This window comes from Coregonus clupeaformis, chromosome 26, assembly GCF_020615455.1.
Source record: "Coregonus clupeaformis isolate EN_2021a chromosome 26, ASM2061545v1, whole genome shotgun sequence".
NCBI classification, from domain to species: Eukaryota; Metazoa; Chordata; class Actinopteri; order Salmoniformes; family Salmonidae; genus Coregonus; species Coregonus clupeaformis.
Window position 1 is genome coordinate 27,526,751 of NC_059217.1, and position 68,361 is coordinate 27,595,111.

The following is a 68,361-nucleotide window of genomic DNA, read 5'->3' on the forward strand; positions in this document are numbered from 1 at the left end:
GGAGATCTCAGCCGCCATCTTTTTACCCACCACAGCCTCCCCTACCGGCTAGGAGGGACAAGTATAGGGAAACCTTATCATTACAGAACATCTCTGGATTATGTTGACAACAGACAATATTCAGATGGGCAGACAGACACACAGATAGATGCTGTGGATAAGATTTATGGATATATTAATTCATTCTGTTTCTGCTTACCTTAATGATGAGGTCAGGGGTGCGGAGGCGGAAGCTGAACTGAGTGGCCAGAACCTGCTGTGTCTCACTGACCCTGCCCGACAGGGTCAGCATCAGAGCAGCCTGGTCCACCAGCTGGTCCTGGTAGTGCTGGTACTGAAGGATCCACTCCAGGGTCTTCACTGTTAGGAGAGGGGGGCAGGATTAGGGATGAGAAAAACCTGGGCATGCAATGAATAACACTGTCTGACTGAACGTCACTGATATATATAACACAAGACATTCCCAGTAGCTCACCTTCATTTGGTAGCAGCTCCACAGGAATTTGGTCCTTCTTGACAGTAGCCTTGAGCACACCAGTGTAGTACATGACTGCCACCTGGCTGTGGAGGTTGATAGTGCGTGGTAGAGAACTAGCGTTGCGCATGACGATGGACAGTTCTGCATCTCCCCCCATGCGTGGCCCCTCCCCATCCATGGTCACTTCTATGGATACATCCTGAGCGATGGGAGAGGAGTAGGTATCTGGTTTGGAGCCATAGCGACTGGCAGTCTCCACAGCGATGCGTTCCTCCTCTGTGCCTGGAGAGAATAACAATAAGAATGAATTAAATAGATATTAACCACTGGGTGCTTATACAGGAGTCTGCTTTTATAGGTATGCAATAAAACTATGATATGCAATGCTACCCAGTGTTGGTTAATGTTTGCACAGCTATGTGAAGCTACCTTCTGGGTACTTGTAAAGGTGTGTGATATCGTTGCGTTCGTCAGAGCCCACGGCCTTGGTGCTGATACAGTGGCCCACTGCGTTCTTCTCACTGTGGATCTGGGTGAAGGTGCCATTCAGGTTCCTCTGCCAGTAGATCTTATCACTGTTCACCTACAGTACAGGTACAGCAGAGAGCGAGAGATGGAGATGGTTGAGATGGAAGACATCTGAGACTAGGGGCAAGTGAGGTCATCACTGTGCATCTGAGAGAAAGGAAGGGGGAAGACACATTAGAGACCCACCTCGGCAAAGACGAATGGTGAGTCATGTTTCAGGAACACTTGTCCGTTACGGATGGCATTGACGGAGGCGGGGCCACAGCAGTAGGTGCCCAGGCTGGTCTCCTGGGGGGTGGAGTCTACTACCTGCCAGCCGCCATAACCTGGTGGCAAGTCTGGACGAGCCATCCAACAGTCGTTCCACACATGGAAGTTCCTAAAGCAGGAATGGGTTATAACATAGATGTAATCTAGTAAATGCACATTGTATTTACATAAGTGGTGTGTGATGACATGACTAAGATGATGTAGTACTGAATGAGATACCATGAGTCAGAGAGTATGACTGTATTCTACTCACCACATTGAGTCAGAGTTGAGGTGATCTATAGACTCCAACTTCTCATCGAAGTACATGTCTATTGTCAAGGAGCGATCTGTGTCGTGGGCGGAGTTGAAGTTGGACACACTACGGGAGGGAATGCCCAAACACCTCAACACTGGAAGAGATTGGAGGGTGAGAGGTTAGGGGTCAATGCATAGCAGCATGGCACTCAAGTTTCCCTCAGATAAGTCCTTTGATTTAACCAAAGACATAAAAACACACAAACACTGCTAACCTGTGGTGGTGACCCCAGAGAAGATCCAGCACTGGCCATATCTGACCGGTGTGCCTCCGTCCTTATGGTACTTCTTCAGGATGTCCACACTGCCACTCCAGGCTGTAGGGGAAGTCCCGCCCACATAGTTCCCTGACCAGTTCCCCTCCAGGACCCCCCCGTCATCTGGGGAGTTGATCTGGGATAAAGGAGAGGACGGGTTCACTTTGGATTCAGTTTAGAGTCGGAATAATGAGGTGCCAGTTTGGTTGGACATTGGTTGGGCTTAGGTGAGGTTAGAGGTGATATTGTGAGGTTTTAAAGTGTATGCCCTGTGTTTGCGAGGAGGACTCACCATGGCTGATATGACTCGTACCACGTTGACAGAGTCTCCCCAGCCTGAAGGGGGCGTCGCACTCTTCTCCAAAACATAAAGACAGGCATCCAGGATCCCCTTATCAAACTGAGAAATAGAGAGGTAGAGATGGAAGGAGAGAGAGAAGCAGGGGCAATGATAGAAATAAGTTAGTTAGGTCTGTCCTACTCAGGCCATTTTCCCATCAACTGACTGACAATCTTCATGTTCCTTCACCTGTCCATAGTTCCACGTTCTTGAACCAATTTGATTCTCTGTGCCATAGTAGAGCCTTCCAACATCATTCAGGATATACTCGTTCTTCTCATCGCTATCGTCCATGTACACTGTGTCATCTGACGGAGAGGGAGAGAGAGGTTAGATCCAGTTGTTCAAAAGGAAAACAATTCCAATGTGTGATGTCATCAGCCTGAAATGAGGGTGAAGACTATGGAGAGTCTCTGAGCTTACACTCTTAGAAAATAAACGGTGAATCTAAAAGAAGAATAGAATCTAAAATCTAAAAAGGTTATTCGGCTGTCCCCATAGGAGAACCCTTTGAATAACTAGTTTTGGTTCCAGGTAGAACCTTTTTGGTCCAGGTAGAACCCCTTTGAGGTCCATGTAGAATCATTTCGACAGAGGGTTCTATCTGGAACTAAAAAGGGTTCTCCTATGGGGACAGCCGATGAACCCTTTTGGAACCCTTTTTTCTAAGAGTGTAGGGTTGGCTGAGGACAGGGACAAGCTCTCTTTGTATTGACTAATGTACTTATTCCTTCTCTCTCTCTCTCTCTCTCTCTCTCTCTCTCTCTCTCTCTCTCTCTCTCTCTCTCTCTCTCTCTCTCTCTCTCTCTCTCTCTCTCTCTCTCTCTCTCTCTCTCTCTCACCTTCACACCAGGGGTTAAACAGCATGCAGATGTCATTCCCAGGGTCATGTGTAGATGTGGCCTCCCCCTTCGGGCTTTGCGTTGCCACGGTGAGCTGATATCGGCCAATCACGGCTGTGGGCAGGGAGTTGACGGACAGCTTGAGCCTATTGCCGTCCCGTTGCACAATCTTGGCCTCCCAACGGTCATCCTCCAGCTCCTCAACCAATGGGATGATGACATGGGTGCCCTTTGCCACTGTAGGCAAGGGTCCTATCCCAGACAGACACACACAAATATTATTCAGTATCATAAGAACAAAATATGGTGAAATTCTGTCTTGCAATTTCTCTTACTCCTATTTTAGCTGCATTTTTTCATTTATTGCTGTCAGGAAAAACATAAGATGAAGTTTCTTTGTTGGCAGCACTGCTGATGTCGCTCTTGCTGCTGGTGACTCTCAGATCCACCTCTACGCAGACGACACCATTTTGTATACATCTGGCCCTTCATTGGACACTGTGTTAACAAACCTCCAAACGAGCTTCAATGCCATACAACACTCCTTCAGTAGCCTCCAACTGCTCTTAAACACTAGTAAAACTAAATGCATGCTTTTCAATCGAACGCTGCTGGCACCCGCCCACCCGACTAGAATCACCACTCTCGACGGGTCTGACCTAGAGTATGTGGACAACTACAAATACCTAGGTGTCTGGTTAGACTGTAAACTCAACTTCCAGACTCACATAAAGAATCTCCAATCCAAAGTTAAATCTAGAATCGGCTTCCTATTTCGCAACAAAGCCTCCTTCACTCATGCTGCCAAAAATGCCCTCGTAAAACTGACTATCCTACCGATCCTTGACTTCGGCGATGTCATTTACAAAATAGCCTCCAACACTCTACTCAGCAAATTGGATGTAGTCTATCACAGTGCCATCCGTTTTGTCTCCAAAGCCCCATACACTACCCACCACTGTGACCTGTACGCTCTTGTTGGCTGGTCCTCACTACATGTTCGTCGTCAAACCCACTGGCTCCAGGCCATCTATAAATCACTGCTAGGCAAATCCCCGCCTTATTTTAGCTCATTGGTCACCATAGCAGCACCCACCCGTAGTCTGCGCTCCAGCAGGTATATCTCACTGGTCATTCCCAAAGCCAACACCTCCTTTGGCCGCCATTCCTTCCAGTTCTCTGCTGCCAATGACTGGAACGAATTGCAAAAATCTCTGAAGCTGGAGACTCTTATCTCCCTCAATAACTTTAAGCATCAGTTGTCAGAGCACCTTACCGATCACTGCACCTGTACACAGCCCATCTGAAATTAGCCCACCCAAATACCTCATCCCTATATTGTTATTTATTTTGCTCTTTTGCACCCCAGTATCTCTATTTGCACACAATCTCTTGCCCATCTAGCATTCCAGTGTTAATACTATTGTAATTATTTTGCACTATAGCCTATTTATTGCCTTACCTCCATAACTTGCTACATTTGCACACACTGTATATATATTTTCTGTTGTATTTTTGACTTTATGTTTTTTACCCCATATGTAACTCTGTGTTGTTTTTATTGCACTGCTTTGCTTTATCTTGGCCAGGTCGCAGTTGTAAATGAGAACCTGTTCTCAACTGGCTTACCTGGTTAAATAAAGGTTAAATAAAAAAAAGTAAAAATTAAAAATAAACAGGTATTTCATTTGGTAATAAAACTTGTCACACACATATGTTGCCTCATGTTGCCAGATTGGTGACCACACCCAAGGTGTTAACAGGGTGTGTTTGCGAAAACAAGCAGAGCAACATTCTCATCCTCAAACACACACCACACACACACATCTACAATCCACCTGCAGTACACTCATTCTGAAGATCCATAGAGTATCTGTCCTGCATGTTGCTGTTCTATAAATACCAGCATGGCTCAGATGGTGATTTGCTGTTTGTCTGTTAATACACTGGCTTCCACCCAGCAAGATAAGACACATCTCCTCATATAGTACACACTCATATTCAATGAATCTCTAAGATAAATATTACAATCTAGAAGCTGAAAGGGCATGGTGAAATTAGTTGGTGGGTTGGTTGGTGGCGAAGCTGTTTATGGTAGGAGTGAATTGTCAGTGGAAAGAGGGGATTTGGGCAGGACTGTGAGAGTGGCAGGCTCCTGTAAAACACTGGAGGCTTGCCACAAACCACACCAAAACATGGTGCAGGCACAGGGCCGTTCCAAGACACAAGCACACACAAACACTTTAACACTGACACACACGCAAACTCATGCCTGTAAACAAAAACACACAACCACTTAGTTACTCAGTCAGTTCCCATGATTGGTTACAAAGGGCTTACTGTTATCATGTGCACTTGTTAGCCCTATGGCTTCGAATCAGGTGGACAGGGTAGGCCGTTTTTGAGTCATTGTAACCATTCATGATTCAGCAGAATGTCTCACTGACCTGTCCTAAGCTCCAGGTGGAGTCTGTCCGTGTTGGGATTGTAAGGTCGTGAGAGGTCAAGCCACATCATGAAGATCTGACCCCTGCGGATGATGAGGTCATCACCGTAGTAACGGTCTGTGTGATGCTCCATGCGGTTCTGACCTTTCTTGGTTTTCATCAGGTCTATCGACCTCACCCTCAACAAAATCTCTGAGACAACAGGGAGAGAGGGAAGGTCATATTAAAGTCAACCATTCTGTCAAAAATGTCACAATTGTCTTGCGTAGTAACAATGAAGTACAGTGCTCACATTTTGCTGCCTTGAAATGAAATATAAATTTTTAAAAAATTACAGATCTACACAACCTACTCCACATTTTTTAAGTGAAAGAAAATGATCTAAAATGTTCCAAATGAATAATACATGTAAAAAGAATACGAAGATGTCATGATTGCGTATGTCTTCACACCCCAGAGTTAATACACTGAACAAAAATATAGTTATATATAGAGTTACAGTTCATATAAGGAAATCAGTCAATTGAATGAAATAAATTGGGCCCTAATCTATGGATTTCACATCACTGGGAATACAGATATGCATCTGTTGGTCACAGATACCTTAAAAAAAAGGTAGGGGCATGGATCAGAAAACCAGTCAGTATCTGGTGTGACCATTTGCCTCATGCAGTGAGACACATCTCCTTCGCATAGAGTTGATCAGGCTGTTGATTGTGGCCTGTGGAATGTTGTCCCACTCCTCTTCAATGGCTGTGCGAAGTTGCTGAATATTGGTGGGAAATGGAACCCGCTGTCGTACACGTCGATCCAGAACATCCCAAACATGCTCAATGAATGGCACGACAATGAGCTTTAGGATCTCGTCACGGTATCTCTGTGCATTGATATTGCCATTGATAAAATGCAATTATGTTCTTTGTCCGTAGTGTATGCCTGCCCATGCTTTAACCCCACCGCCACCATGGGGCACTCTGTTCACAATGTTGACATCAGCAAACCGCTCGCCCACATGACGGCATACAATTGAAACCAGAATTCATCCGCGAAGAGCACACTTCTCCAGCGTGCCAGTGGCCATCAAAGGTGAGCATTTTCCCACTGAAGTCGGTTACGATGCCGGACTACAGTCAGGTCAAGACCCTGGTGAGGACAATGAGCACGCAGATTAGCTTCCCTGAGCTGGTTTCTGACAGTTTGTGCAGTAATTCTTTGGTTGTGCAAACCCACAGTTTCATCACCGGTCCTGGTGGCTTGTCTCAGACCATCCCGCAGGTGAAGAAGCTGGATGTGGAGGTCCTGGGCTGGCGTGGTTACACGTGGTCTGTGGTTGTGAGGCCGGTTGGACGTACTGCCAAATTCTCTAAAACAACGTATGGTAGAGAAACTAACATTGAATTCTCAGGCAAAATCTCTGGTGGACATTCCTGCAGTCAGCATGTCAATTGCACACTCCCTCAAAACTTGAGACATCTGTGGTATTGTGTTGTGTGACAAAACTGCACATTTTAGAGTGGCCCAACGTGCACTTGTGCAATGATCATGCTGTTTAATCAGCTTCTTGATATGCCACACCTGTCAGGTGGATGGATTATCTTGGCAAAGGAGAAATGCTCACTAACAGGGATGTAATCAAATGTATGCACAAACTTTGAGAGAAATAAGCTTTTTGTATGTATGGTTTCACATGACATGTTGCGTTTATATTTTTGTTTAGTATCCTTGGTGGAAGCACCTTTGCCAGCCATTACAGCTGTAAATCATTTTGAATAAGATTCTACCAACTTTGCACAACTGTTAGGTCAACATATGTCCATTGTTTTTGTCACAATTGCTCAAGCTCAGTAAATTTGGTTGAGAATAATTCAAGGACATCAATATTCAAACCGTGTCTCTGATTTTCAAGCTAATTTAAGTCAGGAATGAGACTGGACCACTCAGGGACACTCAAAACCTATTGGAAAGCCATTCTGGTGTGTCTTTGGTATTAAAATGTGAGTAATTGTCCCACTGAAAAAGAAAACTCTATCCCAGGGTTATGTTTTCAGTAGACTGTGGCGAGTTTTCCTCTAACTTTTTACCTGGGCTTAGCTCCTTTCATATTTATTTTTGATCCTGACAAACTCCCAAGTCCCTGCCGGTGACAAGCATACCGGTTACATGATGGTGCCACCACAATACTTGAAAATACAGAGGCTTTTACTCTGTATTGTGTTGTATTGAATTTGATCCAAACCTGTATTTTTTATTTAGGCCAAAAAGTACATTTCTTTGCCGTATTGTCTTGCAGAATTACTTAATGGCCTTGTTGCAAGCAGAATGGATGATTTGGGGTGGATTTTTTAACACAGGATTCCTTCTTTTCACTTTGTCATGCAGGCCAGTAATTTGGACCCTTACAGAAAAACCACATGATTTCACACGTGGAAAATCACATGATTCCACATGAAATGTCATGTGAAATCATGTGAAAACATGTATTTTTGGAACACTTCACATGTGATCACGTTTTCACATGTGTAGTTTCATGTTATCACATGTTGCTTTACATGTTGTCACATGCTATCATATTAACCTCTGCGGTATCGGTGTCCTGCGTATGGGACGGTTGAGCTAACGTGCGCTAATGTGATTAGCATGACTGTGGTAAGTAACAGCAAACTTTCCAGGACATAGACATGTCTTATATTGGCAGAAAGCTTACATTATTGTTAATCTAACTGCACTGTAGTAGCTATTACAGTGAAATAATACCATGCTATTGTTTGAGGAGAGTGCACAACAAAAACAAAATGTATCACGGCAACTGGTTTGATACATTCACCTCTGAAGGTAAATAATGTACTTACATTCAGTAATCTTGCTCTGATTTGTCATCCTGAGGGTCCCAGAGATAAAATGTAGCATAGTTTTGTTTGATAAAATCAATTTTTATATTCAAATGTAGGAACTGGGTTCTATAGTTTGAACTCTTGCTGTCTCTGGCTCCACACGCACCCCGCAAGGCCATCTAGATGTGTGAAAGTTATTGTATAAGCTAATGATCAATCATGTATGACATTCCTGGGAGTGTGTAAACTTACATTTTGTATTACCATATCATTTTTGTATGTTCTCTATAGTTATGTACTTGAAAATGTATCAATTGACCATTTTGGCACATTTGGGAAGACTTGATACAAAATAGTCCAGTATTGCAACGCTTCAGTGGATTAATCTGAAACGTTGTACACACACTGCTGCCATCTAGTGGTCAATATCTAAATTGCGCCTAAACTGCAATATTATATTGTGGCCTTTCTCTTGCATTTCAAAGATGATTAAAAATATATATATATTTTACCAGATCTAATGTGTTATATTATCCTACATTAATTTCACATTTCCACAAACTTCAAAGTGTTTCCTTTCAAATGGTATCAAGAATATCCATATCCTTGCTTCAGGTCCTGAGCTACAGGCAGTTCGATTTGGGTATGTCATTTTAGGCGAAAATTTAAAAAAAGGGTCCGATCCTTAAGAGGTTAACTTCACATAAGATCACAGATCACGTGTTTATTCCATAAGGGGAGTGAATGCAATGTTGTTAATCCTCTGTATTTTCAATTAGTGTGGTGGCAGAATCATGTTATGGGCATAATCCAAAATAAATATGAATGGAGAAAAGCACATGTAAAAATTAAACAAATATTCAGTCTTCTAAAAACCTAACCCTGGGAAAGAGTTTTATTTTTAAAGGGACAGTTACACAAATGTTAATGACAAATAGACACCTAAATGGATTTCCAAGAGGTGGAGAGTGTTCCTGAATGGTCCAGTCTCAGTCCTGGGGTGTGAAGACATACGCAATCAATACATCTTCATTTTTTATTAATTCAGAAGGTTTTTGACTATTTTTCTTTCACTTTGAAAATGTGGATTAGGTTGTGTAGATAGGTAGGAAGGAAATCCAATTGAAGCCCTTTTTAGATTTAATTTTAAGGCAGCAAAATGTAAAGACTGTGCAAGGGGTGTGTAGACTTTCACTAGCGGCTGTATGGTATTTTTAAAAGTGTAAATTACCTTCAAGCTTACTTCCATTAGTGACTGGCTTGTCATCATTCCCAACAAGGTTGTCTACATCAACAATCCCTGTGACGACCTTATCTGTGATGTCATCATCATCGCTCTGTCTTTGACAGCAACAAGGACAGATCTTACGTAACCATTGTCGACACCCCCCTTCCTCTGTGTTCTCCTCTGGCTCCTCCTTCCCAGGCTCATCTTTCCCCAATCCCAGTGTGACTGATGGGAAGCGACCAACTGTAGACGTGTGTCTGACTGACGGTGTTTCGACAGGCATCCTGAGAATCAAAAGAAAACAGAGAGGGGCATGTATTGTTGTCACTTTGCTTGTGCTTAGAACTCTATCCTCATTCCAGATCCATCCGATAACATTTTGAACAGCTGTCATTATAATTGGCCAGTGTCCATCACAAATCAAATGTAGTCCTCTCATCTAATGAGTGAATTAAAGCTATGGTATACTCATTACTTGTGATCATATCAAGATATTAATACCACTCCTAAATTATGTGTCCAGTCTCTCCCATAAACTCCTCTTCTTCCACTCTCTTTCATCCAACTCCTTTATATTTAACCCCCTGTAAAGTGTTGGTCCCATGTTTCATGAGCTGAAATAAAATATCCCAGATATTTTCCAGAAGCACAAAAAGCTTATTTCTCTCAAAGTTTGTGCACAAATTTGTTTATATCCCAGTTAATGAGCATTTCTCCTTAGCCAAGATAATCCATCTACCTGACAGGTGTTGTATATCAAGAAGCTGATTAAACAGCATGATCATTACACAGGTGCACCTTGTGCTGGGGACAATAAAAGGCCACTCTAAAATGTGCAGTTTTGTCACACAACACAATTACAGAGATGTCTCAAGTTTTGAGGGAGCGTGCAATTGGCATGCTGACTGCAGGAATGTCCACCAGAGCTGTTGCCAGAGAATTGCCGCCTCCAACGTCGTTTTAGAGAATTTGGCAGTATGTCCAACCAGCCTCACAACCGCAAACCACATGTAACCTCGCCAGCCCAGGACCTTCACATCCCAGGCTTCTTCACCTGCAGGATCGTCTGAAACCAGCCACACGGATAGCTGATGAATCTGAGGAGTATTTCTGTCTGTAATAAAGCCCTTTTGTGGAGAATAACTCATTCTGATTGGCTCCGCAGTGGGTGGGCCTGGCTCCCAAGTGGGTGGGCCTATGCCCTCCCAGGGCCACCCATGGCTGCGCCCCTGCCCAGTCATATGAAATCCATAGATTAGGGCCTAATTTATTGATTTCAATTGACTGATATCCTTATATGAACTGTAACTCAGTAAAATCGTTGGAATTGTTGCATGTTGCGTTTATATTTTTGTGCAGTATATTATGATCACTCTATTGAAAGATGGGACTCTCATGAACACGATGGTGTCGTTTTGTTCTAGGATGCCCACAAGCCTCAAGACTCATCTGAAGGTCCCGGTACCAGTTTAAAAAAGGAATGGAAGTATATATGGAGATACTTTAGTGCCTAAATTAAGGGGATAATTACAGTTGAAGTCGGAAGTTTACATACACTTAGGTTGGAGTCATTAAAACTCGTTCTTCAACCACTCCTCAAATTTCTTGTTAACAAACTATACTTTTGGCAAGTCGGTTAGGACATCTACTTTGTGCATGACACAAGTAATTTTTCCAACAATTGTTTACAGACAGATTATTTCACTTATAATTCACTGTATCACAATTCCAGTGGGTCAGAAGTTTACATCCTCTAAGTTGACTGTGCCTTTAAACAGCTTGGAAAATTCCAGAAAATGATGTCATGGCTTTAGAAGCTTCTGATAGGCTAATTGACATCATTTGTGTCAATTGGAGGTGTACCTGTGGATGTATTTCAAGGCCTACCTTCAAACTCAGTGCCTCTTTGCTTGACATCATGTGAAAATGAAAAGAAATCAGCTAAGATCTCAGAAAAAAATTTGTAGACCTCCACAAGTCTGGTTCATCCTTGAGAGCAATTTCCAAACACCTGAAGGTACCACATTCATCTGTACAAACAATAGTACGCAAGTATAAACACCATGGGACCACACAGCCGTCATACCGCTCAGGAAGGAGACGCGTTCTGTCTCCTAGAGATGAACGTACTTTGGTGCGAAAAGTGCAAATCAATCCAAGAACAACAGCAAAGGACCTTGTGAAGATGCTGGAGGAAACAGGTACAAAAGTATCTATAACCACAGTAAAACGAGTCCTATATCGAAATAACCTGAAAGGCTGCTCAGCAAGGAAGAAGCCACTGCTCCAAAACCGCCATAAAAAAGCCAGACTACGGTTTGCAACTGCACATCGGGACAATGATCGTACTTTTTGGAGAAATGTCCTCTGGTCTGATGAAACACAAATAGAACTGTTTGGCAATAATGACCATCGCTACGTTTGGAGGAAAAATGGGGATGCTTGCAAGCCGAAGAACACCATCCCAACCGTGAAGCACGGGGGTGGCAGCATCATGCTGTGGGGGTGCTTTGCTGCAGGCGGGACTGGTGCACTTCACAAAATAGATGGCATCATGAGGAAGGAAAATTATGTGGATATATTGAAGCAACTTATCAAGACATCAGTCAGGAAGTTAAAGCTTGGTCGCAAATGGGTCTTCCAAATGGATAATGACCCCAAGCATACTTCCAAAGTTGTGGCAAAATGGCAACAAAGTCAAGGTATTGGAGTGGCCATCACAAAGCCCTGACATCAATCCTATAGAAAATGTGTGGGCAGAACTGAAAAAGTGTGTGCGAGCAAGGAGGCCTACAAACCTGACTCAGTTACACCAGCTCTGTCAGGAGGAATGGGCCAAAATTCACCCAACTTATTGTGGGAAGCTTGTAGAAGGCTACCCGAAACGTTTGACCCAAGTTAAACAATTTAAAGGCAATGCTACCAAATACTAATTGAGTGTATGTAAACTTCTGACCCACTGTGAATGTGATGAATGAAATAAAAGCTGAAATAAATCATTCTCTCTACTATTATTCTGACATTTCCCATTCTTAAAATAAAGTGGTGATCCTAACTGACCTAAGACAGGGAATTTGTACTAGGATTAAATGTCAGGAATTGTGAAAAACTGAGTTTAAATGTATTTGGCTAAGGTGTATGTAAACTTCCGACTTCAACTGTACATGTCTAAAAGATTAAAATAGTTTTCTGATCATTCTTATATTTATCAGATATAGGACAGACACTTCAGAACAAACTTCCTTTTGATTTTTTTTTTTTACTATCTGTTGTTCCATGTAGTGAAATTGTTATTCAATAAGTTTCTATTGGCTAATAGCAGTAATGCCAAATTCAATGTTTCATCCAATAATTGTTTAATATATTTTTTTGATACCTTAAGGGGTCTTAAAATTCAAAATCAAATAGCTAAATGATCCTTGATATGACCATTTAAAAACAATTCCATATGTTAGCTTAGGGCTTGGACTCTAGAGGTGAGTACCTTACGGGTATTGTTTTCAATTAAAGTGGTCAAAAATTTACAAAAAAAGCTTCTTAGCAAAGAGCAATTTCTCAAGCAAGAATTTTGCTAGGACTGTCTGGGAGGGGAAAACTGAAAGCTAGTTGTTATTGGCAGAGAGGTTTTAAACTCTTGATTATTGGTGTATTAACTAATGTCACCAGGTAGGCCAAAACTCCATACCACCAAAACAGGCTGAAATTTCAGGCTGTGTTTTCAAACGGCTCTTACACTAAAAGGGCATTATCATAATTTTCACAATTTCACAGTATTATTCCAACCTCATAGTGTGGAAATACACATAAAAAGCACTGGGCTTTTAAAGACGCCCGGCCACCTCATTCCTTATGTACATGCCAATGAGGAGAATCAAAGAAAGGAGTGGAGAGATTGAGGCTAAATTATAGACGGAGAGAGAAAGGAATGTTTCTTCATCATCACTGTTAAACCTAACACTTGTGACCTCAGACTTAAGAACAACCATGGGAGGGAGAGAGGGTGTAAAAACATTCCACTGACTTTGAGTTCACAATAGAAATTGCGCAACTGCTGAGATGTGTGAACAAGTGGAATAGTGGGATATAGGAACAGTCTAACTAAAATTGGAAATGCCTAAATAGTGCAAATATAACTGACACATGCTGCATACACATAAATATATGCAAATACTGTACATTCACAAACATGATATGCATGCAATACACACACACACACACACACATAAACCATCAAAGACACACGGACACACACTCGTATACAGGTAACTGCCAAGATTAAGGAAACACCAACATAAAGTGTCTTAACAGGGTGTTGGGCTACCACGAGCCAGAACAGCTTCAATGTGCCTTGGCATGTGTCTGGAACTCTATTGGAGGGATGCGACACCATTCTTCCATGAGACATTTCATCATTTAGTGTTATGTTGGTGGTGGAAAACGCTGTCTCAGGCGCCGCTCCAGAATCTCCCATAAGTGTTCAAATGGGTTGAGATCTGGTGACTTATGGTTTACATCGTTTTCATGTTCATCAAACCACTCATGAAAACATGTTTGCCAACATCTTAAACCAAGTCAGCTCTGAAAGAATATACTCCCCATCTAATCTGCCAGGAGTGAAAGTGCTGCACGTGAATGTGAGCATGTTTCAGTCTCCTGTGGGTTAGGCATGGCTAGACTGACTGATACATAATGTACACTGTTGAAGCCTGTTTCTGATACTACTGTGTTAGAGCAGTCTTCCATGACCTGAACACCTCGCCTAGTAGACTTGATTACATACAGCAGTCACTGTTGATAGGGTTTGCCCTCAGGCTTGGATACAGCTACAGTCTGTGGTGGATGTAGTGTAGTAGATGTATGTATTGATATGGTAGATGTATGTATTTAATTGAGATGAGGGTGGGACTGAAGAGGTAGGTTGAAATAGTCATACTGTATAGGTCAAGTAATGTAGGCTGGTGAGGTGTATCCGTGTGAGTGAACTCATGCCTACAAGTGCTTGAATTATTTGTGTCTTTGTTATTACTTTTCTGATATAATACTGCAGAAAACAGGCTTTTCAAATGAGGAATTAAATAAGGCAGGTCTCAAAATAACAGACCAATCCATTATAATGACACACAGGCACGAAATCATACAATAAGGACACATAAAATAATCTAGTTTATTACCACACCCTGTTATACTGTTTATTTTTTGTGTCCTTTTCCTTAGTCACACCCTTTCTGTTCTGTGAAAATCTGTCTGTCTATTCTTTGAATTACAATGTTTTTCAATGTAGACGAATACATTTGTTATAACATTGCTGGTCTATTTGACACTGTTTAACTGTTTGACAGCTGTTACACTTTTATTGACCTTTAAAAAAATTTACCAGGTAAATTGACTAAGAACACATTCTCATTTACAGCAATGACCTGGGGAATAGTTACAGGGAGAGAAGGGGGATGAATGAGCCAATTGGAAGCTGGGTAGGATTAGGTGGCCATGATGGTGTGAGGTCTAGATTGGCAATTTAGCCAGGACACTGGGGTTAACACCCCTACTCTTCCGATAAGTGCCATGGGATCTTTAGTGACCACAGAGAGTCAGGACACCTGTTTAATGTCCCATCCCTGGGGCATTGGGATATCCTTAGACCAGAGAAAAAAATGCCTTCTACTGGCCCTCCAACACCACTTCCAGCAGCATCTGGTCTCTCATCCAGGGACTGACCAAGACCGACCCTGCTTAGCTTCAGCCAGCGGTAGGATGCAGGGTCACTAATTGATTGGCCAAACAAATTAGTTCAAGGGTGTTTGTTACTTTGTCAGCAGCCAATCACGTGTGAACCCTGACCAAAGACATGGGGTGCGTTCAACAACCAATGGGCTAATCCTGACGGTTCACGCTGGGTTCTAAAAAAGTGTCTTAACTGTCAACAGAAATGATGCCGCTGATGGAAGTGGAGTCACCGCCTAGTTCACGCTGCAGTGCTTAATAAACAAAGGAATGTTTGGCTGGAAAGAGGGGCCAAGCACCAAGAGTTATGACAATATTCACCATCTACATGGGATGTGTGAATTGCAGGCTATTACCACGTTCCATGTGCTCAGGTAGAAACCATAGCCTAGTTGATACATCAGGTATTCTGATTTGGGTGAGTCAACTTATTTGAATGACACTATTTTATATGATTTAATACATGTTATTAACAAAGTGTGCTCCGTTTGAGGACAACTTTATTACAAGAAACAAAACGTTTAATAATTTTGAGACTACAGGAAATAGGTTGACTGCTATGTTAAACAATGGCAGTCATGGCTACTTTGGTTGTCAACAGCCTTGGGCTATCGTAGTCTTTGACTGTAGAAAAACAGGAATCTCTGAAGGTTTTTTGGGGTATCTGTACTTTACTTTACTATTTATATTTTTGACTACTTTTACTTTTACTTCACTACATTCCTAAATAAAATTATCTAGTTTTTACCTCATACATTTCCCCTGAATACTTAGCAGAACAGGAAAATGGTCAAATTCACGCACTTATCAAGAAAACATCCCTGCTCATCCCTACTGCCTCTGATCTGGCGGACTCAGGAATGCTTCGTTTGTAAATTACTGTATCTCTGAGTTTTGGAGAGTGCTATCAGTAAATTTACAAAATACAATAAAATTGTGCCATCTGGTTTGCTTAATATAAGGAATTAGAAATTATTTATACTTTTATTTTTACTTTGATACTTAAGTATATTTAAAACCAAATACTTTTCGACTTTTACTCAAGTAGTATTTTACTGGGTGACTTTTGCGTCTAAATGTAAACATCTCCATCTGGCTTTTGGGGGTCACCTTATTTTTGAATTGTAAAGATGTTTTATTTATCTTTTGCAGCTGCAGAGATTTAAAACAGCCTATCACTCAAATATCGTTGCTTTAAATCAGCGCACCCGTGAGCACTCCCTCGCAGTCTTTCTCTCTCTCCATCAATTCCATTCAAATTGCATACAAAATAGATAATCATTTTCAAGATATACAGTACCAGTCAAAAGTTTGGACACACCTACTCATTCAAGGGTTTTTCTTTATTTTTACTATTTTCTACATTGTAGAATAATAGTGAAGACATCAAAACTATGAAATAACACATATGGAATCATGTAGTAACCAAAAAAGTGTTAAACAAATCCAAATATATTTTATATTTGACATTCTTCAAAGTAGCCACCGTTTGGCTTGATGACAGCTTTGCACACTCTTGGCATTCTCTCAACCAGCTTCATGAGGTAGTCACCTGGAATGCATTTCAATTAACAGGTGTGCCTTCTTAAAAGTTCATTTGTGGAATTTATTTCCTTCTTAATGCGTTTGAGCCAATCAGTTGTGTTGTGACAAGGTAGACCAAGTACATATTATGGCAAGAACAGCTCAAATAAGCAAAGAGAAACGACAGTCCATCATTACTTTAAGACATGAAGGTCAGTCAATACAGAAAATGTCAAGAACTTTGAAAGTTTCTTCAAGTGTAGTCGCAAAAACCATCAAGCGCTATGATTAAACTGGCTCTCATGAGGACCGCCACAGGAAAGGAAGACCCAGAGTTACATCTGCTACAGAGGATAAGTTCATTAGAGTTACCAGCCTCAGAAATTGGCAATTAACTGCACCTCAGATTGCAGCCCAAATAAATGCTTCACAGAGTTCAAGTAACAGACACATCTTAACATCAACTGTTCAGAGGAGACTATGTGAATCAGGCCTTCATGGTCGAATTGCTGCAAAGAAACCACTACTAAAGGACACCAATAATAAGAAGAGACTTGCTTGGGCCAAGAAACTTGAGCAATGGACAATAGATTAGCCTTATATTTAGCTAATGAATGATAGGTCATGCACAATAAGCTTCTAACTTATAGCCTCTGTCTCTTGCGCAATACGCACGCACCTGTGCTCCGCTGGCCACTCTCCTTAAAAAACACTCCTTAGCTCTTGGAGTCCATGCAGGAAAAGCTAGACTTGCTGTACATAATTTGGGCGGAATGCTATAGCAGTTATTTATTCAGACCCATAACCATTCAATCTTCAGTGAAGAGAAGTGAAAGCCATCTGCATCTAATTATAGTCTTATTTTATTCAAGCATGTCATTAGAATGATGAATATAAGGACAACGAAACGTATTTCATTTAACTGTTGAATGCGATGAAGGAATGAAGCAACAATAGAGAGATAAAGAGGAGGTAGGCTAATAATATTAGGGGAAATATTATGAAAGGTATATATGTATCAGCCTATAATTTTACAAATAGGCCTTATTATATTTCAAAATTAAAATCTAATTCGCTAGTCTATACTTGTAATTTTGTAGGCCGCATGTACTGCACCAGGATCGCATGTTCTCTCCCAGCTTTATCATGGTTTGAACGAGGTGCGTATTTCCAGTCCATATAATACAGTATAATACAATGCAGTAAAACAGTTCACACTCAAAAAGATTAGTATACTGGAGTGTTTCACTTATTTACCCATCTATGGGCTTTTATATTTTTCTGTCCTGTGTAATCATTGGCCTATATTGGATAACGGCACAATCATTTGGGCTTGGGCTCATTACATTTCTTTAATGTTGGGCTCATAAAATGTATTTAATGTATGGCTCATCAGGCTCAGGTAGCATCAGGTTTGAATTTTCTATCAAAGATCTAATCAAATCCAAACATAGTCCTATGTATATACTTTATATGCTTTTGAATGACATTTCCAATTTTGGCGGGAAATCCCGGGTTAGCCGGGAGAAAAGTGATTTATTCTCGGGAAGGAACATTTGTAAATCAACGGGAAAATATTCAATCCTAATGAGAATTAAATTAAATCAATTAATGAATCATGATGTCAATTATAGGCATTTATAGATATGCACTTACTTTGTAATCTATGTGGTGAGTTCTCCGATGGGTTAAAGTGTTTGTTGAATCACCTGGCAGCCCTTGTCTGACTGAACAGCCAGGTAAGCAGGTTCAAAATAATATTGCCCTGGTATGCGGTGCGCGTCTTCTCTTCTTCACAGAAAGTGCGGTCTTCACGCTGTGTTGAACTACTGTTAGTATATCGTCTTCGAGAGACCTTTTAAACTCAAGATTGTGAGGCAGTAGACACACCTTCCTCGCCTCCTCATAAGGGGAGGAAAAGTCATGTTTCTTTACACACAGGGAATCAATCTTGAGACTGCTCACATGAATGTAGTAGTTGAACCAGTTAGGCTTCCATACCACTGTGCTGTCTAAACAAGTCAAGACAAATTATTCCAAATTTGGTGACATAGCCCCTATCACAGGACAGTGCGATATCTTATAACTTGATGCTTCACATTTTTTGTAACTTGCATTTCACCATTATTATGTATAAATGTCAGTGAAATTAAAGCCAACTAAAAGTCTTCCCAAGGCATATGGAGAGAACATGGACTGGTTCATACATACATATGGGAGCGGTTACCCAGCATTTTCCCATATGACTGGGAATACTTTTAGTTTGCTTCATTGTACATTTTTGTGTGTAAGTGTTTTTTTTTTTTACTGATAACAAACAAAATGCAAATAATTCCAGTAGTCTGGTCCTTCTTGTTCCTCCCCTGTGTGTATGTGAAAAAAGCTACTTTACATTTTTGGGCAAGTGATCATAATCTTTGGCCAACCCAAATATACTCCTGACTTGCCCAATGGGCAAATGCCTTTCAGACCTTAAAACTGAGATCCCAAAAAGGTGAAACAGCGCCACTGGTCGTCCCAGGCACATTTGTTCTTGTTTTTGAAAAGGAGGAGATGAGCATCCAGCAACGTAATAAAAATACTCTTCTGTTTTATCGTGTGTGCAATGATGTCGGAGGGGAAAAAAACAGTGTTAGTTGTTTGAATTAAGGTATTTGTTTTTGTATTATACAATGGGTGGGTCTAATCCTGAATGCTGATTGGTTAAAATCGCATTCCAGCCGGTGTCTCTTCCACAAGTTACCACCGGCTAAGTCTATGAAGTTAAAATGCCTATTTACTGTGTTCCATCTGACTGTGCAATCCACTGTCTCATTAGACCCTGCCAAGCAATTTATAAACTTGATCTCCACTATAAAAAGCATCTAGACATTATCTCACATTTATTTTAGACTAACATTTCGTTTTCACCACAGCGGAGATTTGTATAAACCTTGCTGTCTGTCTCTCCGACATTTGCAACATTGTTTCAATACTCAAATTCGATCTCCAGCTGTCCCATAGTAATGAACGTGTTGGGAGTCAGGACAAGGCAGACAGACAGGCAGGCAGCGTTTCTCAGCCAGTCGAAATCATGAATCAGCTGGCATCATTTTTATGGATATATACAAAGAAATGTAAATTGCAAAAAGGTACAATGAAACGAAGTGCAGCTAGTTTGCAGTCTTTCCAGCTTCAGTTTGAAGTGATTGTGTTAGCTGTGTTGTTGGCTAGCTCCTCTGAACAACAGTGTCCTGACAAGTGAGCAAATGTTCGATGCCAGGTGAAATCGCTCATTGTTATGGATGTATCCAAATAAATGTCACTAGAAAACAGTTTAAACAAATGCAAATGGCTTTTCAACGTGACTGTAAATTAGCTGTAGTTGGCTAGCTAGCAAGCAAGGGATAAGAATGTTGCCAGCCAGTATGGCAATGGAACATTTAGAACAAACAAGTGGGTCGAGTCCATAGATACAGAACAAAAAGACTGAATGACAGGGTTGCATCTCTAGCAACCGAACCGATAGACCAGCCGGATTGGGTAGAAACCCTAGATTTGTGTCGGGATTATATCTTGTGGAAGGATTAAATAGTATGAACAAATTAATCAACATTTTTAATGAAAATATGTCAATCATTATTTGAATATGTTGGTAACCCGTTGTATAAAAGTGATAATGCCCTCGAAGCCAGTGTTTGTGGAGGATATATTGGCACAATTTTCTAAAAACACCCATGCCAATAGATCCTCCAACCACTGCTTCTCGAGCATTATCGCTTAAATATCGCACACTGAATTGGCAGTTTCACCACAACGGATTCCAACTTTTAAGTGATAGTTTGACATTTTGGCTAGACTTCAAGTCATTGCGCTAGTTAGCAATTGCTCCAGAAACGACCTTCAACTTCCTTCAAACTGCATGCAGAGACATAAAAATGGTATCCATGAGTACGGCTGTTGTGGTGACCATATTACCGCCACACCAACAGTCATGAGTCATGACTGCAGTAAAATTCTAAGTGACCATTGAGTCACAGTAATCTCCTTTTATGCACTCATGTGTTGGTAGTACAAAAAGTATGAAAAAATAACAAAAAAAACAAAAAAAATGTATGCACTCACTAACTGTAAGTCGCTCTGGATAAGAGCATCTGCTAAATGACTAAAATGTAAAATGTAGTACCCAACTAGCTAACGACCATCAGATTGCTAATGGCCTGGTACTCAGGGCTCTATTGTCCCTCTAACCACTCTGGCATCACTGCAAATGCAATCGAAAATCACATCAAACACATAATCAAAACAGTATCTTGTTTTTAAAACTCACCTCACTGTGATCGATCAATTTGAAGAAAGAATTCAACAACAGGTTAAACTGAGTGGAAAACATGGTCTTTATGGATGTTGTTTCAAAGACTAACAACAAAATGGACGGCGCTTTTTAAGGTGATAATTAATTCCAAACACCCATAAGCATATTAGAGCTTATGCATATATAGGCTTATATATGAGTCCAAGCCCAAAAGAAAAAAACTGAATTAAAATAATGATTGTGCTGTTATACAATACATAGCCTACCACATATTAGGCACAGCAGAAAAACATTTTCAAAAAACTGATTTAAGATGTGTTTGGTTCACAATTGACCTACCCTGGGCTCCCGAGTGGCGCAGCGGTCTAAGGCACTGCATCTTAGTGCTTGAGGTGTCAATACAGACCCCCTGGTTCGATTCCAGGCTGTATCACAACCAGCCGTGATTTGGGAGTCCCATAGGGCAGCGCACAATTGGCCCAGCGTTGTCTGGGTTTGGCCGGTGTAGCCCGTCATTGTAAATAAGAATTTGTTCTTAACTAAATTGCCTAGTTAAATAAATATCAAATAAAAGCCTATACTCCAAAATTAAACAAATTCTTAAAATCAGTATTCTAGCATTTTTTTTTATTTTTACAATTAATAGGCTGACACATTACCTTTAGCTACACTCTCCTTCATTATTTTCTTGAGCGCCCAGAGAGAGGGGCTGTCTTTCAACAGTTTAATTAAATATGTTCAGTTGTGAAAACATGCTACTATCAATGTTCCCGAACAGATTTCACTTGGTTTCCCAAATTAAGGACTGGGTAGCTGCAGGAACAGGGCTGGAGAGCCCATTGCATACAGAGTTTGGACGAATAGATTTGAAACTTGTATGTCATTATGGTATGTGGTGAAATAAGTATAGGCAGTTATAATTGTAATGGCTTAGCAGATCATAACAAAAGAAGAACAATATTTACATGGCTCAAAGAGAAGGAATATAATATATATTGTTTACAGGAAACTCATTCAACAATTCAAGATGAAGTTGCGTGGAAAAAGGAATGGGGGGGGGGGGGGGAATATACTTCTCCCATGGGCAAATAAACTCAAAAGGGGTGATGATATTAATTAACAGTCATTTCGATCCGAATGTGCAAATTGTCCAAACAGATCCGCAAGGTAGATGGATTATTTTAAATATGTTATTGGAACATAAACAGATATGGCTCATTAACCTTTACGGACCAAATAATGATGATCCACACTTCTTTGACAATATATATAATAAATTATCAACCCTGCAAGCAATACAATACTCTATTATTATGGTGGCCGATTATAATACCGTTTTAAATAGCTCAATGGACCGTAAAGGAAATCACACTACAAACGATCAACCTCATGCTCTTAAGGAAATCGTGAATGTCATGGATACATTAGAACTAGTAGATATATGGAGGCTTAAATATCTAGTGGGATATACATGGCGGAGAATCAATCAAGCTAGTCGTCTTGACTTCTTTCTTATGTCATTCTCGTTGGCACCAAAAGTTTAAAAAGTGTTGATAGGGGACAGAATGCGGTCGGACCATCATATAATTGGCATATACATTACTCTTACTGAATTTCCACGTGGGAGAGGATATTGGAAATTTAATCAAAGCCTATTGGATGATAACTTGTTTTTAACTAGGACAGAGGAATTTATAACTGATTTTTTTCCGACATAACATAGTTACAGCAAATCCCCTTATTGTATGGGACACTTTTAAATGTGCCTTTAGAGGCCATGCAATACTCAGTCCTCATCTCAAAACAAAAGCAATTTAGGTCAAAAGAGTCCATACTAACAAAGGAAATAGAAGGTCTAACAGAACAGATAGATAGCAATAAAAACTGTAACATACAGGCTCAGAATAAATTAAAGGAAAAACAAAAAGAAATGGAGAAACTTTTATTTAAGAAAGATCAGGTGTAATATGTTATAAAAAATTAAGCAAACTGGATGGAATATGTAGCCCCCTGTAGCTCAGTTGGTAGAGTATGGCGCTTGCAACGCCAGGGTTGTGTGTTCGTTTCCCACGGGGGGCCAGTATGAAAATGTATTTACTCACTAACTGTAAGTTGCTCTGGATAAGAGCGTCTGCTAAATGACTAAAATGTAAATGTAATATAGGGAAAAATGCACCAAATTATTTTTTAATCTTCAACATAGAAATGCTACCAAAAAGAATTTACTGAAACTGGTTACAAATGAAGGAGTCACCCATGATTCACCAAATTATATTTTGAAAGAAGAAACAAAGTACTTTAAGCATATGTTTTCGTTTCAGTCGCCTCCATCTCCTCTAACTGAAGCTAATTGTAGAGATTTTTTTCTATTGATAATGTAAAATGAATAGCCATACAGAAAGACTCGTGTGAAGGTGAAATTACAGAGAAGGAAATTCTGGATGCAATTAAAGACTTTAAGTCCGGGAAAACTCCAGGGTCGGATGGCATACCAGTCGAGGTATACCAAACCTTTTTTGATATACTCAGAGGACCGTTATTAGCATGTTTTAACCACTCCTATGTAAATGGTAGATTATCAGACACTCAAGAAGAAGGTCTGATTTCATTATTACTGAAACAGGATACAAGTGGAAAATATAAAGATCCAGTCCATTAAAAAAAATTGGAGGCCCCTTACACTTCAGTGTTGTGATGCAAAAATTCTAGGAAAATGTATACCGCATAGAATTAAAAAAGTATTGTCGGACATTATTCATTCTAGTCAGACAGGTTTTTTACATGGACGATACATTGGCGATAATATAAGGCAAGTACTGGAAACAATAGAACACTATGAAAAATCTGGGAAACTAGGCCTGCTATTCATAGCAGACTTTGAAAAGGCATTTGATAAAGTACGATTGGGGTTTATATATAAATGCCTGGAGCATTTCAATTTTGGAGAATCTCTTATAAAATGGGTTAAAATCATGTATAGTAACCGTACGTGTAAAATAGTAAATAATGGCTATTTCTCCGAAAGTTTTAAAATGTTAAGAGGAGTGAAACAAGGTTGTCCACTATCGGCATATCTATTTATCATGGCCATCAAAATGTTAGCTATTAAAATCAGATCCAAAAATAATATCAAGGGATTAGAAATCCGGGGCTTAAAAACAAAGGTGTCATTGTACGCTGATGATTCATGTTTTCTTTAAAATCCATAACTTGAATCCCTCCACAGCCTCATAGAGGATCTAGATACATTTTCTAACCACTCTGGATTACAACCAAATTATGATAAATGTACTATATTACGTATTGGATCACTAACAAATACAATTTTTACATTACCATGTAGTTTACCAATAAAATGGTCTGATGGTAATGTGGATATACTCGGAATACATATCCCAAATGAAATAAATGATCTCACTCCAATACATTTTAATAGAAAGTTAGCAAAAATAGATAAGATCTTGCTACCATGTAAAGGTAAATACCTGTCAATTTGTGGAAAAAATCACCCTGATTAACTCTTTAATATTATCACAGTTTACCTTTTTGCTTATGGTCTTGCCTATGCCTAGCGAACAGTTTTTATAAATTATATGAGAAAAAAATATTCCATTTTATTTGGAACGGCAAGCCAGACAAAATTAAACGGGCCTATTTATATAATTAATATGAATTCGGAGGACAGAAATTATTAAATATTAAAGCATTAGACCTATCACTAAAAGCTTCAGTCCTACAAAGTTATACTGTACTTAAATCCGAACTGGTTCTCTAGCAAATTAGTAAGATTGTCTCACCCAATGTTCAAGAATGGCCTTTTTCCCTTTAATCAGATTACAACCTCTCACTTTCAGTTATTTGAAAAGGAAATCATCTCCCAAATATCACTATTTCTAAAACAAGCCATAGAAAGTTGGTTTCAATTTCAATGTAATCCTCCAGACACAACATAACAAATAATGCAACAAATATTGTGGTTAAACTCAAATATACTAATTGATAAAAAAAACTATTCTTTTTTGAAGAACAAATAATCTTCGTAAATGATATCATAGGTAGGACTGGTGGAGCTATGTCGCACATGCAGCTAACAAAAACATATGGAAATGTCTGCTCTACCCAAAATGACAACCAAATAATTGCAGCATTACCGCAAAAATGGAAGAGGAAAGTGGAAGGGAGAAAAAGTAAGGAACTTGTCTGTCGGCCCTGCATTAAAGAACATAATTGGTTAAAGAAAATTGTGATAAATAAAAAAGTATACCAGTTTCATTTAAGGACCAAAGGATTGACAGCCGTCCCATATATATTGCAAAATGGTTGTGAAGAGATTTTTGACGTACTGATTCCATGGGATAGTGTTTATAAACTGATACGCAAAATGACGCAGAGGGAGATTGACAGTTATTTTGTGTTTCTTCCATTTGCGAATAAATCGCACTAACTGTTGTCACCTTCTCACCAAGCTGCTTGGCGATGGTCTTGTAGCCCATTCCAGCCAAGTGTAGGTCTACAATCTTGTCCCTGACATCCTTGGAGAGCTCTTTGGTCTTGGCCATGGTGGAGAGTTTGGAATCTGATTGATTGATTGCTTCTGTGGACAGGTGTCTTTTATACAGGTAACAAGCTGAGATTAGGAGCACTCCCTTTAAGAGTGTGCTCCTAATCTCAGCTCGTTACCTGTATAAAAGACACCTGGGAGCCAGAAATCTTTCTGATTGAGAGGGGGTCAAATACTTATTTCCCTCATTAAAATGCAAATCAATTTATAACATTTTTGACATGCGTTTTTCTGGATTTTTTTGTTGTTATTCTGTCTCTCACTGTTCAAATAAACCTACCATTAAAATTATAGACTGATCATTTCTTTGTCAGTGGGCAAATGTACAAAATCAGCAGGGGATCAAATACTTTTTTCCCTCACTGAATGAAAATGTATGCACTTACTACTGTAAGTCATTCTGGATAAGAGCGTCTGCAAAATACTTTTTTCCCTCACTGTATATCAATATGTCCTTAACCGGATGAGCAACCTGTTCGGCAAATTACGGTCTTATCCTTTTCACCAATGGGGCCTCAGTTCTTACTAGTGGCGATCTTAGCATGTAAATCTTGTGGGGCAAACTCCACCATTTTTTTTTAGATGCACGCTGGCAAAGCCACTACACTACACAACACTAAACAATACATTAGTTGCACTATAACGGTGACAAACGGTGCCCACAAACTGTTAGGGCCTACATAAAGCTGTCCCAACAGCAGAGTCCCAACAGCAGTCCCAACACCTTACCACTGCTACACCTGGCTATCAGCTGAGCATTGTCTGGCAGCGAAACAGTTCATTCAGCCTAAAAAAAACAAGGTTGAATCATGACGTCAGTGATCTTCAGGTCGGAGCTCTAGAAAGAGGCCCGAGTTCCCGACTTGGAATTCTGAGTTGGATGACCGTTCAAAATGTATTTTCCCAGTCGTATTTTCCCAGTTTTCCAAGTTCCCAGTTGTCTTGAACTCACTGAAGTCTGATATTTCCCAGTTCCAAACTGTTAGGGCCTACATAAAGCTGTCCCAACAGCTGCGTCCCAACAGCAGTCCCAACACCTTACCACTGCTACACCTGGCTATCAGCGGAGCTTTGTCTGGCAGCGAAACAGTTCATTCAGCCTCATTTACTGCCTTTAAAAAAAACATAGCTGATATGGCTGACGTACTTAAACAAATGTGGTATCTACTGACAATTGAGATGTACAAACTATGGCATAAGGGGACGACGAGCAGACAAGAGGCAATCCGTAATTTCGATGAAGACATTAATGAGCGAGCTAGGACGGACGTAGTCAATATAACTATTTGTTCAGCACTTTTTAAATGTACAGCGACAGAATTCAGAACATGGGCTGTTCTTACAGTATTCTCCCGGGACACCAAGTCAGAACCGAGGATAAATAAAGGGGGCATATAAGCAGACAATGAAAGCTCTTACAATATTCAATGATTACATTTCTCTAAAACAGGCTATAGGCTACATGTGCACCACCAAGTCAGAGCAGTAGGCTAAGTTATGAGGGGAAAAGGGACCAAATTATTAGGGTGAGGCACATGGGCTACTAACAGCTTACTACACAACATACACTTAGTATTACTTTCTTAGCTACAATATACATATCTCCTTGGCATATTACATCATTTATGCAGCAGCATACAATACATTTTTGGACTCACCTTGTTGTGCTGTGCTCACTTGAACAGGAAGGTGGCGCCGCGGTCCTTCGTGGGCCAATTTTGTCATCAAAGTTTGGCATTCTCTGGATTTATGTTGCTTTCAAGCCAACTGGGAAGTCGGAAAAAAACAAGGTTGAATCATGACGTCAGTGATCTTCAGGTCGGAGCTCTAGAAAGAGGCCCGAGGTCCCGACTTGGAATTCTGAGTTGGATGACCATTCAAAACGAATTTTCCCAGTTGTATTTTCCCAGTTTTCTGAGTTCCCAGTTGTCTTGAACTCTCTGAAGTCTGAGATTTCCCAGTTCCGAGTTTCCAGTTGTTTTGAACGCTGCAGAAGTCATGCTGGATTGACAGCATGGCCAATGTTGAATGTTTATCCTTTTAAACTTGGAAAAGAGACCCTTAAACCAGACTTGGACCACACACACACTCCCACTGAATAGCAGGCTAATGATTGCTTTTCAATGCTTGCAGTTAGACACTGATTCCTTCCAAACCACTCATTGTTGAATTTGTGATTTCCAACTTGTTGTGTAATGTTTATGTCCAATGTCCGATGAGCACCAATACATTTTATCAATAATGTCTCTTCATAATTTCTCTTCATATTAGAAGGATTGAAAAGGATTTGATTGCTAGCTTGCTTTGAAAGACTTATGTTGACATGATCAGTCCAATCAAAGCTACGGTAGATATAACGTGATTTGAAGTCATTTTATCTGTGGCCAATGACCTTGAGCCTTCTTGGATGGGCACTTCTAATGTAACTCTTTGGCAGCACCCAAGGGGCTTGCATTTTTGAGCTCTCCCCATACATTTTGCGGTGACGTAGTGTCCCCATGAGTGACAGAACACTGAGCCAATCACAGTGCAACTAGAGATCATTACTAACCACTACGCTCCGTATGTGAAAAGCACTGAGCTAGGCTGAAACACCTGCATTTTGGAGCTGCCTTACTAAAGAAAGCAGAAAAGAGACCATGTTTGTATGAGGCTTTATTAACTCAATAATTATTTTTATTTTTGTACATTGTTTGCAAACCTGCCCTGAATGACAGGTCCCCACTGGTGCTTACATATTACTCACAAACTGTCTCTCATATTGCGCAAGCCCAATAACATACAACGCACCTTAAATCACCTGTTGTCCCGTTCACCTGTCTGTCACTCATTTTATCCCACTCACATATTTACAGTGCTTCATGGGAAAGGTTGTTCTACATTATTTTTTTTATTTTTTTGTTGAGCTTATGGCAGCTGGTATTACATTTACATTTTACATTTTAGTCATTTAGCAGACGCTCTTATCCAGAGGGACTTACAGGAGCAATTAGGGTTAAGTGCCTTGCTCAAGGGCACATCGACAGATTTTTCACCTTCCCAGGCGGTCTCCCGTCCCAGTACTAACTAGGCGGCAGTATGGCCAAAAGCGTATTTTTTCCCCGTTTTCTTCCCGAATTAGGTCACTTGGCTCTCTGCAACTCCTCAATGGGCTCCGGAGAGGCGAAGGTCGAGTCATGTGTCCTCCGAAACATGACCCGCCTGGCCGCCTACTTTTTATCACGCTGCTCGCTTAACCCAGAAGTCAGCCACACCAATGTGTCGGAGGAAAAACTGTTCGACTGACGACCGGCGTCAGCTTGCAGGCTCCCGGCCCAAGGAGTCGCTAGAGCATGATGAGCCAAGGAAAGGCCAAACCCTCCCGTACCCTGGACAGCGCTGGGCCAATTGGGCGCAGTCTTATGGGGCTCCCGGTCATGGCCGATTGTGACAGCCTGGGTGTAGTGGCGCAGGAAAGGAGTGGCAAAAGGGGTGGGGTCACCAAGGCATGAAACAGCTAATTTACACATCCTCTGTGTGTTGTTTCTTATGACTAATCATGGCAATTCTTTTGTAAAACAGGGTCAAACCATACATTCCTTTGTGAGTCTCAAACTGCACCTGTTAATATTTCACAATCAAAGGTCTTTGTCACTAAACCACTATCCAATCCTTTTTCTGGAACCACCCTGTACACCCAATATCACAGCAAGACAGGTGACAACACCTGCTTGTGTAAGAGGCGGAGGACAACGATGACGCAAGTGCACAGATTTTAATTAGTGGGATCCTTTCATGCCAAATCGAACATGAATAAAATGTACTGAATTTTGTTCATCCATTCATGTTAATCTACTCTGGCGTCACAGACACACACACACACCAAGCTCATTTATAACAAGGCAACAGTGAACATGTCGTCGCCCATGAATGATGCAGCGCCCCCCTTGGGCCAATTGAAATATTGCGTATGACTAACACATTTCAGTTAATTACTATAGCCTCCGCCTTGGGCCAATCAGTGTAATTTTGTAAATGCCGGAACGCTATGGCAAGACGCATCATTCAAAATCGGGCCAGTGCTGTCAGATATCGCATGTGACTAACGTACGAACAAACGGAGACAGATCCACAATCCCCTCCCGGATTTCATCATGGGGACAAGTAACGTGTGGTTACGGTTGAGCCACCCAACAGAAGGAAAATCAGAGTCCTGACAACCTCCCTCACCACACCACAGAAACACTCAGGAGACTCTATGGGAGGCAGTGACACCGCATGTGCTGTTTTATTGGTGGAATAGTCATTTACAGTTGTTTAACAGTATAGATTAATTTCATAAACTTTTTTGCACAACCGTTTCAAAAATACAACCACAGATAAGTATTTTTTAAAATATTCTTCTGATCAATGTCCTACTGCAACCACCATACAGAAGCGGTTTTCAGTGCTTACTAAAAGCCACATTCTCACCATGCTCACTCATACACAGTTCGTAATATTACCCTCTATCAGTGAATCAGCATGCAGATTGGTGTCTTGACCTGTATGAGAGAGATAGAGCGCACACACACGAACAAACTGTACATACACATAATAAACACACAGGTTTGTGAGAATGTTTAAGTGAGGTCCAATGTTATCAGGCATTAAAATGAGTGGGGGTCGCTGTGAATCAATGTCCCCACACAAGAGGAATACATAGTGGAAAGGAGACAAAACACTTAAACACCCCTCTGCTTCTCACATACATGCATACCCACAAACATGGACACACACAAACAAATGCTGCTGATGGTAGTACTCCGGAAATAGGGGGAAGTTGCCCGTAGACACTGATCTAATGTCAGTTTTCCGTTTCCCGCCTAGAATGGTTATGGTTTGGGGGTGATAAGCCGATCCTAGATCTGTGTCTAAGGGAAACTTAGAATGAGCCCTGCCATTTGTCCAATCAGATCAGGAGATCAGTGACTGAGGGCAGTAGCTCGGCCAACTCGGATTGAATGTTGGCAATTTGGGTGACAGGGTTGCCACGGAGATCAAGGCAGGTCAGCTTTGGGCAGGAAGTCAGGAGTTGAAGGTCAGAGAGTTTGGATATTTCTGCATATTATGGTCAAAGAAAATTACAAAATCTCTAACAGTATTATAAACATTGTAATGTATTACCACAATAAAACTGATCTAAAGAGAAAGGCAAGGATACGGTTGTTCTTCAAGGACACTTCTTGCAACTTGGGGAGATGGTACAGTCCATCCAAATTCGCAATAGCGTTGTCATCAGCCTCCAATACCTGGGAAATAGAAGGCCATATTGGCAGACAGACACATCAAAATATTAAGTACAAAAACTACAGTACAGAACAGGAATAAATGTTATTTTGAGCATAACATCAAATGTTTTTTAAGTACTATACCTCGAGGCACTGCAGCATGGCAAACTGAGGAGGCAGCCTCAGCAGCTGATTGCATGATAGATTGATATGAGTGACCAATAGCAGCTGGTCCAGGTGGCATAACGTGGTCAGGTTCTGTTAAGGTGAGGGTGAAAGACATTAGATGGACTTACAGCCACAAAGAGAATGGGGATGGATGGACAAGGATAGACAGATACAGAAAGGAACAGACAGCACTAACCTTGTCAGAGAGACTGAAGACCCGGACCTCAGCGTACTCCATCTTGAGAATGGTGTTCTCGATCATGAACTTACTGCACAGGTCACCGTAATACGCAGAGCGCATGGAGTCCACCTCCTGTGTGAGAGAGACACAGAGCAGTGATAGAAAACACATCTATCATGTATTAGTGTACACCACTATGTAATAGCCCTGTAAAGCACTAACTTTAAGAGTCTGGAAGTGAGAAAGGGTCTCTCTCTCGTATCCTAGGGGATCTAGTGCCCTCATGAGCAGAACGATGGTCAGCAAGCACCCTGAGAAAGCGAGAAATTACAATTGTCATACATTTTATGATAAGTTTCAAATAGTGATAGATAAATAACAAACCCAAACATACACACTACACTCAAAGTGTGTACTTACATTTGTTCTGAGGCTCCAGCTCCAGCAGTTGGTTGCAGGACTGTAATTCAGACTGCAACACAGAGGTCTTTTCCACAGACAGCTCACTCCTACCAGAGACAAAAACGATGCTGAGGTGTTTTTCCCATTCAGTAAACAGAAAGTCTGATATACCAACCTGAGAGTCTTCTTAAGCTCTGATATTCTGTATTCATACACACACACACACACACACAACTGTACCTGAAGAGCTCCTGGTCAGTGGCAGAATCCCTGCACCAACTCTCAGACCGACCTGGGAAAGATGGAGACAATACTGTGAGGTGAGGCTAGAGGGAAGCAGAGAGCAAGGACTGAAGTCTTGCTCAAACATTATATACCCATCGCAGACATGTTAACATAAAAAAAGACAAGAGCATGTACAACACCCAGAACGTGCATAAGCACATAAACATTATTTCACCTGTGTACAGAGCGCAGTCTCTGTGAGTGTGTTTCTCAGTCCAGTGCACGGTCAGGTTGTGTTCATTAATGATGTCACTGATAGTGCCAGGAGGAAGCTCACAGATCTGACACCATGTTAAGGTCCATTATCAAATAGTGTAAGTCTGGAAACAATAGTTTTATTGTCACATACACCAGATAGGTGCAGTGACATTATATATTTTACAGGGTCAGCCATAGTAGTACCGTGTCCGTGGAGCAAATTAGGGTTACGTTTTCACCTTGTCGGCTTGGGTATTCGAACCAGCCACCTTTTGGTTACTGGCCCAACGCTCTGCAGAGATAAAGTAATTCTCTATGTCTGTAAAGGTTCCTTGGTTTCTTTAACTGTCTTTCAGTAACAGATATGGAGAGCTATTATCAAAAAGAGGCATGTTAAGAATGATGAAACCTACTGTAGACTACAACACAGGGATGAGAAAGGAATGAAAAAGAAACAATGAACACTGAGCAGCACAAAGGAAAAGTGCATTACCACATGCCTAGAATAGATTAATGTCTTTAACCTCTTAGATGTTAAGTCTCCCATATGGGGGACTTTGAGCTGTTCTGGACTGGTTCCGTCTGACATTTTGGTGAACAAAGCGCTTGTGAACGTCGTAGGGTCCCATACCTTATAGTGCCAGAAAGCCCCATCTGTCCGCTCTCCGTTTCCCCTCTCTCAGCAGAGCTGGCTTGAATGTCAGGTTTCAGACCCAACATTTGCATAGGGAGTGACATGTCACATTTTCTGGCCTATCCAGACAAATAATCAATTTTCTCTTCCTCTAAGCAAGTGAGCCCAGCCTGGAAGACGGCATATGAACAGTGACAGTCTAGCAAGTCCAGCCATTGTGGTTTCATCTCACTGTGATATTCTCAGCTGGATTTAGAACTCTCAACATGAAAAAATACTAAATAATTTAATAGAATTGTAACAAAACCACTTTCTCTTGGTCAAATATGGACTAAATCACTTTGTGCTTAAAGCTGAAGTTGTAACGAGTCTGCACACATTTGAGTGGCGCAGCGGTCTAAGGTCATTACAGACCCGGGTTAGATCCCAGGCTGTGTCACAACCGCACAATTGGCCCAGCGTCGTCCGGGTTACTATATACAGATGAAGTCGGAAGTTTACATACACCTTAGCCAAATATATTTAAACTCAGTTTTTCACAATTCCTGACATTTAATCCAAGTAAAAATTCCCTGTCTTAGGTCAGTTAGGATCACCACTTTATTTTAAGAATGTGAAATGCCAGAATAATAGTAGAGAGAATGATTTATTTCAGCTTTTATTTCTTCATCATATTCCCAGTGGGTCAGAAGTTTACATACACTCAATTAGTATTTGGTAGCATTGCCTTTAAATTGTTTACCTTGGGTCAAACGTTTCGGGTAGCTTTCCACAAGCTTCCCACAATAAGTTGGGTGAATTTTGGCCCATTCCTCCTGACAGAGCTGGTGTAACTGAGTCAGGTTTGTAGGCCTCCTTGCTCGCACATGCTTTTTCAGTTCTGCCCACACATTTTCTATAGGATTGAGGTCAGGGCTTTGTGATGGCCACTTCAATACCTTGACTTTGTTGTCCTTAAGCCATTTTGCCACAATTTTGGAAGTATGCTTGGGTTCTTTGTCCATTTGGAAGACCCATTTGGGACCAAGCTTTAACTTCCTGACTGATGTCTTGAGATATTGCTTCAATATTTCCACATAATTTTCCTTCCTCATGATGCCATTTATTTTGTGAAGTGCACCAGTCCCTCCTGCAGCAAAGCACCCCCACAGCATGATGCTGCCACCCCCGTGCTTCACGGTTGGGATGGTGTTCTTCAGCTTGCAAGCGTCCCCCTTTTTCCTCCAAACATAATGATGGTCATTATGGCCAAACAGTTGTATTTGTGTTTCATCAGACCAGAGGACATTTCTCCAAAAAGTACGATCTTTGTCCCCATGTGCAGTTGCAAACCGTAGTCTGGCTTTTTTATGGCGGTTTTGGAGCAGTGGCTTCTTCCTTGTAGAGCGGCCTTTCAGGTTATGTCGATATATGACTCATTTTACTGTGGATATAGATACTTTTGTACCTGTTTCCTCCAGCATCTTCACAAGGCCCTTTGCTGTTGTTCTGGGATTGATTTGCACTTTTCGCACCAAAGTACGTTCATCTCTAGGAGACAGAATGCGTCTCCTTCCTGAGCGGTATGAAGGCTGCGTGGTCCCATGGTGTTTATACTTGCATACTATTGTTTGTACAGATGAACGTGGTACCTTGAGGCATTTGGAAATTGCTCCCAAGGATGAACCTGACTTGTGGAGGTCTACAATTTTTTTTCTGAGGTCTTTGATTTCCCCATGATGTCAAGCAATGAGGCACTGAGTTTGAAGGTAGGCCTTGAAATACATCCACAGGTACACCTCCAATTGACTCACATTAGCCTATCAGAAGCTTCTAAAGGCATGACATCACTTTCTGGAATTTTCCAAGCTGTTTAAAGGCACAGTCAACTTATTGTATGTAAACTTCTGACCCACTGGAATTGTGATACAGTGAATTATAAGTGAAATAATCTGTCTGTAAACATTTGTTGGAAAAATTACTTGTGTCATGCACAAAGTAGATGTCCTAACCGACTTGGCAAATCTATAGTTTGTTAACAAGAAATTTGTGGAGTGGTTGAAAAACTAGTTTTAATGACTCCAACCTAAGTGTATGTAAACTGCCAACTTCAACTGTATATATATATTTTACTATTTATAGGTATGTGTTTGGGTAAAAATAACATTTTAGTTTTATTCTATAAACTACTGACAACATTTCTCCAAATTCCAAATAAAAATATTGTCATTTAGAGCATTTATTTGCAGAAAATGACAACTGGTCAAAATAACAAAAATATGTAGTGTTGTCAGACCTCGAATAATGCAAAGAAAATAAGTTCATGTTCATAAAAAAAAAAAGACAATACTAATGTTTTAACTTAAGAAGAGTTCATAAATCAATATTTGGTGGAATAACCCTGATTTTCAATCACAGCTTTCATACGTCTTGGCATGCTCTCCACCAGTCTTTCACATTGATGTTGGGTGACTCCTGGCGCAAAGATTCAAGCAGCTCGGCTTTGTTTGATGGCTTGTGACCACCCATCTTCCTCTTGATCACATTCCAGAAGTTTTCAATGGGGTTCAGGTCTGGAGATTGGGCTGGCCATGACAGGGTCTTGATCTGGTGGTCCTCCATCCACACCTTGATTGACCTGGCTGTGTGGCATGGCGCATTGTCCTGCTGGAAAAACCAATCCTCAGAGTTGGGGAACAATGTCAGAGCAAAAGGAAGCAAGTTTTCTTCCAGGACAACCTTGTACGTGGCATGATTCATGCGTCCTTCACAAAGACAAATCTTCCCAATTCCAGCCTTGCTGAAGCACCACCAGATCATCACTGATCCTCCACCAAATTTCACAGTGGGTGCAAGACACTGTGGCTTGTAGGCCTCTCCAGGTCTCCGTCTAACCATTACATTTACATTTACGTCATTTAGCAGACGCTCTTATCCAGAGCGACTTACAGTTAGTGCATACATTTTTTATTTTTTTTATTTTTTTTTATACTGGCCCCCCGTGGGAATCGAACCCACAACCCTGGCGTTGCAAACGCCATGCTCTATCAACTGAGCTACCTCCCTGCCGGCCATTCCCTCCCCTACCCTAGACGACGCTGGGCCAATTGTGCGCCGCCCCATTGGTCTCCCGGTTGTGGCCGGCTACGACAGAGCCTGGATTCGAACCAGGATCTCTAGTGGCACAGCTAGCACTGCGATGCAGTGCCTTAGACCACTGCGCCACTCGGGAGACATTAGACGACCAGGTGTTGGGCAAAGCTGAAAATTGGACTCATCAGAGAAGATGACCTTCCTCCAGTCCTCTACGGTCCAATCCTTATGGTCTTTTGCAAACCTCAGCCTGGCTCTTCTTTGCTTCTCATTGATGAAGGGCTTTTTTCTAGCTTTGCACGACTTCAGCCCTGCCCCTAGGAGCCTGTTTCGAACCGTCCTCGCCGTGCATTTCACCCCAGCTCCCGTTTGCCATTCTTTTTGTAGGTCACTTGATGTCATCCTACAGTTGTTGAGTACATATGAATGAGTTGGCGGTCATCCCGGTCAGTAGAGAGTCGTTTTCGCCCTCTGCCGGTCTGTAGCTTTGTTGTCCCCAATGTCTGCTGCTTGACCTTGTTCTTATGAACCGCCATCTTTGAAGTTTTAAGGATGGAAGCAACCTGACGCTCACTGTATCCCTCTGCCAGTAAAGCCAGAATTGAACCCTTCCTTTCCTCACTCAAAAGTTTCCTTTTCAACTCTTTTGGCATGGTCAATAGTTATTTTTTGATTAATATTACTTTTGAAATACTATTAGCACTGTTTTTACCAACCAGCTGGTCCTATTGATAGAGGATAGTGATGACCACAGCAGTGGTTTTTATACTTTTCCTCATTAAATAAGATTTGGTTCAGGTAATCACCTAATCGGTACCTAATTCAGAAGAATGAGGTGTGCCTGTGTTGGAATTCAACAGACACTGGAATGGAATGGCTGTCATACATGTAGAGATGCTGTGCAGTGGTCTCTTAATTTTTTTCCACAGCTATATATACACACACACACACACACACACACACACACACACTCCCAGTCAAAAGTTTGGACACCTACTCATTCAAGGGTTTTTCTTTACTTTTACATTGTAGAATAATAGTGAAGACATCAAAACTATGAAATAACACATATGGAATCATGTAGTAACCAAAAAAGTGTTAAACAAATCAAAATATATTTTATATTTGAGATTCTTCAAATAGCCACCCTTTGCCTTGATGACAGCTTTGCACACTCTTGGCATTCTCTCAACCAGCTTCATGAGGTAGTCACCTGGAATGCATTTCAATTAACAGGTGTGCCTTCATAAAAGTTAATTTGTTTGAGCCAATCAGTTGTGTTGTGACAAGGTAGGGGGGTATACAGAAGATAGCGCTATTTGGTGAAAGACCAAGTCCATATTATGGCAAGAACAGCTCAAATAAGCAAAGAGAAACGACAGTCCATCATTACTTTAAAACATGAAGGTCAGTCAATACGGAACATTTCAATAACTTTGAAAGTTTCTTCAAGTGCAGCTGCAGAAACCATCAAGCGCTATGAAGAAACTGGCTCTCATGAGGGCCACCACATGAATGGAAGACACAGAGTTACCTCTGCTGCAGAGGATAAGTTCATTAGTTAGAGGGGACTGTGAATCAGGCCTTCATGGTCGAATTGCTGCAAAGAAACCACTACTAAAGGACACCAATAAGAAGAAGAGACCTGTTTGGGCCAAGAAACACAAGCAATGGACATTAGACCGGTGGAAATGTGTCCTTTGGTCTGATGAGTCCAAATTTGAGGTTTTTGGTTCCAACCGCTGTGTCTTTGTAAGACGCGGTGGGTGAACGGATGATCTCCGCCTGTGTAGTTCCCACCGTAAAGCATGGAGGAGGAGGTGTTATGGTGTGGGGAGCTTTGCTGGTGACACAAGCATTTCGCTACACCCGCAATAACATCTGCTAAACACGTGTATGTGACAAATAAAATAAAAATTGATTTGTCTGTGATTTATTTAGAATTCAAGGCACACTTAACTAGCATGGCTACCACAGCATTCTGCAGCGATACGCCATCCCATCTGGTTTGGGCTTAGTGGGACTATCATTTGTTTTTCAACAGGACAATGACCCAACACACCTCCAGGCTGTGTAAGGGCTATTTTACCAAGAAGGAGAGTGATGGAGTGCTGCATCAGATGACCTGGCCTCCACAATCACCCGACCTCAACCCAATTGAGATGGTTTGGGATGAGTCGGACAGCAGAGTGAAGGAAAAGCAGCCAACAAGTGCTAAGCATATGTGGGAACTCCTTCAAGACTGTTGGAAAAGCATTCCAGGTAAAGCTTGAGTTGAGAGAATGCCAAGAGTGTGCAAAGCTGTTATAGTTTTGATGTCTTCACTATTATTCTACAATTTAGAAAATAGTAAAAATAAAGAAAACCCCTTGAATGAGTAGGTGTCCAAACCTTTTACTGGTACTGTATATCGAAAAAATTTATGCTGCCTACGCTGCTCAGTAGACGTTTAGGAAAATTCTGTCATCAGTTATATGAAATAGTGCCAATATTGTACTGTCACTAAGTATTATCATATTTATTTTACAATTATAAGAAATGTGAAATCTTATAGTAAGTTGTTTATAATTTGATTCTTACTATATTTAGAAAGCATTTCAGTCATTTCAAGCCATATTGCCCCACTTTTGTTGAATAGGAAACAAATCATATGATTTTTCATATTTTCATAATATTTGTACTATGTACTTGAGCTTGTGTCCTCAAAAATGAGTACATAATTACGGTTGGGTATGTCTATTTTTGGCAGAAATCAAAATTATGCCCTATCATTCACATTTTACCCTTGACCTTGTACAGTGAAGGAAAGGATACCCAGACAGGGCTGTGTCTGAAGTGAGGATGGACACTCCTCCATTCCACACGCTGGGGCTGACCATCCAACACCAGCATCAGACCACTAGATGAAGCCTGAGAGGAGAGAGTCAGGGAGGAATGGAGTTTAACTGTAGAAGGAGCAGAGGACATACACTTTACAGTAAGAGGTGTCTACTTTGAGGGTAATCGTTGGAGTACTCACGTTGACAGGTCTGGAGAAGGCCACAGCCACTCTCTCCTCCTCACGGCTGACAAACACACAGCTTATCATCTCCTCTCGCTCCGCTGAGAAAAGCAGAGAAACAGAGCTCACATACTGCTCACTGATGGAAGATAATAAAGACAATTTATATAGAAAATATAAAATTTTACACACACACCTCTGCCTAGCAACCACCTGTAGTAGAACCAGGCACTCTGGTCATTGGGGTCAGTGAAGAAGGCATTCTGTACGAGCTCATACTCTGAAAAAAACAAAACAAAGGGGTTAAGCAACGTATGTCGATAACACAGACAACCACCCCACATCAACTCCTCATTCTGCCTTCCATCCAACCCATAGTATTCCTTGTGACAGTGCCCTCTGCCTGCCTGTTTAAAGTATTACACAACTGTATTCCACTGACAGTATATACACTGCTCAAAAAAATAAAGGGAACACTTAAACAACACATTGTAACTCCAAGTCAATCACACTTCTGTGAAATCAAACTTTCCACTTAGGAAGCAACACTGATTGACAATAAATTTCACATGCTGTTGTGCAAATGGAATAGACAACAGGTGGAAATTATAGGCAATTAGCAAGACACCCCCAATAAAGAAGTGGTTCTGCAGGTGGTGACCACAGACCACTTCTCAGTTCCTATGCTTCCTGGCTGATGTTTTGGTCACTTTTGAATGCTGGCGGTGCTTTCACTCTAGTGGTAGCATGAGACGGAGTCTACAACCCACACAAGTGGCTCAGGTAGTGCAGCTCATCCAGGATGGCACATCAATGCGAGCTGTGGCAAGAAGGTTTGCTGTGTCTGTCAGCGTAGTGTCCAGAGCATGGAGGCGCTACCAGGAGACAGGCCAGTACATCAGGAGACGTGGAGGAGGCCGTAGGAGGGCAACAACCCAGCAGCAGGACCGCTACCTCCGCCTTTGTGCAAGGAGGAGCAGGAGGAGCACTGCCAGAGCCCTGCAAAATGACCTCCAGCAGGCCACAAATGTGCATGTGTCTGCTCAAACGGTCAGAAACAGACTCCATGAGGGTGGTATGAGGGCCCGACGTCCACAGGTGGGGGTTGTGCTTACAGCCCAACACCGTGCAGGACGTTTGGCATTTGCCAGAGAACACCAAGATTGGCAAATTCGCCACTGGCGCCCTGTGCTCTTCACAGATGAAAGCAGGTTCACACTGAGCACATGTGACAGACGTGACAGAGTCTGGAGACACCGTCTGCTGCCTGCAACATCCTCCAGCATGACCGGTTTGGCGGTGGGTCAGTCATGGTGAGGGGGGGGGGATTTCTTTGGGGGGCCGCACAGCCCTCCATGTGCTCGCCAGAGGTAGCCTGACTGCCATTAGGTACCGAGATGAGATCCTCAGACCCCTTGTGAGACCATATGCTGGTGCGGTTGGCCCTGGGTTCCTCCTAATGCAAGACAATGCTAGACCTCATGTGGCTGGAGTGTGTCAGCAGTTCCTGCAAGAGGAAGGCATTGATGCTATGGACTGGCCCGGCCGTTCCCCAGACCTGAATCCAATTGAGCACATCTGGGACATCTTGTCTCGCTCCATCCACCAACGCCACGTTGCACCACAGACTGTCCAGGAGTTGGCGGATGCTTTAGTCCAGGTCTGGGAGGAGATCCCTCAGGAGACCATTCGCCACCTCATCAGGAGCATGCCCAGGCGTTGTAGGGAGGTCATACAGGCACTACTGAGCCTCATTTTGACTTGTTTTAAGGACATTACATCAAAGTTGGATCAGCCTGTAGTGTGGTTTTCCACTTTAATTTTGAGGGTGACTCCAAACCCAGACCTCCATGCGTTGATAAATTTGATTTCCATTGATAATTTTTGTGTGATTTTGTTGTCAGCACATTCAACTATGTAAAGAAAAAAGTATTTAATAAGATTATTTAATTCATTCAGATCTAGGATGTGTTGTTTAAGTGTTCCCTTTATTTTTTTGAGCAGTGTATATGCGTTTGTCTCTCTGCCTGGTCATGGTGTTGTCCGTACCTTTGAGCAGCTGCTCTTCACAGACGCGATGAGAGTGTGTCTGAGGGGAGGGTGGAGGGGAGGAGTGGGGGGGCTGGCAGCAGGGCGAGGGGGGCTCGGGGGACTCAGGGTGGAGTAGGGGAAGGAGGGTGCTCCGGTAGTGCCAACTGGAGTAATTGGAGAAGTTGGAGCCGATGAGACGGTCAGTGAACTGCAGCTCCTGGTCCACAGGCACACCAGACATCTTCACCACCATCCGGCGATAGTCCCAGCAATGAACTGAGAAAGACGAGGAGAGGGGAAATTGAATATAAGAAAAATTAAGTATGAATGGTCAAAACATATTTTTGATCCTCTGCCACATCCATTTCTATCTCTTGTCCCTTTCAAGCTCCCTTCCATCCATCTCTCCACCCACCCTCCATCTAAACTGTATTCCCTCCCCAACTCCTCTCCTCCCTCACTATCCTCCTCCTACCCTCTGACTCACAGTTGCGGTCGTCCAGACTGAGGCACCGGTCACACAGGCCCAGTTCTCTGGCCCAGTCAGGTCTGGGCAGGCGGGCTGAAACCCAGCCTCGGTGGTGCCAGCTGCCGTACGACTTGGGGTTCACCTTCAGACACGACTCCAGAAACAACAACTCAGCCTCATACATCTTCTGCACATTATCCTCCTCACTGATACAGAGAAAAGGTTAAGACATTACTTGTGGTGAGTTAGATGCCCTTACATAATGAACAGGTATTGGTACTTTCAGATAATAATAGCTACAAGAGACTCAGCTGTGCCACCATGGGCAAAATGCATTATAAGAGTTGTTGTGTCCTCACCGTACAGTCTCCAGGTGCAACAGGATCTCTCTCCTATAGTTCCAGAGAGTGGCAAAATCAGGATTGGAGGAGAGCAGCTGCTGGGTCAACTGAAGGGCCTCATCATCAAACATACCCTCCATCCTCTAAAACCAACAAGAGAAAAAGAAAAGGGAAGTGATAAAATGTGATCTTCAAAGTTACTGCACAGCTCTGTCTTCCCATCCAAGCAACTGATTTTGACTGAATGCGTCTCTGTCAAACAGACCTTAGTAAAGATGGCATCTCGGGCTGCCACATAGATCTTGAGTTTCTTCTCTCTCTCGTTTCTCTTCTCTTCCTCCTGCTGGGCGGTGGACTTCAGCTTAATCCGTCCATGCTGTGAGAAAGAGAGACAGGAAGATACTCAATTAGCACACAGCACTGATATCCAGTAATGATTAAAATATGACAATAAATAAATCAAACTTAAACACAGAATGAACCCAAAAAATAATCACTCTTCACTCACCATCGTGTCAGTTTAGGGAATAGTCTGTCCAAATCTAAAACCAAAGAGCAGATTGAGAATGCTGCATCAAGTATGTGAAACAGGCGCCAGCGCTTACCCACGCAAAGCAATTGCGGCCTGCATTTGCAGGAACCCCTCTTTATTTACATTTACGTCATTTAGCAGATTCTCTTATCCAGAGCGACTTACAAATTGGTGCATTCACTTTATGATAGCCAGTGGACCAACCACTTTACACATTTCTATAAATAAATAAATAAAAAAAAATACTTATTTTATACTACTATTGGTCCATTTTTAAGTTAGGACAGGCAGGAGCGCTCCAGTGCAGTAGGTACCATAACGTTGGATGCCAACCGCCGATAAACGCCACAGAAGAAGAGGCGAAGGCGACAACGGTAGACAGTGTCCTTCGCCCCTGCCTGTCGATGACTGTTTTCCCGCAGTTCTGTTAACAACGGCGAGGGCAGGTGTTCGGCAGGCGGGAGCGAAGGACACTATGTGCTAGCTAGCTAGTACTAGGATGACTCCGGTACACAGCAAGATAGTTAGTTAGCACACAGCGTTGCCCCTGCATGCTGTGTGCAGGAGTAGCTAGCAGGAGGCGGGGGCGACACCGGTAGACAGTGTCTTTCAGCCTCGCCTGTCGGGCACTGTTTTCCGGCAGCTCTGTTAACGACGGTGAGGGCAGGTTGGAGTGAAGGACACGGTCTACCGGTGTCACTCCCATTAGCTAGTAAGGACTCCGGTTCACAGCAGGCGGGGGCAACACTGTGTGATAGCTAAGGACTCCGGCACACAGCAGAGTGGGGCTCTTATAATACTTTTATTTCCCTTTTGATCTACATTCAAAATTATCACAAGCATGAAGATGTCGTGCTCGGGGGGGCGTTCATGCAGAAACCAATGGGATTCCAGATTGAAGGGGGGTTCCAGATTGAAGGGGGAGGGGGGGTTCCAGATCGAGGGGGGCCTTCATGCAGATGCAGGAATGCCCACATGCACATGCAATCACACACTATTATTGCCCAAAACCACCAACCTTCTGATGGCAGCAAAACAACGAGTGAGGGGAATACTGAGTTGTGTCAAGTCGGCTACAGCGTAACAATAATTCGTTTGCTGAATACATAATGATTGTCTCGACAGTCGAAAGTATTTGTAAACATACAAGATTAGCGCTTTGACTTGGCATTCGCCCATCAACAAAACAGGACCCCCAAGCTGTCGGACGCACCGTTGAGTATACCTGCGTATTCACATGTAGATTCGATAAAACATATTTACTAACATAAATTCTCACATAATAACACCACATATACTCACTCCAAACGTCCACTGCTGTTGTAGCACTGTGTGGATTCGTTTACTTTGGTTTTCAGACGAAATATTGGTAGATTTGCCTGTGTCACTCAGTAGCAATGAGGGGAACAACTACAATTTCTCTTTCCGGCCCGTAGAAATTGACGTCACGACCAATGGAGTTTATGATATGTATGGCTCCCTCTGGTGAACGGACATACACATTTCAGTTTCAAGTTGTATTTGTCACATGCACAAGTACAGTGAAATGTTTAACTTGCAACCCTACCCAACAGTGCAGTATTCAATTAAAAATAGTATAACCAGTGCTTAATTAGTAAATCGGGATGTGCCGGAACAAAAAGTGAGAGCGAGAGTGGGGTGACCTGGGGAGTTCTGAGGTACCGGAACGCATGAGCAAAAAAAACACCTTTATAATAAAGCATTGCATACATATAATCGCATTTGCGTAGTGGCATAGAGGCACTTATCGAAGTTGCACACATGGGGAACTTTAAGTAGTATTTTATAAACGCATTTCATGCAATTCTACTTCATTTTCCATGACTGGAGACTTTGGCAGAATCTTTTTTAATACCACACAAATGATCGAAATGGCAGGCTACTTTGACACTGACAATCCATCAATAGCCTAGGACTAGGTGCGTGGAGACACATATTGTAGGCTACAATATGAGGAGGAAATTATAGTCCTAAAAATGCTTTCCAGTATTACTGACTCACCCAATGATGTGCAGCTCACTCGCTGGTGATGGCCGATGCGCTCGTGGCAAAAGCCTCTCTCTCTCTCTCTCTTTTGTAAAACAATATTTGGAAGTTGATCAAATATTTGGGTAGTCTACAGCAGTCTTCTCTTTTCACCAGGAGCCATTTTCTTTCCAACCTGTGTTTTGACTCGATTGTATTTGAAATATTGTGAAAGAGTCTGCTAAATGACTAAAATGTAAATGTAAATGAAAGACCTGTTTTGTCTGCATGCTGTTTTTTAACTGACAGATTTTCCGCGCGTTCCCGACAGTTGGCTATCCCTTGATATTAGGCTACAATCCACAGCTATTGATCCTCTGTCGCTAAATTATAGGCCTTCTCATGGTGCAGAATGCTATTCTGAATGATTTCATGTATTTCTGAACAGACAGCAGTAATTCTATAACTTTGGCAAATGTATTTCAGTTCATTCAGAACCCTTTGCGTGGCTATGATTCTATAAGGAAATAAATTAGGAAGTGCAACGCTGGAGAGATGAGAGTTGCAGGCTCATGGCTATCAGAGTAGAGACAGGGAGAGAGATCATAGAAAATCTCAGTCTAGTTATGTGAGACATACTGGCGCGCTTCTCACACAGCCACTGCCACGCGTTGGTCTCAAACATAGGTTACAATGTTGCGCAAACCATAAACCCTGCTGGCCCAACCAAAATTAACTCTTAGAATATTAGGCCCGGGCTGAAAATCTAGTTTCACATTTCGTTTTTTTTGTGGGTGCAGGAGATTGCAACTCGAATGAACTTTGATCGCATTTATTATAATTTTTATATTGCAAAAAGTGACAATTATTTTTCATGCCATGAGAGGTACCGGATCTGGTCAAATAGGTTCCGGAACAAAACAGTCTGATCCGGCTCAAATTAAGCACTGAATAACTACAAATTTCAAAACAGGAGAAATAAAAAAAAGAAAAGAGGAAGCTATATTCACAAATTTAGAATGTGCAGGGATACTGGAGTATTTGAGGTAGATATCCCAGCAAACATACCCAGGTTGGCACCATAGGGGTCCACTTTGGGCAGTAATAAAAGGTCCGCCTTGGGCTACATGCACTGGGCCCATGGGTTTTTGCTCATGGGCCAATAGTTGGCCCCTAATTGCTGGCAGCCCTTATTCAGCCCCAAGTAAGTGTGGGCAGCCCAGTACCAGCCCACAAGAAGCCCTTATGCTATTAGGCCTGCCCTCGTTGGGCCCATTACAGTCCAAATGGAAGTTTGATGGCCTAGTGAGAAATTCCCAAATATTACCCGCATTCTACCCAAACAGCTGCAGTAAACCTGTTAATTCTGCAGGTATAAAATATATATTTTAAGTCCCAAAAATGTCATAAACATAAATTAAATACCACAACATGTTCAAATTCAATAGATTTTATTGTCAATATTAAATAACAGTTAAGTACCTCAGGGTCTGAATGGAGTCTTAGGTCAATATCCAGTAAATACAATACAATTAAAAGGGCAAGATTTTCTAACAATTGGCTAATATAATAAAATGCAAAATATGATACGAAATTGAGGGACACAGTTTAACATGTGTTACAAACCCGATTGTGAGGTCAGGTTTAATTGTCAGTGAGTGTGGGGTTTGCAGTCAATTTAGAATTGGTACTGTAGTAGAAAGGTAAATAATGATTGTTGGAAAAACCACCATACCACCACAGTAGCTACTTCACATAACTGCCATACAGTCACTGTTCTATTTTTGTACTTTTTTACTACCAATTCTAAATTGTAAAACTACCAACCCCACATTCACTCACTATCCTATACCCCAAAAAATACTTGTCTCACACTAACAGAGGGTATAGTTCAAGTGGGTGACTGTGTGGGGCTCACTGCAGAGTCAGTGAGGTGGCCCTTCACTCACCTGCACTCTAACGGACTGAGAGACTAATGGGAGGAGCTAACTACACACTCAGACAAGATGGGTGAAAGAGAGCACAAGCAAATCTGAGATGTTGCTACACAGTAGAGGTCACACAGGAGAAAGAGTAGGGACGGAAGGTGGAGAGAGAGAACACTGGAACTATGTCGCAGAGGCTGACCGTGTACAGATACGTAACAGCCCAGTATCAGCCTAGTCCTTGAGGTTCAAGTCTAAACGTTTGGTTGCCAGACCCAAGTTTAATGTCAACTCACCTCTACCAGTCAGCTCTCACATAGCACATTTATTGAGCTCACTCTTCCCCAAAGTCTTGTCTGTTGCCTCAGATGTCTTTCAAACCGCTCCTTGCGTCCACCTGCACGGTCACGTGAGTTCCTTAACCAGATCTTGATCTCCCCTTCAACTGTTGCATCTTGAGGCCTGGGTTGGATAGGGCTTTTCCTGACTGCATCTGAAAAAAATGCAAATTTGTAACAGTGAACTGGGTATGGTATGCAATATGATGATGACCAGACTCTGCGGACCCGTTGACAGGTCCTGTTGAAGACACTAGAGTATGCAGACATATTGCAGGGGTCAGATCATAGGATCGCCATATATCACGAGAAAGCTACGGGTGTCTAGTAGGAGATAGTGTAAAATGTGGTTTCTGCTACGATAAACTCATCCCCCCAAATATAAGCAGCATGTGCCATGCTTACTATAGCTGACAAGGTTCCCCTGGCGACACGTTGATATTATACATAATGACCATTTCAGGCCAAAGTCGGAGATGGAGTTGAAACAGTTGCAAACATTTAAATCACAGATGGCTATGTGCTCGAAAGAATGTGAAAATATTTGTGAGATTCTCTTTGTCTTTTTGGATGGGAACGTTCTCGAGTAATTTGGTGATACAATTGTTTGAGAACAAATTGCGGTTTCCGGTAGACTTTCTTCAACTTTCTCATATAGTTTTCAAAAGGAAAAGCTGACACTATAAGGACCCAAACCTCCTCACATCCTCTGCCAAATGAGTCAGATTATGGACATTGTAGACCAACTCTTCAATGCCATACAAATTCTCAAACTCACTGAGGAAGTGTTTCATGAGGTCATCTGCATAGTCACAGTAGCAACAGCACAAGGCAGGGCAGAGCATCAAGTACATGGCGATGGAAAGAGTCAAGAAGTTGCTGTAGTGGGAGGAGGAAAGGATGTCTTGCAACACGACAGGGCAGGTGTATAATAAGAATTGACGGAATTCGGTTGCTTTCCATCTGCCACACAGGGCTCTGGACACAAGCCTCTACAGCTTTTCAGATGGGCAGACCGATGGACTGCCTCTGCCCAAAACAAAAGAACAAGCCTGCTGCAGCAAGGCAAGCCTATGTTGGAGCGGCACAGCAACAGATGAAACAACGTTATGACACATCTCACAGAGTGAAACAACCAAGCCTGAAGGCCCAGGACTGGGTGCGGATCAGGACTGACAACCGTTGGAACAAGCTCTCCTCATTTTGGTCCAAGCCCCTGAGAGTGGAACGACAGCTAGAGCCTGCAACATTCCAACTTCAGGATGGATACCGCTGGCATGCAAATCGCCATTCGCCTGTGGGGGATCCTTCTTGACCCGTCTGTCCAAAACTCACCATGGGCAGGAGCAAGGTCAAGGGGCTCACGCACCTCCACCCCTACACCAGGCTCAGTTCTGAAGAATGGGTCTTCCGTGGTTCTGTGTAGACTAGTTATGCTAATATAATTGAGACTAGTGTATTGCAGTTAATTTCGTCTTCGACTTAATAAGTAATATATATATATATATATATATATATATATATATATATATATATGCTAAATGGCATATTATTATTATTATTTGAGGAGTAAACAGAGAACCAATAACAAGTCCCAGACAGTTCGCAATAGAACATACCAGAGGGGGGCGTAGTTTACTAGGCTACCTAAATTATTGGGCTCATCTGGTTACCACCAGTGTTTGGAATAGATTGAGTTTGTTGACAAAACGAATCATGGGACACCTTTTCACACTGAGATTTATTTGTCAAAGGTACGCGGTGGGTCTGTGTTGGAGACAGGTTTATAGCAGTGAATGTCATCTATTAATTTACAGTTATAGTATTTCTAAGTAGCAGCCATACATGCCAGGGAAACTAATTGTTCTCACTTTTATGATAGAACATTCAGATTTTTCTGCCTGACTGTGGTGCTCTTTACCTGAATTGTTAGGATTTTCTTATGATCACAACAAAACTACTTATTTTGCTCAAATAGAGATAAAATCAAATGTTATTTGTCACATACACATGTTTAGCAGATGTTATTGCGGGTGTAGCGAAATGCTTGTGTTTCTAGCTCCAACAGTATTAACTTATGTTTTCTTTGAAAAGTTGGGCCTGGCTGAGAATAGAACATTCAGTTTTAAAAATTGTGATAAACAGCGCCACACTCAGGCAGAAAACAATTAGTTTATCTGGCTGATATGGCTGCTACCTACAAATACAGTAAAATTAATAAATGACATTCACACTGGTCTCATATATTAGCATAACTAGGCTACACAGAACCATGGCGGACCCATTGTAAATTTAGAGTATTTTTTTTCTTTTTTCTCCCCAACTTCGTGATTACGACCTTGTCTCATCGCTGCAACTCCCCAACGTGCTCGGGAGAGGCGAAGGTCGAGTCATGCGTCCTCCGAAACATGACCTGCCAAACTGCACTTCTTAACACCCGCTTGCTTAACCCGGAAGCCAGCTGCACCAATGTGTCGGAGGAAACACTGTTCAACTGACGACCGAAGTCAGCCTGCAGGCGCCCGGCCCGCGTCAAGGAGTCGCTAGAGCGCGATGAGCCAAGTAAAGCCCCCCCGGCCAAACCCTCCCCTAACCCGGACGACGCTGGGCCAATTGTGCGCTGCCCTATGGGACTTCGAACCCCATGCTGTAGTGACGCAGCAACACTGCGATGCCTTAGACTGCTGCGCCACTCGGGAGGCCTTGAGAGTATTGTTTTTAGTATTAAAACGTGTCCCAGTGCAACATGCCTAGCTCTGCCCACTGGGGTGTGGCTTCTTCTTCTTCTTTGGTATAATGGCGTTCGCAACAATTATATCTGCATTCCGCCACTTACTGTACAGGTGGATAATAAAGATCCCAAAAGGAAAAAATGCGGGGGAAAAAATACAAAAATATAATTTGAAATACATGTATAGCAGATATGATGTCCAACTTCTTGGACACTTGTGCAGTACAATTAATAACTGTGGCTATAAATGCTACAAAATCCACCTTCTTCACAATAAGTGTTTCCAGATCACTTGATTGACGTATAACATTTGCAACTGGTTGTGGTGCATCCACAGCCATATCTTCTTCAGAACTGTGGCCTCTTGCCCCTTCAACTCACTTCACCGCCTCCACATAGGAGATTTGCTGTACAGCCCTGATCCTTGACACCTCAACCTCTTTCACCCTAACAGTGCACTCATGGAATTCAGAAATATGATCCCCACCACCAGGGACGGCTTGTTCAATAGGGCGATATGGGCGACGCACTGCCAAACGGGAAAAGGAAGGGATTTTTTTTCTAATCAATTATATCACGGCAACAGCAGTTATCAGTGTTCACGTCTGATCTGCCAGCCACTAAATGTCAAATCAGGCTAAAGTCGTGCTTCAAATGGCCCCGCCCGTTTTTGGGGCGATTTCAGTCAAGTTGAAAATCGCCCAGAAGTCTCTCATAGCCTGTCATGTAAAATCTATTTTTTCACATTTCAAAGCTTTCAATACATTCTCTATGGGTGTCTGTGGGCTTGCACTTACGCGCTTTCGTCATACGTGACGTAACGTTGAACGTAACTAAGACAATGGCGGCTAGAAGCGTCTCTGTTGCGACCTGCAGTGCGGCGTTATTTTATGTTTTTAATTTGTAGACTTAGTTTACAAACATTCTGCCAACCATGGATTTCCAGTGGTTGGTTTTGGACTGATCTTGTTGATCGTGTACATACCCGCTACGAACGGACTAAATAATGAAAACGCTGCTGGCAGCTGAATCCCAATACAGCTGGGAGACTTGGCTGGACAGAGAAGTGGAGCCGGCCACCTTCACCCTGGTCAGAGCGGACCGCGATCCTGGTAAGAGAGCGACTCTGTACCCCGACATTGAACTGCTTTCTGTGTCATTGCGACCTTACTATCAATTCAATTCAATTTAAGGGCTTTATTGGCATGGGAAACGTGTGTTAACATTGCCAAAGCAAGGGAAGTAGATAGTAAACAAAAGTGAAATAAACAATAAATATTAACAGTAAACATTACACTCAGAAGTTTCAAAAGAATAAAGACATTTCAAATGTCATATTATGTATATATACAGTGTTGTTACAATGTGCAAATAGTTAAAGTACAAATGGGAAAATAAATAAACATAAATATGGGTTGTATTTACAATGGTGTTTGTTCTTCACTGGTTGCCCTTTTCTTGTGGCAACAGGTCACAAATCTTGCAGCTGTGATGGCACACTGTGGTTTTTCACCCAGTAGATAAGGGAGTTTATCAAAATTGGGTTTGTTTTCGAATTCTTTGTGGATCGCTGTAATCTGAGGGAAATATGTGTCTCTAATATGGTCATACATTTGGCAGGAGGTTAGGAAGTGCAGCTCAGTTTCCACCTCATTTTGTGGGCAGTGTGCACATAGCCTGTCTTCTCTTGAGAGCCAGGTCTGCCTACGGCGGCCTTTCTCAATAGCAAGGCTATGGTCACTGAGTCTGTACATAGTCAAAGCTTTCATTAAGTTTGGGTCAGTCACAGTGGTCAGGTATTCTGCCACTGTGTACTCTCTGTTTAGGGCCAAATAGCATTCTAGTTTGCTCTGTTTTTTTGTTTGTTCTTTCCAATGTGTCAAGTAATTCTCTTTTTGTTTTCTCATGATTTGGTTGGGTCTAATTGTGTTGTTGTTGTTGTTGTTGTTGTTGTTGTTGTCCTGGGGCTGTGTGGGGTCTGTTTGTGTTTGTGAACAGAGGCCCAGGACAAGCTTACTTAGGGGACTCTTCTCCAAGTTCATCTCTCTGTAGGTGATGGCTTTGTTATGGAAGGTTTGGGAATCGCTTCCTTTTAAGTGGTTACTATCTGCCCTGTGAGTTCCCCCAATTGTTTGTTACCGTTGTGTACTGTTGATAATCACAAGTTTACTGGAGAACTGAGACCAAGTAGAGACTTTGGACAGGGTGGATATGGTATAATAAAGGCAGTTTATTCAGAGGTAAAGATATCTGGAATCGCGTGCACGGACTCGTGCACGTGTGTAGGTCACCTAAATCATCAGAAAAATTGCCCCTCCTGAGAATTTTTTCAGGAGCCGCCACTGCCCACCACAGTTGCAACAGACTCTTCAATAACATATTCCTTCCATCTGAAAACACTTGACACGTGGCCAAACTTTTTACACTTCTTGCATTGCATCGGGTTTTGCACGAACGCTCTTACGGCGTATCTTATATATCCCAGCTTTACATAGGGTGGTAGATACTCTTCATCAAACATCAATAATACAGATCAACTTTGCTCCTTTTTCCCATTCTCCATACGGGTCAATCGACATGCATTAACTACTCCTTAAATATTTAGCCTAAGATATTGATTATCATTGTCCAACGGGACGCCAGAGATAACACCTTTTACCGGTGCCCTGCTCTGAAAATCAAAGCTGTCCACTTCATGCGACGATAATTTTGCGAGCCACAATGCATGCTCCTTTTGCTCTTTAGATACACACAATATCAACACCATACCACTCCTGGTTACTATGATATCAACACCATACCACTCCTGGTTACTTTGACTGCTTCCACTTTTCTCAACGTCTTCTTCACCATCCTCGTGACTTCAAAATGGTTTCCCAAATTAACATCCTTATCCAAAAAACATACTCCAACAAGCAACGATTCATCAGACTCATTTTCCACAACAATTTTAGCCCTTTTTGTTCCATTCTTGGACTTCACTGTTGTGCACTCATCTTTCTCGCTAACTGTACTCGACGTGCTTTCAGCTTCAAACGACACTTCTGCTTCCGTCATCTCCTCTTCCTCTCTCTATTGGGGTGTGGCTTACGGAGTGCCCTTTGAAATAAGCACTGATATCGTCATATTCCAACAGGGGGTTAATTGGTCACGGGAGAAGATGGCGGAAACTGAGGTTTTGTTTGAAACTGCTAGTGAGTCGGCTGAAGCTAATAGTACAGAAAGTGAGTGAGTGGGTTACAGTGGTGAAGAAAAAGGGAAACAAGGAAAGTAAAGCTGTAGTGGAAAATAGGAAACGACTAGACTCTTTTAGTTGGAGTGAGGGTTTTGGATCAATGCTACTTGGGAAATCCATTTAACCTATCCAGGAAAATCTGGAATGTGTTGGAGGAAAGTGTGGAGTCGGTGAGAGTCACAAGAAGTGGTTTTATTTAGATTTTTTGTGTGTCTGCGAAGCAGAAGAAGCGTGTTTTAAGACTCACAAAGATATTGAAGTGGAATGGCCGGCAGGGGTGTTGGTAGAGCACGGCGTTTGCAACGCCAGGGTTGTGGGTTCGATTCCCACGGGGGGCCAGCACTAACTGTAAGTCGCTCTGGATAAGAGCGTCTGCTAAATGACTAAAATGTAAATGTAAATGTAAATGAATGTTTCCTGTATGGATTTTCGTAGCAGGGCGCCTATCAAGGGGGTTATTTCTGGGGTGGCGCAAGAAATAAAGGCAGAGGATATTACTGAAGACATCGATGGAGTGGTTGGTACATGTCGACTGACCTGTATGGTGGATGGAGAAAATCTGTTAACTTCATCCATGCTATTGTTCTTTGATGAAGAGTCTCTCCCTTCTCATATAAAGTTAGGATTCATGAGATACCCTGTAAGAGCTTTTGTGCACAAGCCCCTTTAGTGTCATAAATGTAAAAGATTTGGTAATGTGTCAAGTGTGTGCAGAAGGGAAGACTATCGTATGCCAGATGAAGTGCAATGTTGCAACTGTGGAGGTGAACATGTGCCTGAATTCCTGGAGTGCCCTGTTAGGGTTAAGGAGAATGAGGTGGCACGGGTAAGGAGTGTTCAGCTTGTCTCATATCTGGAGGCGGTGAGAAGAACGAGTGGCGGGGAAGAAACAATGGTAGTAGAGCCACCACGACCAGTGAAGGTTTCTCATCAACTGAGGGATAGTGAAATGCTACATGTTAAAAAGGTGGACTTTGTATTATTTATTGCAATGGTCATAAACTGTACAGCACACGCGTAGAAGAAGTATAAGAAAATTGGAATCATTGTGAATGCAGCTGAACGTTTTTGGGGCCTTTGTGATTTCACAGCTGAGGCCGTGCAAGAAATCCTGTCGGTGAATGTTCCGCCATCACAGGCCCCTGAGCCTGTGTAGGGATGTATTTTGGAGTGGACTGTGATTGAAGAAGTGGGATGGGTTTTGTTAGTTGACGTGTTAATTTTTGTTTGTTTGTATGATGTCATTTTCCCCCTTTCCTGCAATGGTTTTTTAGTTTCTTATTCAATACCCCGTCCAGCTGGTGGCGGTAATGCACTATTAACATTGGATGCCAACCGCCGCTAAACCCCATAGAAGAAGAAGAAGATATTCCAACGGGAAAGATGGCGGAAGTGGATGTTGATGTGGAGCATGAATATAATAGCGGGGGAAACAAGGAGAATTGGAATATTGTCCAAAATAATAAAAAAACGGAGCAAAGTAGCATACAGTGATGAAAATGTCCATTCTTATCTTGTAGGAGTATGTTTTATTAATGAGGAGCAGCTGATTATTACCAATTTTAAAGAATCCATTTGATACAGTACCAGTCAAAAGTTTGGACACACCTACTCATTCAAGGGTTTTTCTTTATTTTTTATTATTTTCTACATTGTAGAATAATAGTGAAGACATTAAAACTATGAAATAGCACATATGGAATCATGTAGTAACCAAAAAAGTGTTAAACAAATCAAAATATATTTGAGATTTGAGATTCTTCAAAGTAGCCACCCTTTGCCTTGATGATAGCTTTCAAATATACTGACTCAAATTCCTTATATTAAGCAAACCAGACTGAACCATTTTCTTGTTTTTTAAATGTATGGATAGACAGTGACACACTCCAACACTCAGACATAATTTGATTTGAAGGAAGAAGTGGGAGTTTTGGGGTTTTGGTTTTGTCAATTTGTTTTTCTATTGTTTTATTTTGGATGGATTAAGTTCGTTTTCCCTATCACATACAGTGAGGGAAAAAAGTATTTGATCCCCTGCTGATTTTGTACGTTTGCCCACTGACAAAGACATGATCAGTCTATAATTTTAATGGTAGGTTTATTTGAACAGAGAGAGACAGAATAACAACAAAAAAATCCAGAAAAACGCATGTCAAAAATGTTTAGAAATTGATTTGCATTTTAATGAGGGAAATAAGTATTTGACCCCTCTGCAAAACATGACTTAGTACTTGGTGGCAAAACCCTTGTTGGCAATCACAGAGGTCAGACGTTTCTTGTAGTTGGCCACCAAGTTTGCACACATCTCAGGAGGGATTTTGTCCCACTCCACTTTGCAGATCTTCTCCAAGTCATTAAGGTTTCGAGCCTGACGTTTGGCAACTTGAACCTTCAGCTCCCTCCACAGATTTCCTATGGGATGAAGGTCTGGAGACTGGCTAGGCCACTCCAGGACCTTAATGTGCTTCTTCTTGAGCCACTCCTTTGTTGCCTTGGCCGTGTGTTTTGGATCATTGTCATGCTGGAATATCGATCTACGTCCCATTTTCAATGCCCTGGCTGAGGGAAGGAGGTTCTCACCCAAGATTTGACGGTACATGGCGCCATCCATCGTCCCTTTGATGCGGTGAAGTTGTCCTGTCCCCTTAGCAGAAAAACACACACAAAGCATAATGTTTCCACCTCCATGTTTGACGGTGGTGATGGTGTTCTTGGGGTCATAGGCAGCATTCCTCCTCCTCCAAACATGGCGAGTTGAGTTGATAACAAAGAGCTCCATTTTGGTCTCATCTGACCACAACACTTTCACCCAGTTCTCCTCTGAATCATTCAGATGTTCATTGGCAAACTTCAGACGGGCCTGTATATGTGCTTTCTTGAGCAGGGGGACTTTGCGGGTGCTGCAGGATTTCAGTCCTTCACGGCGTAGTGTGTTACCAATTGTTTTCTTGGTGACTATGGTCCCAGCTGCCTTGAGATCATTGACAAGATCCTCCCGTGTAGTTCTGGGCTGATTCCTCACCATTCTCATGATCATTGCAACTCCACGAGGTGAGATTCTGCATGGAGCCCCAGGCCGAGGGAGATTGACAGTTATTTTGTGTTTCTTCCATTTGTGAATAATCGCACCAACTGTTGTCACCTTCTCACCAAGCTGCTTGGCGATGGTCTTGTAGCCCATTCCAGCCTTGTGTAGGTCTACAATCTTGTCCCTGACATCCTTGAGAGCTCTTTGGTCTTGGCCATGGTGGAGAGTTTGGAATCTGATTGATTGATTGCTTCTGTGGACAGGTGTCTTTTATACAGGTAACCAACTGAGATTAGGAGCACTCTCTTTAAGAGTGTGCTCCTAATCACAGCTCGTTACCTGTATAAAAGACACCTGGGAGCCAGAAATATTTCTGATTGAGAGGGGGTCAAATACTTATTTCCCTCATTAAAATGCAAATCAATTTATAACATTTTTGACATGCGTTTTTCTGGATTTTGTTGTTGTTATTCTGTCTCTCACTGTTCAAATAAACCTACCATTAAAATTATAGACTGATCATTTCTTTGTCAGTGGGAAAATGTACAAAATCAGCAGGGGATCAAATACTTTTTTCCCTCACTGTATGAAAATGTATGCACTTACTACTGTAAGTCATTCTGGATAAGAGCGTCTGCAAAATAACTTTTTAAAAATGTTAAAGTGGTCCTATGGACAGATACTCCAATCTCCGCTGTGGAGCTTTGCAGCTCCTTCAGGGTTATCTTTGTTGCCTATCTGATTAATGCCGTCCTTGCCTGGTCCGTGAGCTTTGGTGGGCGGCCCTCTCTTGGCAGGTTTGTTGTGGTGCCATATTCTTTCAATTTTTTTATAATGGATTTAATGGTGCTCCGTGGGATGTTCAAAGTTTTGGATATTTTTTTATAACCCAACCCTGATCTGTACTTCTCCACAACTTTTTCGGCGCGGGGGCCGGTATACTGAGATCATGTGACACTTAGATTGCACACAGGTGGACTTTATTTAACTAATTATGTGACTTCTGAAGGTAATTGGTTGCACCAGATCTTATTTAGGGGCTTCATAGCAAAGGGGTGAATACATATGCACGCACTACTTTTCCGTTATTTATTTTGTAGAATTCTTTGAAACAAGGTATTTTTTTCATTTCACTTCACCAATTTTGACTATTTTGTGTACGTCCATTACATGAAATCCAACTAAAAATCCATTTAAATTACAGGTTGTAATGCAACAAAATAGGAAAAACGCCAAGGGGGATGAATACTTTTGCAAGGCACTGTACGTCCAACTTCAACCGCTGCTCTCTGTCCTTCACATGCTGCAGCTTGAGAGATATTGACCGGTAAGCAATTGTAAATGATGGGTATTTTCCTGGTTTAGCTATGGGTACTACTACAGCGTGTTTCCAGGCCTTTAGTAATATTCCTTTCCTTTAATTTTGATCCGAATGTGCAAATTGTCCAAACAGATCCGCAAGGTAGATGGATGATTTTAAATATGTTATTGGACCATAAACAGATATGGCTCATTAACCTTTACGGACCATGCTTCTTTGAAAATATATATAATAAATTATCAACCATGCAAGCAATACAAGACTCTATTATTATGGTAGGAGATTAAAATACCAGCAACAGTGTGTGAAAACCTTGTGAAGACTTACAGAAAACGTTTGATCTGTGTCATTGCCAACAAAGGGTATATAACAAAGTATTGAGAAACTTTTGTTATTGACCAAATACTTATTTTCCACCATAATTTGCAAATAAATTCATTAAAAATCCTACATTTTGTCTGTCATAGTTGACGTGTACCTATGATGAAAATTACAGGCCTCTCATCTTTTTAACATTTACATTTTAGTCATTTAGCAGACGCTCTTATCCAGAGCGACTTACAGTTAGCGCATACATTATTTTATCGAACCCACAACCCTGGCATTGCAAACACCATGCTCTACCAACTGAGCTACATCCCCTGCCGGCCATTCCCTCCCCTGGACGAATTGTGCGCCGCCCCATGGGTCTCCCGGTCGCGGCCGGCTACGACAGAGCCTGGACTCGAACCAGGATCTCTAGTGGCACAGCTAGCACTGCGATGCAGTGCCTTAGACCACTGCGCCACTCAGGAGAGTAAGTGGGAGAACTTGCACAATTGGTGGCTGACTAAATACTTTTTTCCCCCACTGTAATTTGATAACTGCTGAACACTGTACATTTCTATATTTTTACCTCATAAATGTATAAATTTGACATCAACTTATGTTGGAAGGTAAAACCAAATCATATATGGATGTGGCTGTAAATACTAAATCATAATTTCCCATCAGCCAATGTGCTTCAATAGGACACAGTGGAAACCCACTGGGCAAAAACTGGTTGAATCAACTATTTTTCCACGTCATTTCAACCCAAAAAAGCTATGAGATGACGTTGAATCAACGTGGAAAACTGATTGGATTTGCAAAAAGTCATCAACATAAGGGAATTTCATATTTTTCTCACCACATTTTAACCTAAATCCAATGACAGGGTGACATTTTTGGTTGATTTCACGTTGAATTCACGTTAGTTGACAACTCAACGTCTGTGCCCAGTGGGAAGAGTGTAGTGTACAATACACTGCTGAAATACCTGGGTTACATACAACAATATATTCCATTCATTATCTGAAGTTAATTGATACAATGTAAGCTGCTGAATTTCAAGCAGAAAGACAGGCGATACTATATCAGTCATGTAGAAAAGGTGATCTTGTACAATATTGCATGGGGCAGAAATGGTATACAAAACTTGCTTTGCTTTTACAGTAGCCAACTGCTTTACAATACCGCTATTTCTGATGATTTGGCCTATGTACAGTATGTACTGTATAAGGATAATGAAAGTGTAAGACTGAAATACAGTATTTCTCAACATGCTCAAAACCTGCCATTGGATATCTTTATTTTATTTTTTTGTGCATGTCAAGTTATAGTCAAATACTGCATGGAAAATGATATTTACCATCTACTATTCTTTCTATTCAGCACTTCAAAAATGTGTATTTTGTAATTTTTTGCTATTGGATTAAATAGTAGTTAAAATGAGTAAATGGTGAGCCTATCATTATCTGATGTATTGATGACTAAACAAAATGTTTTCATGGTATTTCACAGAAAATGTTGATTTGCATGAATAACACATTTTTACATTTTACATGTGTCATTTAGCAGACGATCTTATCCAGAGCGACTTACAGTTAGAGCATTCATCTTAACATAACTAGGTGAGACAACCATGGGGCAGAAATGGGGTGAAAGATCTGTGAAACCCTAATGAATGCACAACCACAGGTTCTGAACATAATATGGGCATTACAAGTGTTATTAGTTTAGAGTTTTGTACTTAGTTTAGAAAATATACCACATACAGTACATCTGAATTTTTTTCCAAAGTGATTGAAAAAAAACTCTAACATGTTGCATTAGCAATGTTTCCACAAGCCTACCTGAGTATTATAGCTCAAGTGCATAAAAAATATGTCTCTTATTTCTGAGCCATCCACATTATTATTGTAGGCCTCCATGTTGTTGCATTGTTATACAGTGCATTCGGAAAGTATTCAGACCCCTTTACTTTTTTCCACATTTTGTTACATTACAGCCTTTTTCTAAAATGGATTAAATCGTTTTTTCCCCTCATCAATCTACACACAATACCCCGTAATAACAAAACAAGTTTCTTTTTTTTAAACCCAAAATATCACATTTACATAAGTATTCAGACCCTTTACTTTGTTGAAGCACCTTTGGCAGCGATTACAGCCTCAAGTCTTCTTGGGTATGACGCTACAATCTTGGCACACCTGTACTTGGGGAGTTTCTCCCATTCTTCTCTGCAGATCCTCTCAAGCTCTGTAAGGTTGGATGAGGAGTGTCGCTGCACAGCTATTTTCAGTATGGGGCAGAGAAACCTATCAGGTTCATGTCAAGGACATTATCGCCAGCGGAGAATAAGTACTCCCAGCTGGACAAATAAGGATTGGCTGTCATATTCGGAATACAGAGATTCCACAAGTACTTCTATGTGAGAACATTCACTATTGTGACTGACCATAAGCTGCTGATCTCCCTGTTCCATGAACAAAAGCCAGTACCACAAATGGTCTCACCCAGAGTTACATGTTGGGCTGTGTGGCTCAGGGCCTAAGAGTACAGAATAATCTACAAGCCAGGTAAAGACTATAGTAACGCTGATGCCCTGACTAGACTGCCCATTGCAGAAATCATCGCTCAGGATGGAGATAATTACCAAATATTGATGATCGATGTGTTGGATTACGCACTTGTGAACACAGCATAAATCAGGCATTGGGATTCAAAAAATGTGATGTTATCTCAAGTGCATGAGTATATCCTGAAAGGATGGCCTACAGTGACAGAGCCCCAGATCATGCCTTATTACACCAGCCGCTTGGCCATGAGTGTTCAAGATGGGTGTGTTCTGTGGGGTTCAAGAGTAGTCATCCCACCAAAAGGGCAGGGTATGCTACTAAAGTTGTTGCACCAGTCGCATCCCGGTATGTCATGAAGCAAAATGGAATTCTGCATGTTACGTCAGCCCCTTTCCACCCATCTTTCAAAAGGATTAGCAAAATGTGCTGTTCAGACTTAGAAGGAGGGTATGAGGAAGATGCAAGGGGACAGCATTGAGACAAAGGTGTCAAGATTCGTGTTTAGCTACAGGATCACTCCTCAAGCTACAACCAGATTGTCACCTGCAGAAATGCTATTGTCAAGGAGGTTAAGGTCAACCTTGAAATTCCTCAGCCCTTAAAGTGAAAATACAACAAAAACAATGGAATCAAAAGCGGAATCATGACAACTGAACCAAACTCAATATGTGTTTCACCTGGAGACGATGTCTACACAAGAAACTATAGGTTCGGTCCCAAATGGATTCCAGCTACAATTGAGGATTGATCAGGAACAGTATCATATACAGTAATCATTGGAAGTGCACAAAGACTAAGGAGACATGTAAATCAGATCAGAGCTCGACTTCCAGATCCACCACACAGACATGGATCAAAGCTGGAACAAACTGGACAGGAAACTGGAACATCCCCCGGAGTTGCAGATGGACAAACAACCCGAGACAACCAAGGCTCAACTCCCTGAGACCACTAGTCCGGGACAACCACCCCACAGGCAAGTAGTGCCTGTGGCACCAGCTACACCACCTTTGAGATGCTCTATTAGAGAGAGACGTCCGCCGCAGAAAGGACATGAAGAAAGGACAAGAATGCGCCCTAGATCTCACGGAAGCAAGGGTAGTCCACCCTGATCTTCCCAAAATACTTTATAAAAAGAGCCTAATTCAGAAATGAATTATGTTGGGTTATTAGCCTGAAAGGGGGAATGTAGTAGTAATCTGGTATATTTATGCTCACTATTATGTTTATCAATAGATGGCCGTATTGCGCTATCCATAGCCGGCTGAAGACAGAATTAATGTTTATGGGTTTTTACTAAGAACTTCAGATTACTTCAGAACAGTCTCAACTGTGACCCCGAAACCGCGCCCCCCCATAACCCCTTGTAGCTGGGCAGAAAGTAACTCAATACATAACACTCCTTTCCCCCAGATTAGACAACCCCTAGTCCTCAAAACGCTTAGGGTGAACTCTGACCCTGCTGGATCTCAGAGAAACACTGGTAGAGCTACTACCCACAGTAGCAGGTGAGCAGGACTCTGCTCCAGCAGTTTGTGAATCTGGCGGGGCAGAAGCATGAGTCATTTCAGTGGTGCTTCCAAGAGGAAGCTCTGAGTCGGCTGGGATGGGCAGTGTCGTTTCGGTCTCTGCCACAGAAGAGCGCCCTCAAAGCTGATCCACATGGTGCCTGTGAACCTGACCATCAGGTGTTTGTACTCTGTATGACACCGGGCCTGTGGCCTGCTCCACCACAGCAGGCATCCATCTGATTCATCCTACAATGCTGCGGACAAAAACCGTCTCCATTGGTTGGAACTGCCTGAACGTACCCTGGTGCCTCATTCCTGTCTCTTCTTGTCTGAGGTGCATATCCTCTTGGAGATCAGGGTGCAAGCGGTCAAGTGCAGTCGTCAGCCAACAACCCATCAGCAGCTCTGCAGGGCTCTTCCCTGTGGCTGAGTTGGAGGTGGTGTGTTGGGCCAGTAGGAACCTGGCCAAGCGGATCTGACAGTACCCTGCTGCAATCCTCTTCATTGTGTCCTTGGTGGTCTGCACCATCCTTTAAGCCTGTCCATTTGAAGAGGGGCGTTATGGTGCTGTCACATGTCGGTCAGCTGTTATCAGCGTCAGTAAAAGTTGTGTCAGTGGGAGTTGAGTGCCCACTCTAAGAAAATAGCTGCATGCAGATTCCCCGAAGTCCAAATGACGGAATACCAGCTGAAATTGATCAAAGCTGTTTCTGCTTCAGTAAAAGTTTTGTCAGTGGGAGTTGAGTGCCCCCTGCAAGACAATTGCTGAATGCAGTTTCCCCGAAGTCCAAATGACGGAACACCAGCTGAAATGGAAAAAAAGCTGTTATCTGCGTCAGTAATAGTTGTGTCAGTGGGAGTTGAGTGCTCCCTGCAGGAAAATTGCTGCATGCGGATTCCTCGAAGTCCAAATGACGCAACACCAGCTGAAATTGATAAAAGCTGTTATTTGCTTCAGTAAAAGTTGTGTCAGTGGGAGTAGTCAGTCTCAGTAGAAGAAGAGTCCGTGGGAGTTGAAATGAGTTTTTATTTCATTTAAATGATTTATGCTTCGGAAAGTATTCAGACCCCTTGACTTTTTACACATTTTGTTACATTACAGACTTATTCTAAAATGCATTAAATTAAATCAATCTACACACAATACCCCATAATGACAAAGCAAAAACAAGTTATTATAATTTTTTGCAAAACCCCTCCCCCATAAATTTAAATATCACATTTACATAAGTATTCAAACCCTTTAATCAGTAATTTGTTGAAACACCTTATGTTTTCGCTTTGTCATTGTGGAGTATTGTGTGTAGATTGATGAGGAAAACATTTTATTTAATCAATTTTAGAATAAGGCTGTAACGTAACAAAATGTGGAAAAGTCAAGGGGTCTGAATACTTTCCGAATGTACTGTATAGATTGATTGAATGTTATTGTTCTTATCTATCTATATATCTGTCTATCTTGTTATCAGATGATGTCGTTCCAAAACGTTGCATCCTGCTGAATATACCCCTGGTCTGTTTGTAAGGCAGGCGATCACGTGTGTTTGCGATCAGAGGACAACTATGTACGAGCCCAGTAGGGGGGCAGGGACAGTGGAGGAAGCGAAGCTGGTTGCAGCACAATGACACAGGTTACACACATTTCTTTCGAACATAAGGAGTGTAATAATTATATTATGATTATGCTACCACCTTTCAGTGACAGGTGTGGTTACTGATGATATGTCAGTAAGATGCTGAAGATGTCCAAAATAACAATACCATTCGTTGTAATAAAGACTACATTTTTATAGATATATACAGCTGCAGTCCCGCAGCATGGCATGTCAATTAAACTATCATGTAAAAAAAAAAAAAACGGCCTCTTATTAAAGGGGCAAGCTCGAGTTGTTACAGCCGTTTTCTGACTTATAATTCATGATATTGTAGCGAAAGGCGGGGCAGGGAACAGAACCCAGTTTGCTAGCGTGAAAGCAAACACCATACGCATTGCACCAATAGTGTTCACCCACTTGGTCAGAATTGTAGTTTGACTCATATAACGAGGATTGCAGTCAGAGGGCAGTATAACTGCAGTTGGAGTGCAGTAGAACTGCAGTATGCTGCAAACACTGCGTCCAAAATAACGCTTTTTTTACTGCAGTAATTTTGCAGTGTACAGTAACTGCAGTTAGAGTGCATTGTAACTGCAGTTCAAAACTGCAATCTTTTTTTGTAAGGGTATCGCTTCGTATTACCGCATGCATGACTGGGTTTGATGCAAAGCAAACGTCAAATTTTATCATACACATTGCATTACATAATGCGTGGTTGGGTTCTACATACAAGTATACATAGCATTTCATCTAAACACATCAGCAAATTTAAATTTAATTTAATTTTAATTTCATTTTTTTATTTTAACATTTAGCAAATGTTTGATTCTGGTGCTCAGCGTGCCATACTTTATTGAAAGCATATAATACTTTCCATTACAGCATAATCTCACTTTTGATCTAATCCTCACATGCATCTCTTTCAAATCTAATTAGTCCTGTGTAGCTCAGTTGTGCCAGTCATGTATAACGGTGACCTTATTTAACCTTTTCTGCTGCTTTTGAGACACGGTTCGATCCCTCCTTGGGGCACTACTTGTTGAGTTATTAAAACACTAAACAATCACAATACAGTAGCTATTGGTCACTCTATGTATTATTATTCTAATATGTATTAATTATAGAATTGTGTCAGTTATTAATGATAAATCTTTAAACTGCACTCTTCCTCCCCTCCCTCCTCATCTGTTTCAGCTCCAGATGACAAAACCTGCACACACTCCAAGGGTTGCAGGTCTGCTGACTTCCTTTTGGTCACACATTTTATTCAGAGAAATATCCAATAAACTAAAGACATTGCTTTAACTGTGAATGTACTTTATTGCAGACATTTTCCTCAAATAAAATGGAGCATACATCAATAAAAAAGTCATTACAATTTATTTACATTGGGTCTAATGTGGGTGTGTGTGTGAGAGAGTCATGTTTTGTAACTCAGACAAAAGCACACAGACTATTGTGTGCGTGTGTGGGAGAGCGAGAGAGAGAGAGTGTGTGCATGTTGTATTTTATTTTACCTTGTCAGCCACCATCTCTCCTAACCATGCCCTCTCCACCAACTGTGAGTAAGCACAACTGCACATGTCTGTTGTGGGAAATGGATAACACCATCTGTAGGCCTAAATATCTCCAATCCTAAATAAAATGGAGCATAGATATAAAATAAACAAGTAATTAAAATATATTGACATATTTACATACTAATGTGTGTGTGGGAGAGAGTGTGGGTTTTATTTTGTTGTTAGTCACCCATCTCTGCTTTTCTGCTTTATAAAAGCTGAGGTCTGGAACTCCCTCCAGGTCATCTCTCTCCATTCCTTGGCCTTGGTTGCCTGATGACTCACCCTGAATTATAATCGCTACCTACATTCATTGTGGAGAACAAACTTTGACTTGAGCAATGTGGATGGATAGCCAGGGAATGGAGCAAATATACAATTAAAAAGTAATTACAACTTATTTGCATTGGGGATAATGTGTGTGTTTGTGTGTGTGACAGAGAGAGAGTGTGTGCATGTTGTGTTTTATTTTTCAGTGTCAGTCTTGATAGGCCCATTGTATGCACTTCTGGGTGAGGCTGTCAGGCAGTGGTGGAGTGCATGGCAGATCTGAAAGGGAGACGCACAAAGTGACAGTAAGTATACAGCTCAACAACATGTCTGTGTGCACATCTGTTGGTGTGAGTGAGCATATGCAATATAATTCTGAATTACCTGTATCCATCTGGGAATCCTCAAAAGTGTCTCCCTTCACGGCCAGTGTAGTAGGAACTTGTGCAGCCTAAAATTAAATACCACAGCAGAGGACTGCTGTGACTGCAGCTGAACTGCTGGGGGTGACAGATCTAAAAGAGAGAGGCACAATTTTCTTAACTGAAAATAATCATAAAACTAAACAGACTGAATGCGTGTAAGGCCTCGATTCAATCAGATCAAGCGTTAACCGGCAATAGCAGACACCCGCATAGCTGATTTTTTTGGAGGTGTCAGGTGTTACTGCGTTGGATCTGTCAAATCGGTAAGCAGCTGCTCTTGATCACTGTCATGAAACTACACCGTCCTACTCGCATTACAAGTTCAGAACGAGAAAGTGTAGGTTATACAGAAATAATGACGCTCAAATTCATCATTAAACAAAATAATGAGGACTTCTATCAGCCTAATCGAGGTGTAGATTACATCTCACATTCATGTTTTCAAACTTGTAAACAAGGCTGCATGAGATTTCGTTTAATGCGACTCCATGCAGCCAATGGCAATGTCCGCTTTAGGTATAATGCCAGGAGCTGGTTGTGGATTTGACAGCTCTAACACAGTTCCACCTCAGACACCAAAACAACCACTATGCGGATGTCGGCTAAAGCGGATGTGATTGAATAGAGCCACAAGTGAGGGAGAGTATGCATGTGTGTATACATGTGATTATTACCTGTATCACCTGTCGCGGCCAGTGTAGCAGGGGCAGACGAATGCAGCTGTGAGGGCTGTGGTTGAGCTAATAGGGGTGTCAGATCTAAAGGAGAGAGGAACAATTTTCTTAATTGAAAATAATTATACAACAAAATAGAGTAAGTGAGTGATTGAGTGAGTGTGTATACGTGTGTGATAATTACCTGGACCACATCACTGCTTCAGGTCTACAAGCCTCTGGAAGAGCCAGCGTGCCACTCCAGGCCTGGAACAGCTTGGTGGAAACACGGTTACCTGTCACCCACCGAGCCTGGTTGGCAGATCTGAAAGATAAGCACAATAATGACAAAGCCTTGACTACACACTAACCTAAATTAAGTGTGTGTGTGGGGGGGCAGACTTTGTCATGTTGATTAATGATTTGAAGACAGGAATACGTAATAAGGGTTTTATTTTCTCCACCCAACACAAGGTACGTCATAAACAACGACGGGGACGAAGCCCAAAACAAACACATATATATATATATATTACACAGGGATGTAACCCAAACAAAAGAGCGAGGTGTAAACCTCTAAACAATACACGGGACGAGACCCGTAATAGCAAGAGCACATTACACGGTACTCACAAGACAATAATTGAAAAGGACAATGGGGAACAGAGGGCACATATATACACATACTAATCAGGGGGAATGGGAACCAGGTGTGCGTAATGAGACAAGAGAGTCCGGGGTTGGTGGTAATGATCCATGTCAGTGACACCTAGAAAGCCGGTGTTGTAGACCTCCGGAACTGGTGAACGGAATGAGCAGCAGTACTGGGGGGATCTGTGACAGACTTCATTTTCCCAACTGCTCAATGAACTTGCCCTCGCAATCTGTGGTGTGTGTGATCTGTGTTATTGTGACTCAGAAGTGTGTCAACTTGACCAAATCCTTGTAGTAGGATATTCAGTGATTAGCTTTGGGGGAAAAAACAGTGTGCAGTAAAAAGGATATCAAATATTCAGATCTGGATTGACAAGTACGCTAAATCATGTGAAGTTACAAAACCTCTAGGGCTTAGTCTACACAAATTAAATAAAGGATGCTGGACCTGAGCTCTAGGACCAGGACTACCTGGCCTGATAACTCCTGGCTATCCCTGTCCCCAGTCCACCTGGTCGTACTGCTGATCCAATCTGCTTCTGTCTGCGGCTATGGAACCATGACCTGCTCAGTACCTGCTCAGGACTCACATGAAGTGCTACCTTGTCCCAGACCTGCTGTTTGATCCTGTCTCTCTCTACCGGACCTGCTGTCTCAACCCCTAAATGCTCAGCTATGAAGAGCCAACTGGTATTTACTCCTGAGGTGCTGAACTTTTTCACCCTCTATTACCACTGTGATTATGAACGTTTAAACATCTTGAAGAACGATCTGGCCTAAATGCCTGTACTCTTTTATAATTTCCACCAGCACAGCCAGAAGAGGACTGGCCACCCCTCAGAGCCTGGTTCCTCTCTAGGTTTCTTCCCAGGTTCCTGCCTTTCACTGGTCATCCCCAAAGCCAACACCTCCTTTGGCCGCCATTCCAGTTCTCTGCTGCTAATGACTGGAATGAACTGCAAAAATCTCTGAAGCTGGAGACTCCTATCTCCCTCACTAACTTTAAGCATCAGTTGTCAGAGCAGCTTACCGATCACTGCACCTTTACACAGCCCATCTGTAATTAGCCCACCCAACTACCTCATCCCCATATTGTTATTTATTTTGCCCATTTGCACCCCAGTATCTCTATTTGCACATCATCTTCTCCACATCTATCACTCCAGTGTTAATACTAAATTGTAATTATTTTGCACTATGGCCTATTTATTGCCTTACCTCAAAAACTTACTACATTTGCACACACTGTATATAGATTTTCTATTGTGTTATTGACTGTACGTTTTGTTTATCCCATATGTAACTCTGTGTTGTTGTTGTTTTTAATCGCACTGCTTTGCTTTATCTTGGCCAGGTCGCAGTTGTAAATGAGAACTTGTTCTCAACTGGCTTACCTGGTTAAATAAAGGTGAAATTAAATAAATATATAAAAAATAGGGAGTTTTTCCTAGCTACTGTGCTTCTACATCTGCATTGCTTGCTCTTTGGGGTTTTAGGCTGGGTATCTGTATAAGCATAACATAATTCACTTTGTTTCCTATTCTACCGGCATAGTGGAAATGAATACAAAAGTATCATCATCAGCATAGCGTCTTGTTTCTTCTCCTCTTTTATTGTTCATTCAGTTAAGCCTGTACTCAATTGAACTGTACGTACAGTGTTTTCCTGCTTTTTGCACTCTTGAACTGAGTATTGATTTCCCTGTCATGCCTCTGTGTACTTTGTATCCATTAAAGATATGCAAAGGTGAATGACTAATGGTTGATTTGAAAGCAGTGACCTGTGTTTAGTTATGCTCAGTAAGGTATAGGTACCATACATAGGGCAGATAGTGTTGACTGTAGAACATTAGAGAGCAGATAAAGTACAGTTATCTGTGCTGTGAATTATATTGCACTGTAAATGATTCACCAGTTGTTAATTATTAGTCCTGTAGTAGTGGGGCAACAAAGACAAAGAAAGTTGTGGACTCTGTAGTAGTGGTGGTAGTTTATGCAACATGTACTGTAAGATCCATTTTGTATTTTTGTGTGTTTGTGTGCGTGCATGATTGCATGAGTGTATGTGTGT

At 41.8% G+C, this 68,361-nt stretch overlaps 2 protein-coding genes and 1 long non-coding RNA gene across 4 annotated transcripts in view; all 3 read right to left on the reverse strand.

Annotated features, from left to right (window-relative positions):
• The window catches only part of LOC121539885 (protein-glutamine gamma-glutamyltransferase K-like), a 20,440-nt gene extending 1,870 nt beyond the window's left edge, over positions 1-18,570 (reverse strand). The window contains exons 1-13 of the mRNA XM_041848531.2: positions 18,420-18,570; positions 9,522-9,802; positions 5,460-5,651; positions 3,013-3,264; positions 2,360-2,478; positions 2,123-2,230; positions 1,789-1,966; positions 1,530-1,668; positions 1,193-1,385; positions 908-1,061; positions 476-760; positions 200-360; positions 1-48 (exon numbers count right to left, since the gene is read on the reverse strand). The exon at positions 1-48 is cut by the window's left edge and continues 89 nt beyond it. Coding sequence (XP_041704465.1) covers positions 1-48; positions 200-360; positions 476-760; positions 908-1,061; positions 1,193-1,385; positions 1,530-1,668; positions 1,789-1,966; positions 2,123-2,230; positions 2,360-2,478; positions 3,013-3,264; positions 5,460-5,651; positions 9,522-9,801 — 2,109 coding nt within the window. The 5' untranslated portion in view covers position 9,802; positions 18,420-18,570. The remainder of the gene's footprint in view (positions 49-199; positions 361-475; positions 761-907; positions 1,062-1,192; positions 1,386-1,529; positions 1,669-1,788; positions 1,967-2,122; positions 2,231-2,359; positions 2,479-3,012; positions 3,265-5,459; positions 5,652-9,521; positions 9,803-18,419) is intronic.
• An 11,286-nt stretch (positions 18,571-29,856) lies between these two features.
• Positions 29,857-43,615, reverse strand: rabggta (Rab geranylgeranyltransferase subunit alpha). Of its 2 annotated transcripts, none has more exons than XM_041848898.1 (17): positions 43,484-43,615; positions 42,158-42,191; positions 41,915-42,025; positions 41,668-41,792; positions 41,327-41,514; positions 40,858-41,115; positions 39,005-39,088; positions 38,827-38,909; positions 38,622-38,717; positions 32,079-32,184; positions 31,859-31,910; positions 31,637-31,725; positions 31,439-31,527; positions 31,232-31,348; positions 31,012-31,125; positions 30,801-30,888; positions 29,857-30,697 (listed from the first exon to the last, which is right to left on the reverse strand). In XM_041848898.1, the coding sequence occupies exons 2-17, from the start codon at positions 42,158-42,160 to the stop codon at positions 30,549-30,551; spliced, it is 1,752 nt and encodes a 583-aa protein (XP_041704832.1). In that variant the 5' UTR covers positions 42,161-42,191; positions 43,484-43,615; the 3' UTR covers positions 29,857-30,548. The 2 variants fall into 2 exon arrangements, with proteins under 2 accessions (XP_041704832.1, XP_041704833.1); XM_041848899.2 differs by lacking the exon at positions 43,484-43,615 and adding an exon at positions 42,496-42,965.
• Positions 43,616-64,070: 20,455 nt separating this feature from the next.
• LOC121539884 lies at positions 64,071-66,121 on the reverse strand. The gene is made up of 4 exons (XR_005995417.2): positions 65,843-66,121; positions 65,659-65,742; positions 64,944-65,074; positions 64,071-64,838 (listed from the first exon to the last, which is right to left on the reverse strand). It is a non-coding gene; the product is annotated as an uncharacterized LOC121539884 (long non-coding RNA).
• Between the last annotated feature and the right edge of the window lie 2,240 nt (positions 66,122-68,361).

Bases quoted from the DNA above. Each gene is read 5' to 3' on its own strand.
- rabggta (XM_041848898.1), bottom strand. The intron at 38,910-39,004 runs GTGTGTGTGTAA...TGCTTTTCTCAG, and splicing joins CAGGTGGTTGCTAGGCAGAG to CGGAGCGAGAGGAGATGATA. The intron at 38,718-38,826 runs GTGAGTACTCCA...CTCTCCTCTCAG, and splicing joins CCTTCTCCAGACCTGTCAAC to GCTTCATCTAGTGGTCTGAT.